At 39.0% G+C, this 70,325-nt stretch overlaps 3 protein-coding genes across 11 annotated transcripts; 1 reads left to right on the forward strand and 2 right to left on the reverse strand.

Annotated features, from left to right (window-relative positions):
- Positions 1–5,074: 5,074 nt before the first annotated feature.
- Positions 5,075–9,913, forward strand: LOC102792591 (LIM/homeobox protein Lhx1-like). The gene is made up of 5 exons (XM_087847164.1): positions 5,075–5,600; positions 6,148–6,368; positions 6,539–6,813; positions 7,423–7,579; positions 7,845–9,913. The coding sequence occupies exons 1-5, from the start codon at positions 5,431–5,433 to the stop codon at positions 8,219–8,221; spliced, it is 1,200 nt and encodes a 399-aa protein (XP_087703290.1). The 5' UTR covers positions 5,075–5,430; the 3' UTR covers positions 8,222–9,913.
- A 9,489-nt stretch (positions 9,914–19,402) lies between these two features.
- acaca (acetyl-CoA carboxylase alpha) lies at positions 19,403–51,302 on the reverse strand. Of its 9 annotated transcripts, none has more exons than XM_035911484.2 (55): positions 51,104–51,302; positions 50,617–50,673; positions 49,655–49,913; positions 48,403–48,535; positions 48,026–48,164; positions 47,625–47,734; positions 47,435–47,516; positions 47,240–47,338; positions 46,996–47,102; positions 46,807–46,917; positions 46,507–46,716; positions 46,242–46,412; positions 45,525–45,686; positions 45,154–45,317; positions 44,882–45,032; positions 44,568–44,671; positions 43,577–43,804; positions 42,161–42,311; positions 41,939–42,073; positions 40,895–41,041; positions 40,614–40,802; positions 40,144–40,244; positions 39,939–40,027; positions 39,676–39,800; positions 39,460–39,573; positions 38,530–38,643; positions 38,322–38,411; positions 38,091–38,209; positions 35,936–35,959; positions 35,372–35,521; positions 34,918–35,061; positions 34,725–34,827; positions 34,525–34,632; positions 34,326–34,382; positions 33,991–34,035; positions 32,880–32,921; positions 32,068–32,283; positions 31,475–31,948; positions 30,519–30,674; positions 30,277–30,423; positions 29,626–29,895; positions 29,086–29,183; positions 28,796–28,916; positions 28,519–28,629; positions 26,343–26,486; positions 26,120–26,240; positions 25,068–25,164; positions 24,836–24,932; positions 24,593–24,728; positions 24,341–24,518; positions 24,141–24,253; positions 23,344–23,498; positions 22,397–22,567; positions 21,212–21,348; positions 19,403–21,069 (listed from the first exon to the last, which is right to left on the reverse strand). In XM_035911484.2, exons 3-55 carry the CDS (start codon positions 49,882–49,884, stop codon positions 20,943–20,945), a joined length of 7,317 nt encoding a protein of 2,438 aa, XP_035767377.2. In that variant the 5' UTR covers positions 49,885–49,913; positions 50,617–50,673; positions 51,104–51,302; the 3' UTR covers positions 19,403–20,942. The 9 variants fall into 9 exon arrangements, with proteins under 9 accessions (XP_035767377.2, XP_006799561.2, XP_006799560.2 ...); XM_006799498.3 differs by lacking the exon at positions 51,104–51,302 and having other exon boundaries at positions 31,496–31,699; positions 31,793–31,948; positions 50,617–50,930; XM_006799497.3 differs by lacking the exon at positions 51,104–51,302 and having other exon boundaries at positions 31,475–31,699; positions 31,793–31,948; positions 50,617–50,929.
- Positions 51,303–55,204: 3,902 nt separating this feature from the next.
- Positions 55,205–59,106, reverse strand: LOC102792496 (T-box transcription factor TBX3-like). The gene is made up of 7 exons (XM_006799496.3): positions 58,743–59,106; positions 58,174–58,441; positions 57,870–58,016; positions 57,649–57,725; positions 57,411–57,571; positions 56,470–57,014; positions 55,205–55,619 (listed from the first exon to the last, which is right to left on the reverse strand). The coding sequence occupies exons 1-7, from the start codon at positions 59,066–59,068 to the stop codon at positions 55,311–55,313; spliced, it is 1,833 nt and encodes a 610-aa protein (XP_006799559.2). The 5' UTR covers positions 59,069–59,106; the 3' UTR covers positions 55,205–55,310.
- Positions 59,107–70,325: the final 11,219 nt, after the last annotated feature.

Genomic DNA, 70,325 nt, shown 5'->3' on the forward strand with positions numbered 1-70,325 from the left:
TTGTGAGAGACTTGCCATGTGTTGCATGGAAAAGAGAGCTTTTGGTCCTGCAGGTCCATATGCCCTCAAGCTCCAACAATCCTCAGTCCGCTTCCCCCTTAGACTTACACACAAGCATGCTTCTCTCTATCAAAGCAGGCTGCACCCCCACCCCCGGCGCACGCTCTTGATAACTGACAGCAGCTGCATTGATGAGCACAATGCACGGGCCAAGGCAGCTCAGCTGGCCTCACTCCCCACTTGACACTGGTCTGACCTCTGGCATGCGAGTCTTCCTCCCCGAAAGATGCTCTTCCTATAGCCTGACACAGTCTGTCTATCTCCTTTACCCACACTCACACAGACAGAAGCGCGACACACACCCAGAAACGGGTGCATCCTGAGGTTAGCTGGGTCAATTAAATTCAAACCAAGGATAAATGATTTGTAAATCATGTACAGATAAGGAATTAATGGACAATAGAGTTAGCAGCAGTGCTGCTTTCATTTTCACGTAAAAAAAATACTCACAGCAAGCATCCGTAGGTGTTTCTTCCAGTGACCCATAGTAAGGAAGTAATTCTCAAGCAATCTTTATTTCATTACTGCCTTTGAAAAACCAAGTCACACTGTGCTTCACAGGTGAACATAAAATATAATACCAAAAGTTGCATAACTGGTGAAGCATTGAGAAAATAAACAAAGATTTTGAATGAAAAAGAATAAAACCATAGTTTCAAGGAGTTGTTATGTACACTTCTTGCCATATACTCATACATACTTCCATATGCGCACAAGGAGCATCAGCAGTGTATCCAGTACGAGTGAGCATGAAAGGCTTGTAATAGCTCACCTCCCTAGGGGACTGATGACACCAAGGAAACCAAACAGAAGCTGATGGTATGACAGAAGAGCTGGGGAGGGCGTGCTCATCGCTTCCCTTCCACCATTGTGCTCCTTTACAACTTTACAAAATAGCCTTTTAATTTGCTGCAGCGTCTGGGGTGTCTGAATTGTGCCAGCATCAATCACCATCATCACCAGGGCCGTAGGCACTCCGTCCCTTGGGCCCTCTCACTGAACGGCCCCTGAGGCAGATCACTCTGTCTTCCCTCATACAGGCTAGGTTTCCCAATCTGTGCGATTGCTTGCACTACCTCACAATCATGCAAACAATGTGATGCTGTTTGAACCCTAACATTTGCTCCACTCGACATCACTCACATTTTGACCAGCTTTTGATACTCCAGTGTTGTGCATGAGAGAAAAAATCTAAATACAAATTACACTGGCTTGAGCATGAGATTTCATTGGTTAGTTTTCACTGGTTTTTACTATCAAATTTCTCTTTTTCCAAAAAAAAAAAAAACAAAACAAAAGAGAATATTTATGTTACATTAATATATATATACACACTCATTTTTCTATAAGGCTTCAAGATTTGGCTTGGGAAATTACCCCCATGGTAGAAAATGATATATCAAGACAGTGCCAGGGTAAAACACACTTCTCTGGGTTTGTTTTGGGGGGTTTTGTTGTTGTTTTTTTAAGTATTTGATGTTAGTTAGTTAAAACTAGAGAAGGTACTTTGACAGAGCCTGATAATAAACATTTTTTTAAACTGTCTAAAGATCAGTGCTTCATGAAACCTGGCTAGTTAGGCATGTTAGGGATAGAGCCTGATACAAAAACCTAATAATACCTCCTCCTACATAATGTTCAGTTTGGGTGCAAATGATTCAAAGAAGTGTTGGCTCAGATCTAACGGGATTTCTTACATGGTTTACTAATATACATGCATGGCTAATGGAAAGGTTCTTATATAGTGCTTGATATGTGTTGTACATGTCTTATTTACTTTTTCTAAGTCCAAGTGTTTTCTATTCAGAATTGGGCTGCAGCACTCTAACCTATCAAGGTGAACTAACAAATAGACATGCCTTCTTTATTAACAGACTGCAGTATCCTGATTGGATTAAACTTAAATTGTCCACAGAAGACAAGAAGGGCATTAGGAGAGGATTTTCATCTGCTACTAGTGTGTGTGTGTGTGTGTGTGTGTGTGTGTGTGTGTGTGGTGTGTGTGTGCTTGTAGTTTTTATTACCTTAAAGCGTTGCAGACCTATATAGGTTTTTATGTTTCTATCTATTATATTAAGTATATTGACTCTACATGTAATGAAATGTTGTATATAAAATAAAACTGACATTGACACGGACAATTATGTAGACTGAGACAGCTTCTCTTTGTTGTTCTAATAAATGTCAGCTGAGTAGTGTAAATGTTCAGTTAGGCTGTTGAGCTAAGTTTCACAACTTTGGAATTGTTGTTTTAAACTAAGCCTGTCCGTCCATATTCTCTTCTGCTTATCCTTGTCAGGGTCACGGGGTGGGGCTGAAGCCTATCCCAGCTACCGTAGGGCAAGAGGCAGGGTATAGCCTGTCCAGATCGCCAGCCTGACGCAGGGCTAACATAGACAGATGCACAATCGCACTCACATTCACACCTACGGGCAATTTAGAACCACCAAATAACCTAATCCCACTGATTGCATGTCTTTGGACTGTGGGAGGAGACGGATATCCCGCATAGAACTCACACAGACACGAAGAGAACACGCCCGCTCCACACAGATAGGTTCTGGAAAGGTGGTGGAGTGGAACTCAGGACCTTCTTGCTGTGATTTATTGAATTCATTGACAGATGGACGGTTGGCTAGAGTCCATCTCTTCTTAACTGAACTCTTGCCACATATAATCCCTGTTCTAGTGCTAAGGCCAGGCAGTTATCATGATGTCACTTATGAGCTGTTCTGACTGAACAAAGCAGACCATTAAGCACCATTCAGCATAGGTACCAAAATGGTAAAGTTATCCCGCTTCACATTAGGAATCTCTTTAATCTGCAGATATGCTTGTCATGCCTTATTGTGTGCTGCATAGTATTTTCTTTATGTCTGTCACTTCCCATTCTGCCACTGCCTAGTCAGTTTTAATTGACTTTAATTAGCATCTAGTAATTAATTTTGTTTTCTACAAATTATTTGTATGAGTGGTCCCAGTGGGTGGCCTTGTTCATCTCGTTAGGGCCAATTAGCTGCAATTAACAACCACTAATGACTTGCTTTTTTCATTCCAAAACAAACAGTGCACACCCTGGCAGATTCCAACGCTGCACAGAGACCTCTTGTGTGTATAAGTGGTGCTGGGGCCAAATGATGGGCCAGGCCTCTAATCAACACCTTCCCTGGAGAAACCAAACTCACTAAGGAAACATGTATCCAGCTTCCAGCTTCCCTCTGGTCTTTTTGTTGTCATCCACTATTACACCAAAGCTTCTGGGAGCAAACTTACTAACAGAATAAACTTATGAGAAATCTTTATTTAGTTTAACAGTTCAAAACTTGTGAAAACAAATTTATTGTTGAGTGGGTGCTTTTTGCATTTAAAATAATAATAAAAGTAATAATAATAAATCACATACTTACAGTGCCACTGAGAGATTGTCCTTTCTGCACTGTGACTACGTCTTACTTGCAATGTTTTGACGCCATCTTTGTATATGGTTCTGTGTAAAGTGTAAGGCCTGATGAGTGAATCAGCTGATAAATTCATAATTTAAAACACATCCTCTTAATTAATCAGCATTTACAGTTTATCAATAAGACCACAGTCTGAAAATAGTGATAACGATTCACGATATGCTACAAATCTGCTTTATGCACACAATTCTAGCATTAGATAGGCCTTTAAATCCCTTAATTTTAATTCCGTACACTAAGTAAATGTGTACATAGTTTGTTCACTGAATCAATAATAACCCCCTACTCCCCATCACAATTCTGATTGACTGGTTGTCAATAACTGAGATCCACATTAGTTGTGCTAAAAGCAGAATTTTAAAGTAATGACTTTAAGTGTCAAAGAAAATGTGGAGACGGTAACGTTGTAAATCAATACAGTGGACTCTGATAAAAATGACTGATAAAATTACGAGTTGTAAAACGTCAGGCCGTGATGTGACCTTGCTCAAAAAGAAGAAAAAGGTCACGAGAAAATCCGAAGTGTGGCTTTAAAAACGAATTTTTTTTAAAAAAGAAGTTTTTTTTTAAATCTTCAAAGAATATATTTTTTTATAGCTCAACCTACATATCGGGACATCGGATATCAGGGCCCAGCAGAACCCGAAGCTTGTATGAGAAAATGCGCTATCTTCGTCCCCAGTGTACCAACATGGTGAGATAGCATCTATAAGAGGCAGCCTATCGCCACAGATTATAACCATTAGTGTTCCCAGTCATTTCAATGCAATGAAGAATAATGCAGGGCCACAGCGTCGGTCTGTGTGAAAAGACTGTGTTGAGCACGTCCTCTCCCCACAGCCTTCTGCTGGGATAGACCTGCTGATCATTTGTCACCTGCCACTGATTCAGTCAGACTGATTCTCCGGCCTTTTCCAAAGGAAATCATTTATTCACGTGACATTATCACGGACTCTCAGCACTCTATTATACAGAGAAAATGTATATCAGTCATAAAAAAGACTATTATTGTAAAGTGAACCACTTTCCTTATTATTTTATATTATTTATTCGTAACCATAATTTCTTTTAAATTTTAGTTTGAGCTTTTCTTTTTAGTTGGCGGTGTTAACATTAGACATCCTTCACTAAAATCTGCTTTTAGAAAATGTATTTTTAACAATTTTCCAAGAAATAAAAAGACTTTAAAATTTATTGAGGTTTCCTGTAGTTTTTACCGCCACATTTCTATTTCCTTTTATTTTATTTTGTAACCATGATGCTTCACCTCTGTAACTTAAATAGTTGTTTGTGGCGGACTGAAATGAAATCTCCTCATCCTCCACCCCTGAAGCTGACGTCACAGGTTTGTTAATAGGCAATAGGCTGAGCTCCGCTAGGTGAGCTCATTACAGCGTCTCTCTCAGAGAGAGCTCGTCAGAGGCAAAATGGGACACATATGACCACACTAAGCGCACAGACAGCATTTTATTGTTGTTCGTTCTTCTTCTCTACTTTAGCCAACTGCGGATTTTTCGCAGTGAATGATTTTAATATTTATGAATAGCTTATTTTTTTTCCCTCCTGAAATCGCACACCTCGGATCATCTTCACGGCCCGCTATGATCTCCAGTCAGTGATTATTATATATACATATTTTTTTTAAATACCAGTTTGTCTTCAACTGCTGATCTTTCATTTGGAGCAAAAGACTGAATTTGGATTGTTGCCCTGTGGAACAAAAAAATCAAACAAAAAAAACTACTTTTACTCTCACTGATGGCGACCTAATCGATGCGAATAATTCGGATGAGCTGGATCTTTTGGATTATATGCACTAAAGCGAATCCATATCTAGGTGAGCGGGACGGAAGAGAAGAGGAAGAGTTGATTTCGCACTCGCACACTGGAGCGGGAATAAGTCTAGACAATGCTTCAGTGTGCCAGCTGTGAAAAACCTATTCTCGATAGGTTCTTGCTCAAAGTTTTGGACAGACCGTGGCACATCAAATGCGTCCAGTGCTGCGACTGCAAATGTAGTTTGACAGAGAAGTGTTTTTCTCGAGAAGGGAAACTGTATTGCAAGAATGATTTCTTTAGGTAAGAATTGACAGTGTTTGTGGTTTAGTATTTATAGAAAAGGTTTTGGTTTTTTTTAGTCAGTTAAAAACAGGTTAAAAATGTATTCCAGTGGTTGCAACTAACCATCTGTTTTTATACAATGGACACGCCTGTCTGCTGTTATTTTATTTCCTCGTCTTATCTTTCTCTTCTCTCTTCTCGTTTAATTCTCGGTTTGCTGTCTTCTTTGAAAGTGAAGCTAACCCCAACTGCTCGTGTGATTATTATGATGGAAAATATCTTACAATTGTACCTAATATTTGTGTTTAGCCTGTTTAGTTAGATAACTGCATTTTTACTTTCTGTTCAAATCTTACAGTTGTGAAAAACTGACTGTGGTGATTTCACTGACTACAACACACTAAGTTCCCGGTAGTTTGAATGGGGACATTCATAAAAACAACACAAACTTGTCAAAACTGGGCCTAAAGTCAGAGCAGGTGTAAAGGTGTTCTCCTAGATTAAGACCAACATATCACGTCTGTGCTGAAACTTTTCCCTGACTTTGGTTCTCCCTCTTGAACAGGAAATTTGGAACCAAGTGCGCTGGATGCGCGCAGGGGATTTTACCCAGTGATCTAGTCCGCAGAGCCAAGAGCAAAGTGTTTCACCTGAACTGTTTCACCTGTGTGATGTGTAACAAACAGCTGTCCACCGGAGAGGAACTGTATATCCTGGACGAATTCAAGTTCGTTTGCAAAGAGGACTATGAAAACAACTCTGGGAAAGACACAATCCTCCTTTCAGGTGATTTATTATTATTATTATTATTATTATTATTATTATTATTATTATTATTATTATTATTATTATCTAGTGTATTTTATTTATTTTTAAAAAAGATTCCTGAGGTGCACCTTTCATAAATATTTAGCCTAGAGTAGTGGCATTTTCTGATTGTCTTATTCTGATAACAGTAACGACGTGCAGCGATCCAAGTCTGTCTCCGGACTCTCAGGACCCGCAGGACGACGGGAAGGAGTCAGAAAACGGGCATTTATCGGATAAAGACACGTGCAGCAACGAGAACGACGAGCAGAGCGCCGTCGGAAAACGACGCGGGCCTCGGACCACTATAAAAGCCAAGCAGCTGGAGACCCTGAAAGCGGCTTTTGCGGCCACACCGAAGCCCACCAGGCACATCAGAGAGCAGCTGTCACGGGAGACGGGTCTCAACATGAGAGTCATCCAGGTAAAAGTAACAAATATAGAAAAAAACAAAACAAAAAACAAACAGATAACTAGAAGTTTACTGTTTTTTTTATTCATACACAGACTCACACAAAGTGACAGTAACACAATCACCAAGGCACTAGTGTTACAGAGAATAAAGCCTTTGATGTAGGCAACTCAACAAAGCAATGTGGCTGGTGGCGCTTGCAAACACCCACGTACAATATATGCTCTGCTGATTTTCTTTTTTTCCCCGCCTCTCATTTGGGGTTTTCCTTAATCTGTGCGCCCAGTGCGTCCCTAACATCACAGAGGACTCATGATGCCCATGGGCATTTTAAAAGGCCCCCTAATAATAATAATAATAAATCATGTCGCACGGATACATCTTGAATGCTAATTTAAAAATGCTATAAATTATATTTTTAGTGACCTAAAAAGTTAATTTTGCATGTTTTTGTGTCTTTTCTCATCAACTAAAACCTTACCCCAATTTACAAAGACCTTGTCATTATTTTGGGTTGATTTATTTCTAATCATCCAACTGCAATTTGTCGCCCTTATTTCAAAAAGCTGTTGGCCACACTTCATAATTCATGCACTTTGTTTTTGAACTGCTGTCTTAAAGGTTTGGTTCCAAAATCGGAGGTCTAAAGAGAGACGTATGAAACAGCTGAGCGCTCTAAGCGCTCGGAGACACGTGTTTTTCCGCAACCCGAGGAGAATGAGAGGCCTGGGAGAGAGAGTGGAACCAGGAGAGCTTGGACACTTTTCTTATTATGGAGGTGAGCTATATAAAATAATGATTAAGATTGAGTGTTTTAAGACTGTCACATCATAAACAAACAGATAAATAAGCAAATAAGGTACAAAGTATCTATGCTTCTTCAGGTTGATGCATTAGCTATAATCAATAAAATCAACCTTATACAATCTTATAATCAATTCTGTTTTTGACCACATTGTAAAAATTCAAGATACATAAGCCACTAATATTCTTTCTTTAAATTCTGACACAATGCACTAATCCTTATGTTCATATGAGTGCAGAATATCCTGGTGAATACTATGGCTCAGGAGGGAATTATGAGTACTTTCAAGGCCCACCATTATCGCAAGCACAGACTCCAGCAGACCTGGGCTTTATGCCCTCCACAGTCCCGGCTGGCACCCCACTAGGAGCCATGGACCACCATCATCCTGGGCACCACTGTCCCGGAGAGGTTCAGTGTTTCTCTGATACATTATCTCATCATCCCGTGGACTCACCAAGTCCGGAGCCCAATGGACCAAGTTCAATTCACAGCATCTCCAGTGAAATGTGTGGCCCCAGCACGCCCTTCACCACTGTTTCTCTCAGTGACAACGGATACACCAACCAGCTGTCACAGCCCTCTTCAGAAATGAGCGAAGGCACTGTTTGGTAATCAGGCTAAGACCGAAATACTACAAATGCAGTTTGAAGGCAAACCCTTAACTTTATTTCATATATCAGCTATTTATTTATGATTATTTATTAATATTTATTTATTTATTTATTGTATTTCATTATGCTTTTTTGTAATTTTTATGTTGGTTATTTATTGACGGGCCACGTATTAGATAGTTTGGAATAATCTATGTGAATTGGCTCGTTAATAGGTTCGCAGTGCTGGGCCTCACTGACTAAGCAATAAACAAATACATTAATACTGATGAATCGTATTTTAGTGTTTACAAAATCTTTTCTGTCATGTACAGTACTGTGCAAAGGTTTTAAGCACATTTGATGCTTATATTTCTTATCCATTATACAAGAATATCAACTGGCCATAAGCCCATTCTGTATTCGGTTTTTTGGCCCATGCTAGCTGGAATAGACAGTTAAGAAGATGGATGTATGGATGGACAAGGCAATGGATATCCCCAAACATTCACACAGAGTCATAAAGAACTTCAGTGACAAGAACTACAAGGAGTTCTGCAAGATGCTATGGCCCACAGAGATCTCTTGTCTAATTATACTGTATTTATATCAGTCTAAGATAGCAACAAGCGATGGAAACAACTGAGACCAGCCTAAATGCAAAGAAGAATTGTGACCACACATTCAAAATGGCTTGGAGAAAGAAAAAAAGAGTACCCTGATAAGCAATGGTAAGTGCACCCATAAGAATTTGTGCTTTTTAAAGGAAAATGGTGGTCATAATCAGTATTAATTTGAAACTTTTTTTCTGCTTAGTGCACTTTATGCAAAGTTAATTGATAAAATGTCAGATTTCAATGTCATTTCTAAAAACATTCACATTTTGATATGTTTAAAATTTGCACAGCACTGTATATGATGAAACCGACCTTAAAATTCAAATGTGAAGTGTGTGATTGTATTTGTTTTATCACCTTTCAGTGTTTCAGCCAACTTACAAATCCCAAGTATGAGTTTGTGTGTAATATTCATGTTCATGTATTACACACGAACCACCCGCTGATTACAGATCATGAACGTGACACATCTGACCAAAAACATTTCTCAGGACTGCGGAAACACTGCATTGTTTTTTGTTTCGCTACGCCTTTCTTATGAATAATTTGCTGTTTAGCATGTGTTTGCCTTCAAAGTATTGCCATTTTAATCTGAACATTTACATGAGTAGAAATTGATTTGACTGTGACATGATATGAGTCCAACCTGACAGTATGTATAATAATGGGCAATAATGGACGGAAGAGTCAATTGTTTATGTGACACTCCAGTGTTCAGAGGGTTGATTTTGAGTTGTTTTAAACATCTTCATTCTGGCATTAAATGAAATGCCAGAATGAAATAAATGAAATTGAATGGCAACCCATTTAATGCTACTATTTCACTATGCTATTTTGCATACCTCAAAAAATACTGAAAACACACTAAACTGTTGCCAAATGAAAGGACATCGCAAATCCTGCCATTTCAGTTGTAAAAAACAAAAAACACCTCTAAAGACTTAAATGGCTTTTGTCTTTAAAATGTCAAATTATTTATAACGATAGTATTTCACTTTTCCACAGATGACTTTTTTTCCATGAGATACTTGACCTTTCTTATCCGGTTTGTGAAACAGGCATCACAATGCTGTATAATAAAAGTCCTATTGATGATTGTTATTTGTTTATCACTTTTGGGGGAAATGATGGGAATTCCTTTTTCAGTCTTTCCTGATTTTGTGAATGTTTATTGAACAGGGATTTGTTAACATGTATGTAATCTTTTGAGATTTTTAAATAGACCAAAAAGATTACCAGAGGGAATCCTTTTAGTGTACAAATGTGCATTTAAAATATTTTTGTTGTCCTTTAATAAACGCACTCTTATGGAGTCTGATGAAGAAGCCAAAGTGTCAGCAACTGCTTAAAAACTGCTGCAAGATTAGAAATAAGTTCTAAATAACATCGGCAATAATGCATAACCGCTAAAAGAGTTCAGCTCAAAAGTACTTGTAACAGACACTGTAAATTTGCTTAGCTTAATCTGTTACACTGATTGTGAAGAGCTACTCATTGTCATAATTTACGGTTTTTGCCATGACACTGAGTGCTCACTGTTCTGCTAAATCGGGAAAATTATGACTAAGTGAAATTCTAGGAGGAAATACAAAACGTCTCTTTGAAACTTTACTATAGATTCACCAAAATCAGAGCGGTTGTGCTAATGTGTTTATAGCAACATTATCTAATTGGCATTGTCAATATATGAACATCTTCTTTTCCCCGGTTATGTTCAGTGAGCCTAAGCGACATTTCAAAGACACAATGTTTAAGTAGAAAGTTATCAACTCACATTACATACTGTATATATGTTGGTTTTTCCTTGTGTTATGCAAAGGAGCTTCATAAAATCTTTGGCACTTGTTACTTTGCTAGGTGTTTTCTTGATAATTCAAGAGCTGCAAGCACGTATTTGGAGCCTTTCTCTAATGCCAGCTAAATGACATGTTTAAAATTAACAGGCTAATGACAGAGTGACTATTTTCAAGCCAGGGAAAGGTGAGAGCATCATAAAAGGGGACAGGACGCTGCATAGTGGATCAGTAAGCAGTGAAGCGGGAGACTGAAGGAGCAGATCAGTGGAGCTGATTGGGGGAGGGGTAGAGGAGACGAGCAATGTCACAAGGCATAAACTGCAGGAAAACATGGGGATGGATCATCCACCTCCTGTGTATCTAGAGGCATGTTTATAAGTTGAAGATTAGATTTGACAGTGGCTAACAAATGTCAACCTGATCACAAAATATTATAAAAAGACATATGAGAAAATGTGGACCTGAAGCTGGAAAAGAGAGTTGCACAGTTGTTAATATGGTTTGCATTAGACTGATGTGTTTGAAAAAAACAAGTTCAGTCTCCCTTTTGCTTTACAACTTGGGAAATGTTACCGTAAAAGAGTGACATTCAGCGTCCTTTCCCCCAAAAAATTCATAGCAGGCAACTTGTGCTTTTAAACACTATTAAAACGATGTGATAAAAACTATGGACTTTGACATAACTGGGCATGTTTTTTGCTTAACCAGACACATGTATATACCAGCTTATGATGATGAGCTTAACTTAAGCTGCTAAAAGAGCTAGATAACATCCTAATGTTCAATATTCATCAAGATTTTCTTATAAATACGTGCAACTTGTCAAGGTTAGTATCAGTGTTGCCTGCTGCTAGTTGGTAAAGTTAATGGTAAATGGTATTTTCACTTATGCTTAACTTCCTATTCACCCATAACCCTTTATCAAGTGTAGAATCCCATGAAGTAACTTTATTTGCATCATAACAACAGAGAAAAAAAACCCCAAAAAAGTAAAATGTTCATGTGATATCCTCTAATAACACTCAAATTTTGAATTATTCAGTGAAAATCCTATAAAATATTGAAATTGTTCCAGTCATAACATTTTCCTTAGGTGAAGAAGTTTAGGACACTGATGAAGAGGCAGGTGGTAGCACAAACCTGAACTCTTGACCTCTCCAGTAATATTAACTGGTGGCAGTGTTATGCTACTGGGGGTTTGTTTTCCTGGTGCTGTTTGAGTTTGTAAAGGGAATTCTCCCTCAGAATCAGTGATTGAATTGACAATGTTCCACAAGGCAGTAGGGGCTGAAACATATGCTATCCCCAACTGAACACCTGTAGAAGATTGTGGCCCAGTGTACTGTTCACCAAACACTAAAAACACCAAATGAGAGAAGAATAGTGTTGTAGTAAGGATTCTGAGAGTTGCAGAAGCATTGCCAGGTGCACTGAAGCTGCTCTAGCCCAGCACCTTACCTTTAATTTGTTACCTGTCTGTAGCAATGTACAGCTACTTGATATAGAAATGTGATCCTCAGCAGAGAATGCTGCAGTGTGAGGGCTCTGAGATGCAATCCAGAGTTTATTTATGTCATTTAAATGTGCTCTCGTGTCATTTCAGCTTAGTATGAGAGATAGTACTGCTGTTCTTGCTGGCCTGCTCTGCTCTCCCTCGTACTGTGTGTGCAAGAAATTCTAATCACGATGGTGAACTTAACATCAGTTGGCCATTCAGTGTAATTTGGTAGAAAGTTTACCACTTAAAGCATGTCTGAAAATGCCCCTAATACACAATATTATATTTTTTTGCTAATATTGATCTTTGAATTCTGCTAATTAACTGAAATTTACAACATTTACACGTTCCCGTTTGTTGTAGCAGATAATGTTATGCTGGAAACGTAATCCCTATAATCTCAACAAAATACCTTGATGAAGAGAAAGATTTGCAAGTCAAACGTGAAACCAGCAAATCAATTTAAATCTCGCTGACAATGAGAGAGGGGGGGAGGAGGGGGGGGGGGGGGGGCGGGGAATAAGACTTAATTGACCTCTAAGCATTGATTTGTGCACTTACCTACCAATTTAACTGCTTTCACAAGTGTCCTGAAAAAAATAGCAAATCAAGCAAGCAATCATGGAACCTGGTGTCCAGGAAATCTGAACTGTATTTTATATATCGGGTATGTTTTATGCACAAAAGAGCTGATGGCTAATTAGCTGCCTACCGCTGACTAGATGGACTGTTTGACTCTATTATGCCCTGACACTTGAGCTGGGTATCAGCAGCTTGGTTAGATGCCTGCAGCTATAGTATCTTTATTGTTCTTCACAAGACTAGACAATGTTCTTAGACAGAATCAGCATAATTTGTTGGACCAATTACCAAAAGTTTTTTTTAGTCTCTTCTCAAGGAGCATAATACAGTGAGTGACCCATGAAGACTTAGTGTGAACAAATGTATCTTACATCCTGTGCATCAAAATGTAAACACCTGAAAACCGAGAAAAGATAAAAACAAAACAAAAAAACCCCAAAACAATAAGATAAATGCTATTATGTACCAATAATCTACTGCAATTTGAGATGAATCCTTCTGATCCTTATTTGATTTGAACTTAAATTTAGTATTTTTCTCATTGCTGTTCTTTTTAGCCCCTTTCTCAATCTAGCCCAATTCACAAATTTGACTCTTTCTTCACTTTATGCTTGAGGCTTGGTACTCCAGTTTCTGCATGAAAATCATTCACACATAGAATTTTATAATCAATGCCCACAGTAATAGGATTCCTCTGGCCATGGGCAATTAATACAGTTTTCTCCTTTTTTCCCTCCTTGCGCTGATCTCAAAGCTACGAGACATTGGCTTCTCCTCATTTACATATTTATTGCATTGGACTCAAATCTGGCGAGTGATTGATGTGGAGCCTGCCTTCTGAATTTTTAGCGGTCTATTATTATGAAAGACATGGAGGGGGGCTGCAGCACGTCAGTGTAATTTTGATTAAAGTTGAAGAGGACAGAATCACGAGTGTTCCCCACCTACTCTCCTTTCCTACACTGCTTAATCCGTGAGGCCAAGAGCTGATTTCAGCCTGTTATTGAGCCTGAGGAGTCAACCATTCACAAAAAAAGAGGCAGATTCACTTGTTAAGATTTTAATCAATGTGTCACTTGCTCCTAAAGTTAATGACAATGCGATTATTTTCAGTTATTAATGGGTCTTTGGAAAACTTTTTCTTTCCCCTCTTCTATTTATTTTGGATCATGTATGTGGCTGTATCGTTCAGAATAATGTTACGAGCAGTATCCATCTGTTCATGAATGGAATAATAAAAAATGTTTTGAAAGCATGATTTTACTTTGCATAGCAAAGGCTTTTGCACACTGAATTCCTTCAGATTGCTTTGCTGCATAATGCAGACTGAGACAAAGACATGACACTGATGGCTGATCAGATGGTAAGCTTGTATGCTCAAGTGTGAAAAACTCTGCTCTGCATATGGTATATGTGCATACGTGCATGTAATGGGGTGCAGTATGGAGGTGACTGTAGAGCAGTTCTCCAGCTCCAATGGATCAGTTTCAACGTTTCATCTAATGTTTGAGCAAGTTTGGGACATAAAATGTTTCTTGTTTAGTGCAAGCTTTAGCAGTTATAATAAAGTAGCTAACATTCACTCCCATTTTTTAATTAAATGTAAACTCAAATTTTATAAAAGTTTCAGTTGAGGCGAATTTGCCTAAAATCAAAAGCAACCCTCCTTCTCTCATCTATACTTACACCAGCACTCATCTGGAGGCCAGACAGATTCTTGAGAACTTAGATGGCTTTTATCAGTCGGATTTAGATGTAGTAAACTAATGCTGATACATGACATTACTACAAGCTAGCTTGTCAAGCACAGGGATTTCACTGGTTGGCTGCCTTTGTCCTTCAGAGCCAAAGGACGTGCATTATGAGATGCGGTAAACCAACAGTTCCATGTGGAGTTGGCTTTCTATGGTCCACTGATATGCCCTTAATGTATGCAATTTAATGTGACACATCTCTCAGATGGACTCATTGCTGGACTGGACTGATCTTTGCATTCAGCTAAACGGTGCATATCATAACCCATAATGAGTGCCACACAATACACTTCAGTGCAGGCTGTCTTTACTTGAACATATTAATTAATGCATCTTCAGTTCTGGCTTGACGGGCTTTCAGATTCTTTGATGGTGCATCTTGTACTAGACTTCATAACGTCAAATTAGCAACAATAAGTACACATTCCTATAGTAATAAGATGAGGTGACTAAGTCACAAGGAACCTACAGTGCACATAGTTCTATAAGTATTTCATTAAATGTAATTAAATTACATTAAATGTACATCTGTAATTGAGTAATTTATACTTTTTAAAGTTTATGTACTTATATTAGGCTATCTGTGTGGTGTACCTTTTATAGTGAGGATTAGCTATAGTTGTGCATACTTATTTTGGTTCAGAGTTTCTACTTTATTCATTTGTTCTTTATTTTATTTTGTTCACTGTTGTTCAGTTTTCCTTTCATTTGATAGCTTGTTGACAAAAAAAACACAGGAAAGTCAAAAATAAAAAGAGCTTCATTTTGTATTACAGTGCATTCTATGGAAGTATTAATAATAATAATACATTTTATTTGAAAGCGCCTTTCAAAACACTCAAGGTCACTGTACACAGACTAAAAAGCAACATAAAAGCAAGCAATATTGTGAGTCTTGTGCTAAATGGTGTGAAAGGAGAAAACTTTTTACTTTTGCATTTATTTAAAGCTTCTTCAAAACAAAGATTCAAAGAAGAATAAAAGCAACAAATATGAAAGGAAAAACTGCCTTAAAAGTGAAAGAAAAAATGTGATAAAGGCATTAGCAGTTATACAAAGCCAAATGATAAAAATGTGTTGCCTGCCTGAGATCCTCAGGCAGGGAATTTAGTAATTGTGGTGTCCTGGCTGCAAAGACTCGATCACCTTTAGTGACTGATTCTTCTAAGTCTTTAAAAGTCTGTAGCAGATGGCGGTCTGAGGAATAACTGTACAGATGTTCGACTTTCCAAAAATTCAAATACACCGTGCATCTAAATGAGAAGCTGGGCATCCAGCAACGTGTGACTAATTCATCACCTGGAGAATCTGAATATCTGTACAAATTCAACTGCAATCAACCTAAAAGCTGGTTAGATTTCAGTCTATAGCTCAAAGCGACCGACCAACAGGCTGAGTAGACTACAGAGCCCTGTAGTCAGAATGGCTCAAACAATTATGTTTGTAGTAGCATTTGCTTAGAGACACGGTAACAGTAGATAGCATCTTTTTCCCGTCCCAACCTTACCAACACGTCCAATATACCGTGAGGATCTATCGCTGCTTCCATATTTTCTATACCAGTTGATGACCTACAGTGATAATTGTGATGTATGGCCAAAGGTGCTGGACCTCGGCTGCTGACCTTTCCACAATCTCATACTGGGGAACCTTTACCATCGACCTCCTTTGCCCCTCCCCATTTTCCACAGATATTCCAGGGGCTCCAACCTTCCTCTCCCCTCCTCCTCAGCCATGTACATATTGTAGTTGGCTCGACGTACCAAGCCCGAAACACTCCAGTGGTTCCATGAATGTTAATGCTGGGATAAAGGAGCAGAGGAGAGGGGAGGGAGGCACGGTACAAGGGACAACTTTACCTGGCCTGCAATGCACAGCTATATGAAGCTTCTTCCGTGTTACGGTTCATATTGATTAAGCCATGTTTTCCTTGTTATAGTATGTGTGTGAAATATTAAGTGTGTGAGCAGCATTTTCAGGACGAGTCACAATCACACTCCCCAACCATGCGCTGTAATAATTTCACTTTTGTATACGAAATGTAAGGACGACTTTTTGCTATTTGATCTTTGTGTAATTTTGGTGCAATCAAGATTTTAAAAATTTGCTGCTGATGTGTGCCAAAGTTCACTTCAGTCTTTACCAGGCTTGGGTACAGAGGAAATGCCAGCATTATGAAGTGACAATCACAGAGTGTTGCAAGCTTTTACTCCTGCAGAGGGCTGAAGTGCTGCTTTCCTGCCCTCAAAAGAGGTTCACAACCTCTGTATACCCTGCATTTAAGATGCTCTAAATCATTTATTTAAATATTGATCTATACGTGGATTTGCATTTCAGGAACTGAGTTTGCGTTGAGACACTATCAAAGATTACAAATCACAAAACCTGGGATGCATGGGGAAATATCACTATCGTTCTAATCTCACTATCATGAAACTAAATTCAAACAAAGCCACCAGAGTGACAACAATGTTTTACTCTCTGATATAGGTTCAGCTTCACTGGAAGTTTCAAGACTGCATTTATATTCTCATGCATTATTCACAATATATAGCACTGTGCAAAGTTTGGAGCCACCTCTCATTTCTTTATAGTTTATTAGAAACATGGGAAATATGTGCGATATGAAACAACAAGCATAAATGGAAATACAGTATAAGTGCAAATAGAGACTGAAAGTCAATATTTGGTGATGCTGATAGTGCTCCATTGTGTGCTTTTGCAAAGCTCAATTCAATTCAAATCAATTCAATTTTATTTATACAGCTCCAAATCACAACAACAGTTGCCTCAAGGTGCTTTATATTGTAACGTAGGCCCTACAATAAGTAGCAAAGTATATTCTGAGTGTTTTCACTGGCAGGGATGTAAAAGTATCCAGGTATGCTTACTGCATTAGCAGTGTGCTTGGGATCATTGACATGCATAAAATGAAGCAGCTGCCAATCAGTTTTGTAGTTCATCATCGTGGGTAAAAATGTGACGGTACTTTAATGATTTCAAAATACCATAAGTTTCGACAAAATCCTCAACACCGCTGACTGTTTTATAAATGGCTGTAGACTGTTGGACCTCTCTCCTGAACACTTTTAGACTTAGTGACATTTTTAACTAAAACAAAAATCTTTAATCACTCAATAAAATTTGTTGCCACTGATTTTCAGTCCAGTTGTGTCCAGCCTTTCTTCCTTCTCCAAGAATGGCTTCTTGATTGCTACCCTTTGACTGAGATTATTTCCAATTGAGGCTTCACAGAACAGTAGATGGATCAGCTGAAGGGCCAGATGCATCTCTCAGATCTTGTGTCAGGACATTTCTGGATCTTTTTTCATCATATCACGACTTTTATCTTAGGCTGGACAAGTTTCTCCTCCACTTGTCCAGCTTCTTAAAACTGCACCCCATGGTGTGCAGTGTGTCTTTCCAACAGCATTGTTTGATAACACACTTTTTAAAATTGCACATGATGCAACGTGAAATGTTTTTTGGTTTTTTTGTCAGTTATTGAAAAAAAATATTTTCCTCAGTGTGCTTTCAGTATATAACCTGAAGTAAGAGAAACAGGTTTGAAACCAACATTTATTTCAATACCGTAGGGGGAACAATTAATTTAAAAATGACCACATACTCATAAAATTGATAGCATTGTAGTGCGCTGGCCTGTTATAAATTTGCAGTATGTCTGAAATGTAAAAAGACAAGCAAGAACGCAGAGATGAGATGAGCTCTTCAAAATCCTCTGCCTGGAAAAAAGGGGAGAACAGCTGGGACCTGGCACTCCCTCTGTGCCTGTCTACTCTTTGTCATGGCCAAAAGACTCTTGTTTTCAGGCAGTAATCAGACAGCCCTGGGGCTCTGTAAAGACCCTGTTCTCTTTTCATCTCAACTGTTGCATACACCCTGCTAATTGGAATCCTGCAACTGGGTCACAGGCATTGTCTCTCAAGTGCTGTCAAGTCATTGTGACGCGTGAATGTGGAATTATGGTTGTCTCCGATGCATGATTGAGTCTTCTCATCGTAATGCCTCTTTTTCAGTCTCATCACAGATGTGAATTTTTTCCCCCCTTTCTTTCACTAATATTTCTTTCTGCCCCCTCCTGTTTTTGTCACATTTTTTTTGCGTGACACCAGAAGTCACTGGGGCTTGTCATTTGGGTAAAGATGAATATTTAATTCAACTGTAGTAACATTTAAAGTATTCTTCTTTATTTATTTATTTCCTACAAAGCTACTAACTATATATCAGCAGATCCGGTTTGCATCCTTAACTAGAGAAAGATCATTACAAGTTTCTGTCAGTTTCACCTACTGATCCTCTTCCCTCCAGTGGCTGACGAGGAACCTGATTTCGCAGTTTGTCAGTGATTAAAAGCAGAATTAATCGGCCTAGCATGCCACTACAAATGAGCAAGAACCCTCTGGGAGACCAGCAAGACCAAGCAAGGCACATTTCCAATTATACTACCAAATGAATCATTTCTTTTATTGGGCCGTCTATAATTGTGGTGGGTATTGGGTGCATGCAACTCAATTTGTCTTACATATTTGTTGGTAACATGGTAATAGAGTTGACAGAGCCAAGGGGATGATATGAAAGAAAGAGCCGGAATAAAAAAAAAGAAGAAAAAAAGGGGAGGATGAGCTAGATCCCTCAATATTTGTTTGATCTGCTTCATCCTCCTTAATACTGTTGAAGTTTAAAAGCCAGAGAGAAAAATGGCACTTTAATCATCTGTGGATTGAGGAATGGGAAGACTATCATTTTCAAATAATCAGAAAATGTCTCTCCAGAGTCACAGACTTTGTTCTGACTACTGGAATTAATGAGGCTTCCAGTGATGTGATTATCAGTCGCCGGAATCATCGATATAGAAAAATAATTGACAAATTAAATTAGCATAAATTCTTGAAAACAAGACATTTGTTAAAAAAAATAAATCAAAAAACTTTAAACTACGTTGGGTAAGCTTTATTTAAAGTTGAAGTTACATTTAGAGCACATCGTCATCAGTGTAGATTATTTTCCGTCTTCAATTAGGAAACATCCAGTTACTTAGAAAGCAGCTGGGAAGCTTGTCAGTACAGGTGTCAACACACACACACAGAAAAGGCACAGCAATAACTATGAAGCCATTTCACATTGCCAACATTGGTATTCAGCAGTGCATTATAATGACACAATGATCTAAAAGTTTAAATTTAACAATGTAGTGCCCTTTAGCTGTTGTTATTATTAGCATTATGTACTCAGTTCCTTACAACAGGTTGTCTTTCTATCATAACACAAATACAGTGGAATATGTGATTCAGAAGACTGGTTTAAATGGTAAAAATAAACAACATTTCATACACCAGATGTAAAAACTTCAGCAACAGTTGATTACAGTTAAAATGTAACGTATATGTGAACAGTAGCTTTTATCATTTCACAGACATTTTTAAAAAAATTGGCCATTTGATTGTTAATTCAAATATATCTCTTTAGAAAAAAAAACAGAAACTCAAACAAATAAAACATAAATTTAGAACAAGCGTAACTTAAGACTCAACAGCTGTCAAAAAAAAGAGGAAAAAAAGATCTTTCTGAGCAAGCTTACGTTTTAAACTCCGTCTAGTGCCATTATCATTTCGTATTCAAGCTTTCGTCAACTCTCCGTGCGTTACTGTTTGTTTCACTTTGTGCATTTATGTTTGCACGTATGCTAGATGCAACATTTCAAATGCAGGCTTGATTCTGGCTGCAATGTAAGGGAACAGTAAGCACTAAAGTGCCTCTAAAGCAGCATTTACTGTGTGAAGGGGACAGCTGTGGTTTTGTTGTGAGGCGAGCTGCCCATTGCTCACTGCAGGGTAACTGTGCAATAGTTGGGGTTTAAAAGGGACCTTTCTGCTGCTCCCTGCTGAGCTCCCCTGTTCAATTCTGTCTTTGTTCAGTAACTAAGTGCTCCATGCTTAGGAGTGTAAAAAAACCCTTTTTTTCTAACTCCTCTAGCAATGTGTCGCCACTGTTGAGCTGGTCATCAAAACGCTTGCAAATCTTAGCAAGCGTATGTCACAAACCTAGGTGTCTTTTTAAGAACAGTGTGTTTAATTTATACTTGGGAACACTCCAGTTGAAAAGCATGGATTATCATGGAAGCATAGACATCCTCTCGAGTCATCTGTGTAAACTCCAAACGTATTATTAAATTAAATTCACTAGATATTTCTATATTGTCATTCTTTTAATTGCACTTCAGTACAAAATACACAAATTCATCTTAAATACTAGCACATGTGTACTGCCATTTACAAAATGGTATAAATGATGTCAGTCAACTCTTGATTACTGAGAATCATTGCCAGCGGTTCATTAACAACGTGGCTGCTGCCAGGGGTCATCATGCTGGCTCCTCTAGCCTCAATCTCCAGATCAGGTTGAACCAGGCTCTGTTTAGGTCTGACTATGGCCTAAGCTGGGCTTTAAGCCAAGCATGGGCAAAGACAGGCCCCCACTAGGAGGATGCTGATGTCTCCATAGTGGACAGGATACGTACCACTTCTGCTCTCTGAGTAGGTGAGATGTGCTGGGTCATGTGCACAATAGAATCCATGGCAACCTCTGGATTGGCTTGAACAAGGCTGGGAGAAAAAAAAAGGAGAGGGAAACAAAAGAAAATGAGCCTGTCAGGTGGGCGAATGAAGGTTAAGAAAGGAGAAAATGAGCTATTTAATTCCAGCACTCAGCAGCAGTTTGCGCTGTTGCACAGCTTTGAATGATCACCTGCGAATCTGCTTGAGGATGTGGTCTCTGCGGATGTACTTGATGTTCTCGTCGATGACTGATCTTGCACCCTCTTCTTCAGCTAGCTGCCTCTCCAGCCAAGCCACCACTTCTTCATTGTTATCCCACAGATAGGCCTGCAGAACACAGAGAGCGTTAAAGGACAGAAAATGAATCATTGTATGCAGCAGTTAAGCATTTATAAAGCCTGAAAATCCCACTTTTTTTCATGATGCAACAATGAGTGGAAGTAAAAGCAATTAAAAGTTACACACCATATTAAAAGATAAAATTAGCAAAATATCATGAATCAACAAATAAATATCAACATCAACAACAACAACAACAACAAAAAAGATGGACAGGCACAAAGTGGGGGCCTGATGTCTTGCTGACTGGACCTGATGGAAAAATTAGTATTCATGAGTGCTGGCATTTTCTGTTCCCAAACAAAGCCAGGCTGGAGGGCTTAGTGAAGATTTGGGGGTTTAATGGGCTCTTGCCTTTTTATGAACAGTCCTGCTTGAGGTCCACAAGAACATTTAACGCCCTTATTAATCATTTTTAATCTGTTTGCTTTTAATTAAGAAACAGCGTGTTGCTCTCCTATCTGCACGTGCCAGGGCTGTGATTAATTGTGGCTTAAGACAGCCAGTCCTGATTAGGGTAATGTATTAGCTAACAAGAAGGCCACTTCTTAAGAGATCTCAAACACTGAGCCGACTCCTGTCACCCCAGCGGCTGGAGCTCTGAGCCTTAGAAGCAAGGAAGCACAGAAGGAAGGAAGGAAAGATGATGACTTTCACAGAGCGATACACAATGAGACATTACAAAAAAAAATTAAAAAAATCTAACATGAAAGGCACTGAAAAGCAGAAATGTCTACAATTCTGTGTGGTTGTGTGGACATGATGAAAAGGTTCACTACATGACAGATATTTTGTTATTCCACAATTCTGGTTTCAGTCTACTGTGAAAATAACTAGAATTTACCAGTATTTTAAATATTCAAAGTTTTTATTTTGTACTCTGAATGAATTCTACACGATCCCCTCGCTCTGTAAAGTCAAACTTTTAAATTTATGAACCACCAGATCCTTCCATATTATCATACTTTTCACTCAGAGCCAATACATATTGAACGATTTTACAACAAAACCTAAAAACGCCAACATTGGCTTTCACCTTTACAGCCCCCTCGGCCTCCACAAACCAGCGGCGCAACATCGCCTGGATCTGCCCATCTGTCAGCTCGCTGTTGGCCACCTGGATCTTCCTTTTTACGGTTTCCTCCAGCAGCAGACGCCGCAGACGCCAGTAGAAGAACTGACGGGATGTCTGCCATTCTAGGATATCCTGAAGAGGCAAAAGACAAGCATCTAGCGTTACAAAGAGCTGGTAGCATGAAGAGCTACGTTTTAATCCTGCTGAATCCCAATTCTAATGTGGAGCATTGCCTTCTGTATCAAGTGAAGCCAAAAGTGTGGCACTCAGGTAGCACTAATTAAGTAGACCACTGTATTACCTGGCTTAAAAACTGTCTGCTTTGACACAAATGTCAATGAATTTATAGGTTTCATTCAGCCTTAATAAAATAAAATCTAATTCGACACATTTAAAATGTAATTGTTGTAAAGCGGATTGGTGTGTTAATAACACATGCTGTTCTTCACATTACAGTGAACTGATGGTCTGAGGATGTCTGTTCTCCTTTTCCGTGCTAGTATACTTTAGAATAGGTAATAATCCTCTCCTGTATATAGCATGTAGGGCAGGAAAGAGGGGAAGAGAAAAAAAAAACAAAAAAAAACACCCCGACTGCCATCCATCTGTAAAACACCCCTCTGGTCATGTGAGCAAAGTGTGTATCTGTGTGCATTTGTATGTGAAAGATGGGTCTGTGAAGGCACAGAATGAGATGGGGTCTGCCTAAGGCTGCTCTGTAGTTGCTAAGGTGATAGACCAGGGTCATCAGAAGATAATTATAAGGATGAATCTCGCAGCCTGTTGAGACCAAACATTATTCACTAGGCAGGTGCAGCAGCAGCTAGACTGATACTCCCCTATGGGCTTTTCAGGTTATTCACAGACTACACCTTCATATGTGCACACGTGATAGTGTTAGCTCTCACCGTGATGACCCCCTTCTCTTGCATGCGACCTGGGGTGTCATGGAGGTCTGCAAACTGTACAGCCACCTGATGGTAGATGGGCAAAAGAAACTCCTCACGCTCCTTAAGTTTGGTTTCCAGCTCTTTGCGATCAGGAGGGCTCAGCTCTGGGGTTCCTGTTGGAAGTTTCAGAGTAATAGCATGAAACATATTAGGCATATTTCACTGGATTATTCTAAAAAGTTGAATTTAGGGATCAGCAATCAAAAGTGCATTTGCTTATCTACATTTCTGAGCACGTATAATGTAACTGTATTTTCTGTTTACCTCTGTACTATCAGCCTATTTTTTTTATGCAGGCAGTTGCATGGTAGTCCTGTATTTGCCTTTTGGTATGTCATACATAAACACAGGTTCTCTATGAGAATGTAGTTGGGAATCAACTTCTGCTAATAGGGTTTTATTCTAGCACCGCCCCCAAACCCTCACTTCTGTCAGAGCAGACAGATGAGCTCCCGAAACCCTCACAGTAAACCATCACTATGCCGAAAGCTCCAAGCAATTGCAGCATTGGTCCAAGGGGAAAAAAAATCAATAGTCTGCATGGGAGAGACAGTAGAGCTAGTGATTAATCTGAGCAGGTTGTGACCGACACATCTCCCAGGGGAATGCAAAAAAGATGACACAAAATCAAGAATGACAGGGGAAGCATATATGCTCACACCTTTTGCTTCTCCCTTAAATAAAGGTAAGACCAAACGGGGAGGAAGAGAGATAGCCCTAAAGAGGAATACTCAGATTTCAAGTGTGGGGCTTACCCAATTTTTCAGCCAAGCCCATGTAGACTGGATCTACTCTTCTCATCGTCTTGACCAGATCCTTCCTTCTAAACTTGATCTCGACTGTCCCTTCAGGCTCCAACACACCACCTCTGGAAACAGAAAGGATTTAAGTGAGGAAAGACAAGGTATTAATAAAAAAAATAAAAAAATTCTGCCTCCTTTTCTCCAAAGCTCACCGGCTGTCCTTGTCGGCGTACATCTCCATGTGCCGGGGGTTGATGGTGGGATCTATAACGACCCAGGAGCCTCCTCTCAGCTCAGCCTGCGGGGGGATATAAACCAATACTGGCTGCTTGTACTCTCTCAGCCCATCCACAATGTAGGCCCCGAATTTCAGCACTTGGTCGTACATATCTAAAGAGGATAAAACCATATTAGATGAAGATAGGGTTCAATCACTAATTGGTTGGTGACTGAGGCAGAAGTACCTTTCATCCCTCCAGAAAAGCCCCTCCAATTGGCAAACACAATGAGAGGTAAGCCCTCCCGGTTTAGGTCCTTAATGGCCTGAGCAGTTTTGAAAGCAGAATCTGGGAACCACACCTGTCCTGCCTGTTGGATGAGCTAAATATAAAATAAAAACGAAAGAAAGCGGTATCAGTACAAAGGTGTCTGTGAATGTGTTGTGTGCCTGTTCATTCTTGAATATATACACACTCAGTGACCCTTACCTTAGCCTCAGAGTCTAAATTGGCTGGATCAGCTGGGATCGACAGTTCCACTGACCTGGTTTCCACAGCAACAACTCCAGTCGGTATCCCACCGAGTCTGTAAAGAGGCCATCCACTGTTAAAATCTACAAAATACTTTGATATGATTTTTAAAAGCTAATCAATTTTTTTGTTTTGTTTTGTAAATCAATAACGTTTAGTGACATGTAACCTGGTTTTATTTGGGACTTACCTGGCTCTGCCTACCACTACACTCTGAGCCCACGGCTGCATGATCTCCATGAAAGAGCCATGGTCGAAGAAGCCAAGCTGCCAGGAACCCTTTGGAGCTTTATTGAGAGAGAGCAGAATACATGCACAGAGTAAATAAAGGCAAAAAGTGAAGTTAATTAATGAAAATTCTAAATGCAACACAATCAGATCCACTTCCAAAAAGCATTCTCTCTTCTCGTGATATTTTTAAAATCCCTAGCTTTCTTCTGTGTGCAGACTCAGCGTGTATATTCGCAGGATCTGTCATCTTGGCACCGCCCGTGATAGATGACTGTATAAGCAGACTTGCTCAGCTCTTTTTCTGCCTGTACACCCCAAGAAACATGCCCAGCCTAAGAGGTTACCATTCAATTAAGCTTGGCCACTCATCACTACCAGACGTTGACTGGCTTCCCACACGGTTCCCCGATCTCTTTGCCATCCCAAGCAGTAATTACACTGATGTGGAACCTGCTCAGTCCTGACCTGCAGTGTAAAACACACTGCATCAATTTTGGTGCTGATCTGGCCTTTGGCGGCATGGTGTTAGGCTTCACTGTTTCTTGCTTAGTTTCTTAATAGCCTTTCTCTTGTAATGAATTATTCCAACCTTTAACTCTTAGGCTATCAGGCTGAAATAATAAATCTTTATATTTACCTTAAATAACACACAAAAAAACTTGACTTTTTAACAACTGCTGATGAAGCAATATTAATGATCATTAGAGGAAAAGTGAAGTGTATACATTATTTTTATAGTCAAAGCTTAGATTTGAGAGCTTAGATGCTAAACAAATCACTGCATCTTTTTTGACTATGTTCAGAATTATAACATCAATAGCATTAATAATTAATAGGATGATTTCTAGTAAATAAAACTGAGCATTTAATACAGAGTAACAAAGAAGCTACAGTGAATAGAAGGTCTGCATTTTTTTTTAATACACACTCTTCAAATATTACTCGAGAATCGATTTGCTAGTCCAAACTTTTTCATAATCAAATTTAAATATGTCCACATTAGGCACTCACTCTGACTGGGGCGTCCTGCCAACATCCAGCGAGGGTCATAAGGAGCCTTGGTAGGTACAAACTCTACCGGTCGATCTATGGGATCCTTGGCATTAAGGATGGGCACTGGGCTAGATTTACACTGAGGAAAAGATCACTCATTATGATCATGATATCACATTATTAAATGAAATTGTACATTACATTATTATATTTACATACTTTCTAAACATCTAGCTGTTACCTTGGGCATGTAGGACAGCCACTGCAAAAGAGTGAAGACTCCCTCAAAGTCATCGCAAACAGTGCAGTGAGTGACACCATTGTTGTGCATGATCTGAACTCCACCGAGTTGGTTGTTGGATGTATACACTTCTCTGCCCAGCACCTAATGTAGGAAAAGGACAAATGTATGGATTTCTGGGGAAATGTTTGACAAAGGTATTTTATTTTAGATCAGGCAACTAAAGAAGGCAATGTTTCAAAACCTGAAGCATTAGTTTCCCGCTTAATTGAACAGAATGTGGATTTACCCTTTAAAAACTAGTCTCAAACTAAGTCAAAATACTGTTGCGCAACACTGGCTGACAACAGGAAGTGTTGTAAACAAGTTTCTAGTCTGTGTATCCAGGTTACGGCAGCCTTGTCGATACCCCTCTTTCACAGTAGTGACATTTTTGGGGACAGCGCCTGCTTCTCTTCATAGCCGATTTCTTAACACATTGCTTGAATTAACACGTCGCTTTCTTAACAAGAAAACCTAATTCATTATACTGGCTTACATCCATTTCTGGTGTGCAACAGAAACCAATGTATCTGTATACATTTAGAGCCACCAAACTTATTTTATCTTCATGTTGTTCCTTTGCCAACCTGAAGCCATAAAATCTCACTTCCAGCCCACCCTATTTTCATAAGCATCTCAGAACAGGTGGCAGGGCCCTGACATGCTTCTATAAAAATCAGAGAGGAGCTCAATCCCTACCCTCAGCTCTCACCTTTTCAGCCATCATTTACTTTTTTTATTACCATTAATGGTTATGTATCTGGCTACAAATCTAGGGCACTCTCCTAAAGCTGTCAGGAAAGCTGGCTGCCCCAAGAAACATTGCAGTCACCTTGACATACACAAAACCCCTGTGCCTCTGGCCATCGCCAGATTCATTAAGATTCCACTGCGGAGAGAAGAGGAGGAGACAAAGGAGGAGGAACGAAGGGAGATGATTGGAAGGAAGAAAACGAGGCACCAAGTGGTAGCAACAGCTCGCTGGGGTATTTGTGCTAGTAGTTACTATCCATTCCCCATGAAAATAGGAGTTCTTTCCAGCAGTTAATGAAATGATGATCTCTGGGTGGCAGCCTCCTGCTCTCTATTAAGTTTCAGTTAATAGCCACGAAGTCACATGATAAATGAGCAGGCCAAAAAAAAAAAAAAAAAAAAATCTTAAATCAGTGATGCTGGTTAAAATCATTTTCTCCAAATAAAAACAAAAAAAATGTGTTGCTATTCATCACCTCTATATTGTGGAAATTTGTCAGTAACCATTATTGTGATGCTGCTCCTACAAATGGAGCAAAACAGTGGGACAATCTAAAAACAATTGAGCTTCCAGCAAATAGATATACCATCATTGGGCCATTTGCATGGCTTGTCATGTTGTGAACTGTCATCCAATTTGAAATGAAATCATCTTAATGCACTGACAAGGACAGAGAATGGGTAGCAAGCCAAAAGGAGGCAGCGATGCGTGCAGACACGCACACAGACACACACTAATCAAGTGTATAAAGGCGAGAAAAAAAACAAAAAACAATCTGCATCAGCAAAACTTTTCATTCTGATTAAAAACAAATGATATGGGTGTCCTGCACTGCAGCCTCTGGCATGTCACTCTATTTCTATGCAAATACAACTTCATGGTGCGCTTTCAATTATTCCACTTTGAGTGGCAGCCAGGCCTGTGGCTGGGATCGGAAAGGGAATCCCAGTAGAACACAGCAAGGCGGAGGGAATGAGCTTCGAAATTGCTCAAACAGGGAGGGGGGAACAAGGCATATAAACCGAAAAATAAAAATAAAATCATCAAAGCACACAATGTTTTCTGTTACATTTTTTTTCATAATTCAAAAAAACAAACAAAACAAAACAAAAAAAAACACAAAAGACCCATTTGACCTTCCTCCCATATTAGCTGAAAAATTTAAAAGTCAACTAATGAATATATATTGGTTTGCTCATTAAAGCGCAGATGCATTAATTATATGAATTTAGAAACAGCTCATTTGGTGTTCACTCCCCATTACAGGAGAAGCAGAGTGCAGATGTGTACAACACAATCATGTTTTTCTTCTACAACAGCAGAAAGGCACCATCACTGTATTTTACTGTATCTAAATTACACAAAAATGACCCATTTCACCTTATTGAGGGCTCCAGCTCCAGTAAGGATGATGTGGGAGTTGTCCACTTGTATGGTCCTCTGTCCAAGCCTCACCAGATAGGCTCCAATACCTATGGCTCGGCATGTGACCTAGAGGACAAGACGAGTGCAAGACTTCCAATAAGCAACCATCCAGCTTTTCACATCTTTACATACAGCAAGTCTTTCTTCTTAACAGAACATACAAACTCAAGGCAAAGCAGCAGACTACATATATGAATGTGTGTTTGCACACAAGTGCGCACTTGAATCTTACCAGATTCATCGTGATGATCTCCTCGTAAGCCAGAGAGGATTCTCCGGCAATCATTCCCGACCCTCTCAGATTCTCCACACCCAGCCCTTCATCTTTACCTATAATGTCAGTGATCTTGTACCTGCGTGACAACACATACATTCACTCAAATCCAGATGCGATGACCCCCTCTTACCTTTGTCTCCATCTGTCACATCTTGTGTTTGAAGCTTGAAGATAACAAGCTTATAAAATCATATCCTCACATACAAAATTAACTATTAATGCATACTTAAAAAAAAAAAAAGTACCTCGATTCACCCTCATCCTCCACATGTTCGCAATGCACTGAGTTTAGAGCTGAAACCTTCTTGTAATCCTGAGGTGTGAGGTAGAGATACTTGAAACCCTGTAGGAAAAAAAAAACATGCAAATGAAATAATGTTGACAGCTTAAAAATAGACAAAAATGAAGATGCAGGAGACAAAAAGTCAGGAAACTTTTTTTAAAGACAGAAAAAAATAAATAAATAATTGAGAGAACAGATTAGTCTCAGAATTTCTATACTACACCTTTAGTAAAAAAGAAATACTTAATACATAATAATAAACCTTCAAATGCAAATACACTGAGATAATGACAGCAAATCTAAAACAAAAAAATCGTTTAGAATTATGGAAAACTAAATAACTAAAACTTACTAAAGTATTAGGAATATTATGATATTCTCAATAATTATCTACAAATAGTGATTAGTGGATTTCACTTAAAATAATAATAAAAAAAATTCTATACAAATTTAAATTAAAGTTTAAGTATAGCCTAATGTCTCTGAGACTCTGCTGGCTGACCTTGTAAGGATCAGCTGGATCTTGCCAGGCCACATGAAACATATGTCTGATTTCCTCTGCCAGACCGATGCGGGCACCGCTGTTGGCCGCAATATAGAGTCGGGGGATGCCACTTTCCCGAGCCATCTCTGAGGCTCGCAGGAACAGCATGTCCTCCTGGGGCCCAAAGGAGCCTATCTTGTGTGTGATGTCATTGCTTATGACAATGATCTCACGTCCTGCTGGGTACTCTGGGGTTCGCAGGGTCATCCGCCATGCAACCATGCCAATCTGGAGAGATCAAATAGGGAAACTTTAACACAATAAATACAGAATATCTGTAAGTATTAGACAATAAATAAATCACATTAGCTGCATAGCTGTTTTTCTGATTTAGAACATGACCATGTTCGCTCAACGGTGGAATAAAAAGTGTGAAATACTCCATATTTGTTGAATCAAGACAGAATCAGAACGCAGCTTTACATCCTTGGAATAAATAGAAGTATAATATATACAGTCATCTATTTATCTATACTACCATCTTTATTGCATCAGAGCAAAAGAAAATGTGTACATTCTGAAATAAGAGGCGAGTGTGTCAAAAAATGTCAATGTCAAATATTCCTGCTTTTCAAGGTTTGTTTTTATGCTTCAAGCTTAAACACGGACCTCGTTGCCCCCTGGCAGTCGATTCATCTGTACCAGCTGACCTTGAGCATCAAGAACCAGCTCTGTGAAGGTGAGCAGCTCAGAAGGAAGAGGACACTGAGGTAAGTCGGCATAAGTCTGACATGAATGCCACAGCTTTTTCAGAGCCTGAAGATAGGATAAAATAGGCAGCATGTTAATATGTTATTATTTAGTACATCTAAGCAGAAGCTAAATATAATAGGCACGTTTTTGTACAGTACCTGTCTGAACATTTCTGGAAAGTCATAGACATAGGTGGTGCCCAGAGATTGTGCTTGGAAGCGTTTAGACTGCAACAGGTCTTTGGTAACATACGGTGTATTGATGAGCATGCCATGCAAGGGGCCCTGCTTGTCTCCATATGCTTGGAACATAATCTGGAAAAAAAGAAAAAAGTGGTCACTTTAGTGATACAATGATCTCTTCAACAACCTTGGCATTAAGATGAAATCAAGATGAAAACACATGACAGAAAAAAACAACAACTAAAAAAAACGTGATAATGATTAAAAGCACTTCTCATAGTTACTGGACATCAAAAGAATTCCTCTCATGTAGCGCTCTCACTATGTTGCAACTTTGGTATGTGTTATTACTTCATTATTTATCCTCCCAACAATATTACATCTTAATGCATGAAATGAGTACAGCTAAAACACTTCGAGCTGTCACTTTTGTTGGTAACCATATAACAGTCTTCACACAAAAAACAAACTGTGAATCTCTTATATTATGGACCCATTAAAGCCACCACAGAGCAAACATGAGAAAAAGACAAAAATAAGACATGAAATGTGTTGAAGATGACAGAAATCTTCCTTCATTGCTTCATGTAGCTTTCATCTCTTCAGCACTGCCTTACTACTGAATAGATGGCCGTGACCACTGAAAGATGAATGGACGGCTGGATTGATGAATCTCGCATATCTTACCTGAGTTTAGAAAAAAGATATTGCTAAAAGAATTGTCCAATGGGCTATGGGCAAGACACCATACTGGATCTCTACTCCAAATAATAAAAACTTGAAGTTTCTATTATGATATATACAACTGAGAAATTTACAACAGAGTCTGGCAAATTGCACTCTACAAGCTGAGGTTTCCAGGAAGGAGCTGATGCCCTTTACCAGTGAATGGACAATAAGGAGATGAGATGGATGATGTATGAGTGCCCCACCTGTCGGTCTTTGGGCCCCACCTGTCCCGTTCGGGAATCAGTGACCTCCTTGTAGAGGCTGATATCCAGGTAGTAGCCAGATTCATTTGTAAGGAAGAGGCGGATGGGAATTTGCTTCCCCGTTGGAGTCAAGCGGATGTTAATCTTCAACTCGGCCTGCAGGACTCGAAGCTTCCACAGACGGCTGCCGTAACGCATCACCATGGAGCGCACAGACTCCTCGATCTGAAGTTCACAAGAAAAGATTAGCAGGAAGCAAACACAGTGGCAGTAATTTACTCTGTCAATCAGATATTTGTGGGTAATATTTTCCCAGACCTTTGATGGGTCCATGATGACAGTAGGGACAAAGTTGAGGAAGATATGGTTACAGTCTGTTCGCACAGTTGTGTTGTTGAAAGCCACCTCCAGTTCATCCATAGCTTCCAGCAGCAGGCGCTCTGCTTCATTGTGAAGGTATTCAAAGGAGGCCTCCTAATAAAAGAGGAGGAAAAAATAAATCTCAACAGCATCGAACACGGCAGAATTTGGGGGCTAAAAATTAAAGGCAAAAAAAGAACGTTTCTCATCCAAAACCCAGCTTGTAATCGTACCTTTGTTACCAGATCAGAGTGGCGGATAATGGCTCGAACAAAGAAACGGTAGTCTGTAACTTCTGTGCCCACCTCCACTCGGGCTGCACCCAGATACAGGTGCATCTTGTGATTGGCACATGGAATGGCAGTGAGAGCAAAATTCCGCATGCGGTTGAGCTCCAGCTGGAATGCTAATGCAGGCTCTAAATGACGATAGATCCGGTCCTCCTCAAACTATTGAGACACAGACAGGATACAATAACAAACAGTAACACAGTCCTGCAGAGACAAGTTTGTTTCAATATTTTACTGAGCACCTCAGTTTTTTTTCTTAACTAGCACCTCTAACATTAACAGACACAGTTTAAATTGGCAATTTCACGATTACTCAGTTGGTTTAAGTGTAAAAAGACGCCCATGAGCCACACACTGTATTAAGTAAATTAAGTCATGGGCAATATCAATCTCAGAAAGCTGCTAATGGGTGTCATTTCTCTTAAATGGGGGACATAATTAAAGAGTTCATTAGTTTAATGAGTTTTAGTCATGTCATTGTAGTGAAACTATCAGGAGTAGCAGAAATGAAGAGCCATCACTGACTGCAACTGAATGAAAGTTAACACTGCTTGGAACGGGTGGTCAGTCTGTTTTTTTCCCTAAACAGGCTGTTTCATTGTCATGGAAATAATCCGACATACATTAAATACACAGTATATTCATTTTTCCAATAGAGGTCCCTTCTCCATAGGCTCAACATTAATTTGACATTCAAGCAAAAATACATTTTATATGACAGTGATGATTTGGATTTGTGTTATGTGAGCACCTACCTTGTCCCTGGCACGGAATGTGAAAAATTTGGGAAATTCCCTCTGTTTAAATAATCATAAGACAAAGAAATAAATGAATCAAAATGTTGTACATAACAGATTACATTTTCTATAAAGACAGCAATTCTGTGTTAAGAATGACAAATTAATTAGACTTTCACCAACTGTGTCTAATTACAGCAGCTCAAAAAAAGCCATTATGATCTTTGCTGAAATAGCTATATGGAAAGGAACAGTCACAATTAGGACCTTAATCGACACGCAGGGGGCCCCTGTGTTCTTTTACTGCGATAATTTACCTATCAAGAAATCACTATGTATTCACCAAAGCAGAGGGCTAACATAATAATAGCAATGGGCTCAACATATAAGCACCCATTACATTCTAATGCATAAAACATGTCCTCCTTTCAGAGATCCAGTGATTCTCTGAATAATGCCTGGTAGGCCTGTCTGATGTTATCACATGAAGTCTCCCACTTGCCAAAATAATGCCAGATGGATTGGAGACGCCCTCATCACACCACAAGCTACATAATAATCAGATGACTGCAAAAGTATACACAGTGTAAACCTCCATAGCTATGATTTAACACTGATTGCAAATGACCCACTGCAATATAGTGAACTGAAGAAAAGTCTTTTCAGAGGGAGCATGCATAAAACAGTAGCGGCCACAATGATAGGGACATCTGTTATTATGACGAGGACAATGACTTTGCCTTTTCTATTCAAATCCCTGTCATCTAAATGCAACTGGTCTCTTGATAATATGTCAAACTCTGAAAGACAAATGGTACATCACAAAACTGCCACATCTGGGGGTTCAAACTCTTATGTGGCTAAAATGTGTGGTCCCATCACTGGTATAACCGAGCTGTAAAAAACAAAGAAAAAAAAAAAAAAACGAAGCAGCTGCAGGATGGCAAAGATTAAAAAAGTCTGTGCTAAACAGAATTAGTGTATGCATGTTAATACACTATCATTAATCTACCTCCTGTAGGTGGCGTTTCCAACAACATCTACAGTGATTTTTTTCCTATGTAATTTGTGTTGGTTGTGAAACAAATGCACTCTTGACAACAGAATTCTTCTGCCTTCCATTACTTACATGAAACCTTTGGTCCACCTCACAGTTGACTTGCTTCCTGAAATCCTGTCATCAAAAATGCAGCAAAAGCAAGGCATGCAGAAGGAGATACAGAGACAAAAGAGGAAAACCAGCTAAATTTCAAATGCAAATTATTACCACAATTACTACAGTATTGCCACACATAACAAATTAATAAAATATTAGTGATAACAAAAAGGTCAGATGCAAGCTCAGTTTATTTCTGATATTTTGGTACATGCGGTTCAGTAGTGCCGAAACTGATGGCATGCAAGGCAGCTGATGGTGAAGATGGATGGTTTTCTGAGTTTTACGTTTTAAATCAGAAGCCTCACCTTTTGAGCCACGAGGAAAGTCAACCTTCGGATGCCGTGTTCAAACAGCAGAGATTTCTGGAATAAGAAAAAAATTTATAAATAAATGAATATATATATTTATAGTCAGGATGATAAGAACGAGCTAAGTCATCTCATATATTCTAATCCACTTTCTTAACTGACAAGATACAAGGTTTTTGCTGTAGATGTCTCCCACCTTTGACTGAGTGAATTCCCGGAACATAGCTGCCAGGCCATCATCATCAATGTCGCTGTCAGTCTTTATAGCAACATTCAGGATATGGATAGGCTCATCCTGGATACTCTGGGTGACAAAGCAAATACACATCTAATTCGAATTCTTAGTTATAGGGGTCAGTGACAGGCTAGTGACTAGTACAAGTCTGCCCTCTTCACCTTGTTGTCCTCTTCACCGTACAGCACGGGATTGCCTCCTTCTGGGAAGGTTGGACTTTGTGGAGGAGAGTCAGAGAAGCAGCTCAACATATCCGTTATGTTCCTATAAAATATTTAAAAATATAAATAAAAACGATTAGTAATACTTTTACCTCCCAATAAAAGTTTAGAATTCTTTTACACAAGGACTGACTTGGTGAACTCCTGGAAGCTGCGGAAAGCCACCATGGCTCCCATGCGCTGGCAGGGTGGTGTAAAAGACGTGTCAAGCAGAACGTCGCTCACACTGGCCATGTGCACCATGCCGTAGTGATTCAGGTTGGATGAGAATGACATCCTAAGGTGTAGACAGAGAAATATTAAAAAAGGCTCGAATGTTAAAAAAACAAAACAAACAAAATAAACAAGTAGTAACAAAACGCCACCAAGGAGTGAACACAGGAAAAGAGCTATACCGTAGGCAAGGACATTTAGATATATCCTGTTACGATAACATCGCTTTACAGAGAACAAGAAAACGTAAAACCACCAGAATGACCCCTCAAGTATCCAAGTTTCATTTTGATGTGTGTTAGTCCTTTGATTGTAAGCAGGCAACCCCAAAGTTACAGCTTGTATAAGCACTCGAGAGGTCTTATGTGTCAAACCTGTCCACAGTATCCAAATCTGATGCATTTTTCTTCTCAGCATTATCATCCTGCGATTCATTTTCTGGCGCTTTAGGGTCCTGGGGTTTAGTTTCCTCTAATTTAGTGTCCATGACTTTAAGATTTTCCAGGACTGAAGGAAACATTTTCCTGGCAGGACAGTCAGAGGTTTCAGTTTTGGAGATGCGTACTAGTATATGATTTCTACCAAAATGTTATGTGATCATCTTAAACTATATGACATACATAAGTTATCTTAAACTTGCACAATACTGAAGCACATACACACAGCAGTTAGATACAGAGCAGTCATTTCAACAGAAACAGGCACCCATCAGTAAAGACATTTTTTGGCATAAAGGTTGAATGCCATAGGCCATGCAGATGTCAGTAAAATTAAATTACTCTGCAATTATCAACCAGACTAGACCAAAGTTACTAAATCTAAACACATAAAACAGCTTTATAACCAACAACTAGATAATTAATCTCAACTTGAATTACAGCTTTATTCATCCAGCTAGCTAGTCACTGGTAGTTGATGCAATTAAAAGAATGTTTTACCTGTTTAGAGTGGGGATGTTCCCTCTGCAATCAAATAACATTGATTATCAAGTGGTTAGTGACAGGCATCAGAAGGAAGACATTTAAGGTGTAGCAATGTGTGCATGTGATTATGTGTCCCTTAACATATTTTTGCACTGGGAACAATCAAATTATTCTGTGACTTCACACATAAAAAGATTAACGAGAAACACATCTGATGAAAATGCAGCCAATTACATTTGTATCCTTGGTGTTTTGTATGTGTGTGTTTGTTTCTTTTTTGGGGGGGGGGGGGGACTGGAAAATTTCATGGGTGTAGTTTCAGAATCTTGTATGCATCCACTGCATATAGAAACGGATGTAATGAATGGTAAAATTATGGTAAATAACTCTTTCTCACAATAAACACACATTTTGCTACTTAACTGCTTCCTCTACACATGCATCACGTGATCCAAAAACAAACAAACAAACCCTGTTCAGAGACTAACTCTGAACAAAGAGCGGATCACATCACACTCTCATGCCGTTCTGTATGTCACAAATAATGATGCAAAAATGAAGGTTAATTTATACACAGTAAAACACAAGCATGCAGATGGATGAGTGCAAGGATTTCAAAAAAAAAAAAAAAGCACTACTTAGTAACCACAAGCAAATGCATTGAAACAAGCAAAAAATACACAAAACATGCAATCAGACATGGACGAACTGAACCCAGCTGCTGAAACTGAGTGAGTGCAACAGAAATGCCACAGTACTGTGTCTGTTAAAAACCTTTTCAAATACTGAGCACGTACAAAACTTCTGACTTTTTTTGTGCCAGATGTTTTCTTTTTCCCTCAGAACTTAAGAGCATGTGACCTGAAACTCTTGATTCTCAATTGCTTAATTGCTCAGTCCTGTTTTAACAAACCAAGAAAAGTATTTTCAGTGGCAAAAAATACCTTCTTTTTTTGCACATGACAACATATACAGGAAAAACAATGGCGAACAGTGACACAGAGGTAGGAAAAAAAAACAGGGACCGTGGATATAAAAAGTGCACACATCCCTGCTGGGGAAAAAAATAATGAGACAACAATAAATCATTATAAAAATTCTTCCCACCTTTATTGTGACCTATAACTTGTACGACTCAAGAGAAAAACAAACCAATCTGTTATGGGGAATAAAAATGTAAACATAAAAAATGTACAATAAGCTGGCTGCATAAAAATGCACACCTCTAAAACTAGTACATTACTGAAGCACCTTTTAATTTAATCGTGGCATTCAGTTTTCTTGAGTACACAGTTGTCATCAATTAGAGACTCTCGTTAACCTCGCATAAAGTTCAGCTGTCCTAATAGGATTTTCCTGACATTTACTCAGTCTACGTCTATACTATGGGCTAGTGTTGCAAGACTGAAGCCTATTCTGACAAAGACAACATCCATACACAAGTCTCCTAAAAGCTTGTGGGAAAATGTGATACGGTCTGAAGGTAGAACTTTTTGGCTGTGTTAGTGGAGTGGACAGAACTCAAAACATTTCTACCACCAGTCACAAGAAACCCTTCAAGTTTCTTGCAGACAGCTGAATTAAAGGTTGTGCACATTTATGCAACCAGCTTATTATGCTGATTTGTTTCTTCAATTGAATTGCACAGGTAATAGGTCACATTAAAGGTACTAAAAGTTGAGAATTATTTATTGTGGTTTTTTTATTTCTCAGATGCTTGGCATTTTAACTAGGGTGAGTATGCTATTTATATCCACTGTACTTAATAATAAGTATTCTTTATCTTTTAACAGTTACAGTATAATAGGTCATGAAAATTTTGTGCAGCCATGCTACACCTTCACTTAGGATTTCAAAAAAAGAGATAATAAAATGTTGTAGAAAACTGTAAGACAGGAAAAAATTCAGGTTCCTCTATTTAGAAACACAGGCATAAGCAGCAACTGCAGCACATCATTGCAGGTCCCGCTGCTAACACGCAGACTAATATTATTATTGTTGTGTTGTCACCTTGCAAGCAATTTTGATAAAAGCTAACTTTTAATGGAAAATTCAACATGAGAGTATGAGTAGAATTACTGATGGCACAGCGTCCTGGGGAAAGGAGGGGGTCAGGACAGCAGAATAGTAATGCACATGTACGCGTTTCAGCTATTTTCATGAGCAATACCTGTTGGGATGTGAAGTGGGAAGCATGAACTGAAACTCTACTATACATGTGTTGTCCTTCAGTTGTCGATGCTGAACACTGTTGAGCTCGTAGGCGATGTATGCTCTCCGAACATACACCTGACATTATTGAAGACAGGCAATGCTGGTCAGATATGTGAAGTGCTTGTAAAGTTTGTTCAACTTAAATTCAGAGAAACTGATTAATAAACAAGACTCTTATTCCTCTCACCTCCAGGGCGGCCATCCTGACTACCTGATTACTGTGGTAGAAGAAGTTGGGGAGAACGTCAAAGATGGATGTCTCTGAAAGGATCAGTTTCTAGAGAAAGAAAAATAACAAAGAAAAAAAAAGTATAATCATACACCTTGGACATTTTGTCTGTTGTTTTGAAACACATGCACAGCCACAACTACTGCTCTTGCCCTTTAATGCTCACCTGAAGGTTCTCAATGCAGAACTGGTGCCCATACATATCGATGGCAGAGAGAAAGATTGACTCCACCTGGTTGTGTCGTAGCTCATAAGAGGGAAGGTGGGAAGCTATCAACACCTGGAAGAATAAGATAAATGTGCTCTTCAAGTATAGCACAGCAAGCAATACTTAATTATGCTTTCCTTTACATTTTCTGACAGTGTCAACCTTTACACTGTTTCAGCTACACACTTTGTTGTGCTAATGAGTCACATGTTTTACTTTATATTTATATTTAATTTTTTTTTTAAAGAAATTTTCTCTCTCACACAGTGGAGAGCATATAGTGACATCTGGTGGGAAAATACTAAATAAATAAAGTCTGGTAGTTACATTTATAGTTGTGTTGGTGTTTCTGTATTGCTCAGCGATCACAGGTGATTCTGAGCTTTGATGTTGCACTTTGACAAACAGTTACTTTTAATAAAACAGCAAAGAGAAAAGGATTCTCTACACACACTGTCAGAGATGTATGGATGAATATTAGCTATTGCATTATTAAAATGAGCAAGCTATATACAACTACAAACTATGACATTTTCTTTCATACTGTGTTTACAGGGCACATTACTGCTCAACAGAACAATCACAGAGTTTAAGGCCCATGTTGTTGCCAATTATAGCAATATTATCTTAAAAGTGCATGTCAGGCTACTCCAGAGGTTAAAAAATCCACAGTCCTACCAATTAGGCATTACCTGAGCCAATCCACAGCCTCTGCCACTTCAAAAGCTTTTCAGCTAAACAAACAGGCTTTTAGATCTTTTTTTTTTCAACTAACTTCTTTTAGTTTCCGAATAGTAATTCTTCATTGCTGTACAGTTTTGTTTTGTTTTTTTAAATTTTGTTATTTCATTGTAGTATGTCAAACAAGATTAGGAGTTCAATTCTGACCTGCCGAGCACGCAGCGCCACCTTTGCATTGGTTGTCTTGCTGAGCTGGGTGAGTTCAGTCAAAATGGCCATCAATTCATCAGTTAGTGTTGGATCACGGCCACAGAGCTGGTCCTACATGGAGAAGAGGAGGAAGAAGAAGAAAATGATGAAGGCACGACTGCTGAAAATCACTTTTTCATAGAGATTTCTAAATCAGTAAGAATTGATACTTACAATCAGCATAGTAACAAGTAGGTTCTTCTTGGTGACTTGAGCATGGGAAAAGATATAATTGAGCACATTGGCCATGTCACCCTTGTTTTCCTCACGCAGTGCAAAGACACACTTATCGTAGTGTCCTGTTGACATATAGATAAGAGCGTTGGTAAAAACCGGACAGGAAACTTGAGGTTTAAGAGCACCATCAAGTGGTGAGAATATGCTAATGCAATTTTTCTGCTATCCAAGCAAGAAAGTGTCAAGTCACTTTTTCTCACCATTCTGAAACTGGATCTCTACTTTTAGATATTGTCTAAGCAAGTCCATCACGACAGCCTTCATGTGACCTCTGATGCCGCTGCGGTACCTATTAGACACAAAAACATTCTGGTCTTACAAGAAAAATGTATGCTGTTGTGCAGATAAAGCACACAGACAAAACATTTACTTTAAACCCTAGGATTAAAACTTGATGTTGCTCACTTCTGCACCAGCTGAACAATGCTTTGTGTGTTCATAAAGAAGACTTCTCTCTCTGATTTCTTGTTAAGAGTAGCTGCATGGCTGTCCAGTATGTTTGCAATCTGGAAACAAAGGAAGAAACAATAAGCATTTAATCCCACCAGCAGTGGAGACTGATAAGCATTTAATCCCTTTGGCACTGACAACGCGTTCCTTAACAAGTGTGTGTTACAGGCTATGTAAAGAAATTTAAAAGCTACATGAAATTCTGGACCACAAATCTATTTGTCACTCACACACACACCTGCACCTAGATATGGTACTTTCATTCTGCAGGAAGCCACTGGGTTCATTGTTTTCAAAATACATTTTTAAAAAATGGTCACATGAAAGTGGGCTGTAACTGTATAAGAAGGAGCTCAGGTCTGAAAAGCTGATAAGGTATGTGTAGTAAGAAATATGTGGTTCATGTGCAAGTGTTTGTGATGCACCTGCTGGCTGGGGAACTGGCAAAGCACAGAAGTTATGTTGCTGGCATACTGAGCCATCTCCTTCTTGATGGCCTTCTCCACAGCAGGGGGGATGCGACCTGAAACACTCGTCATGATGTCTTGAAGCTCCAACAGTGGTAAAGAAGGATCGCGCATGGTTTTCATTAACCTTTCCACCCATTCTTTCAACTAGGAGAGACACAAGAAGTGTGTTTGTCAGAAACTGTTCAAGACTAAGCAAAGTAATGCTGGTGTGCACACTGGTGTACATGAATTCTTACCTTAGCACTGAAGAAAGGCTCAGGTAGACAATAGCCATTCATCATGTGAACAAGATGACCCAGTGTGTTATGGAAAACTCTGTGCAGCTTCTCTCCTCTCAAAGCTACTGCCTGGATAGAAGGCAGGATCCCTGTGTAGAGCTCAGCCTGTGAGACAATACAAATACCGATTACTAATATGTCACTGGATTTTTAAAATACATCAGAGTGTCAATGGTGTGTTTTAGTAGGAGGTAGAGGTTATGGTGTGAAATAAGCAATTCTTAATCCACTGCTTAGTTTATTCTCTGCTTACTTGTTGTGTTAAGTTTTATATTTTTTAATTTATTCAATTTTGGTAATTTTACAATTTCTTGAGAACACTACTGCTGTTTTGCTCTTTGCTTCACCATATGGGTGCAATATAGACTCATGATGATGGTGAGCTCAACCTCATTTTGGTTCATTTGGTTCCTCATTGGTTTGCTATGGCAGATAATGATATGTAATTATAATACAATGGTAGAGCAGAGAAATGCTTATAGGCTGGATATTTGTGTGTGTGTGTGTGTGTGTGTGTGTGTGTGTGTGTGTGTGTGTGTGTGTGTGTGTGTGTGTGTGTGCGCGCGCACATACACACACTCTCTCATGTCTGGGGGTTGTTCAGGTACGGCTTGTAGAAAGCAAGCATATGTGTCGGTGACATATCTATTCGTCTTAGTTTGAGACGCTTGTGCTGGAGTTTAACATCCGTTAGATTTAATTGTCTGTCTCTTCTTGCACATTGGTTCCCCTCATATAGCTGAACATTCAACTCCATAAAGCGATTAATCATTAAACGCAACACATGCATAGTCAAACTAATACTCAGTGTTACCAAGATACCTGCTAAGATACTTTTCATGGCCAAATGACATCAAAGTTAAAACCGATGCTCTAATTTAACCTGATGTAAACAAAAATATTACATTAACCGTCATTTTGCATTATACAAAATCCTACTTTCTGCACAGCAAATACTGTATCTGTGACAACAATAAAGTGGAATGATGAGACATAATGTACCTGCTGCACTCTGCTTGGGTCATCCAGTTGCAACTTGGCAATGACACAGCCAGGCTCCAATGCTGCTCCAGCCCTCTTCACATAGTGAATACAACCAGACTCTGCTGCAGTGAGGGTCATGACCATCTTCATCACCTGTTTATTTGCAAATAACCATAATGTATATTTACAGATTCCATCTTTATAGTGGACTGCACACAACTAACCATTAAACTAATGTACCTCTATTTCAGCATAGCACTGGCCAGCAAACACATGCCCGCCATCCTCAATGGTGTACTGAATGAGTTTTCCTGCTGAAGGAGACCGCAGCAGCGAGGGATCATTCTCCTTCTCAAAAACACACGTCTTGTTCCCAATTGTGATGCGATACCTGCCAACAAAAAAACAAAACAAAAACAGTGTTAACAAACCAGAAATTAGAAGATTTCAGTGTCATGTTTTATCTGAAGATCTTAAATCAGCGGTCTCAAACTCGCGGCCCACGTCACCTCTACTTGCAGCCCGCATATTGATGTGAAGAAATATTTTTTAAAAATTATTATACGAAAAAGGATTTAATACGACGGCAGAGTGTTACAGGGATGGCCCTTTAAGACTGTATGAGCGTGAGGGAGGGAGAAAAAGGAAAGTCGAAAAGTATGAGGTGCTACCGAGCAGAAACGGGAGATGGAAGCATGTAAATATAAAAATTACCACTGCAGCCAAAAAGAGTGCCTGACGAGCCCAGTAAGCTATTAAGACTCGACTTTACAATGTGTTCGTGTTTTCCTCCGAAACAATAATGTTCTGCTGGAGCAGCCTTTCAATGCCTCTTTCTGTCTCTCGCTAGCAAAGTTGACCCAGACAGTAAAGCTAGTTCCCGGCTACGAGCCCGACACGGAACCCAAAGTATTAGCCAGAGGTCTCCTTACCACAGTTCGGAGCCGCAGACCTGGCCGAGGTAACAAGAGAGTGCAAACATGTTGAGGGATTGGCTGTGTTAGTTCAGTGAGAGATTTATTTGGAAAGAAAACAATTTTCACTTGCAGTTGAAAACTAATGTGTATGCTTATGCCTGCATTTTTATTTTGTTAAATTCAAACAAAATTGTAGCAAAAGTGCTTCCACGTGTCTGGCCAAAAAGAGCTGTTTATTTGGTAGTTCAATGAAACTACTGTACTATACTGCTGAGTCTTCTGCTCGTCAAATACATTTCATTGCAATGTTGACCCTGTGCTAACTTGCATATGACAAATGAAACTGAAACTGAAAGGCTTCAAATAGTTGAGAGTGAGAAAAAAAATTGCGTTCATGTTTGCAATTTTGTCTTGTTACACAATATTTGGAATTAAATAAAACAAACAAAACACTACATTTTAGGAAATATTAGTGGGTGTTTTCGTGTTTTTTTGTACTACTTGGACACTAAAGTGGCCCTCCAATGAGATGATGGTGCCAAAAGTGGCCTGCGGCTCATTTGAATTTGAGACCCCTGTCTTAAATGAATAAAGAATTTTTATTCATTTAAGATTAGAATAACAATAAGAATATTTGCAGGGGTTTTTTTGTTTGTTTGTTTTTTTAAATTGTTGTCCTGTGGTAAACTTACGGTTACAATAGTAACAATTCTTTCATACAGTTAATGGTTTTGTTTACCTGTCCACCTCTTCTTTCATGTACGTAGTGTAGCTGCTTCCATCATATGAAAGCAAAAGACCTCCATCACTAAGCCGATGGACATCCACCTCAGCAGAAGAATTGTTCATGATGACCACATAGGAGTTGGGAGACTGACGAGTCACTGTCAGAACGTACTTAGTACCTTCATAGATCAGCTCCACATCCACAGTGTTGAGCAGCGTGTGTGGTGGTAGCACCTGCCCCCTGGTCAGAGAGTACAGTCTCATGTTATCTATTCAAAATGCTTTCTACTGCGGCTTACAACAGATTACAACTCATTTGTTTGTTTACATATTAAATAATGGCCAAAACTAATTTACCAGTAATGCTTCTACACATAAGAAACAGTTTAGCAAAGAAACAAGTTCAAATTGTATCTCTGTTGTTAGCAGCCCATCTCAAAAACAAATCATCTGTTCCCATTTCTTTAGCCAAATCATTGGAAAATACCAACAGTATGCAGTGTGCCCTTAAAAAAATGAAGAAACTGGACAAATGGTGGGCCTAAAACAATTATATATATTTAACATCAAATGATCCTCTACAATTCTCTAAAGCCTCATCAGAAAGTGTCTCAGCATTGCGATGATCCCAAAGACACTGTCAAAGCAATAAAACCATACGTGGATAGAAAATGCACACAGGGGTACACCTTTAGTCATTGACTATCATCTCAACAGAGAATGGAACAAGTCTAGAGAACTATTCCTGAAGACTACTTCAAGAAATGAAAAGAAAGCTTGCCTCAGTGTGGGCAGGCTGTGTTGAAGACTAAAGGTAGTGATACCAAATATTCACTTTCAAGCTCATTAGAATAATTTTTGCCTTATATACTGCATTCCTATGTATGTTTTAAAAAAAAACACTGCACACATTTCCCACATTCCTAGCGATATATAAAGGATTGAGGCTAGAGAATTTGTGCAGTACTGTATTTGACCATATATTATTTGCATTAGATTTTTACCTTTCCAGAGAGTGCAAAAAGTTGGAAACACTGTTCCTGAGATTAACATCTGCCACATGCAGTGCACCGCTCACAATTCCCAGCATGGTATCAGGACGCTCCGCCTGCATGTAAATTACACTTTAGAACTTACACAAAAACAGTCATGCATTACATACTGTGGATATCAGGAGGATAAACCAAAGAGACTATCATCCCAACATTTGGTTTTATTGTGGTTTCAGTGCAGACACTAACATATAGGTCAAACATTAAATAACCTGTCATTACAGTTAAGAACATCCATTGGCAACAGCTGCATAATCTCCACATACCTGCATCTTCTCTGAGATAAGTCTGTCCAGCCAGCCTGTGTCAATACTATTGTGCTGGAAGCTTTCTGTCTCCAGCAGCTTAATGAGGTATTCCACTGTTGTCCTGAAGTCACCCCTGATAGACAGCTCCTTAAGCGCAACCACCATGTTTCTAAAAGAAGCCATAACCTCTGTTTAGACATTGTACAGAAATAATCCATATTGGCAAGTGTATATAATAAAATGCAGCAAAATAAATAAGAGCAATGTTTCTTAATTCTGAGTATACTCACGAGATGGCTTCTTCACGATTCTCTCCCCATGAGAAGCAGTGCCCAAACTGGGAGTCGGCAAACTCATGCAGCCCTCCAGCTGCTGCAACGCTGAAGTAGCCCCACACATTCTTATTGCTGCGGAAATTCAGCTCTTGCACTGTTCCAGAGCTTGGTTTGAAACCCTGCAATCACACAGCATAAACACAGTGATGCAAAGTGGACATTTAAACAGTAGTGATAATAGTACTTGTTGTTTTAAAATAAAAAAAAAAATAAAAAAAAAGAAGACTGAAAAGTAATATCAGTCACACAATAACGTCAGCAGATATGAATCGTTGGGTAACCTTTGGCTGGAAAACTTTTGCACAGCAGGAATGAGTGAGTCGTACCTCATCTGGGTTCTCACTGGTGATACGAGCAGCAATGACATGGCCCCGTGGGGAAGGGGCAGTTGACAGAGCCTCAAAATCAATGGGAGAATCCCCCCAGGGCTGAACGCCATAAAGCATTCTAATGTCTTTGATCCGATGAAGAGGAATACCCATAGCAATCTAACAAAGAAAGAAAAAAAAAGGGGAAAAAAAAAAAAAAAAGAGTATTATTAACGTAACACATGGTGATCATAAACTAGCATGGAAAACTGATAACAGTCTGACTAAATAGCATATATTAGACCATGATTACTTTTTCCCCCATTTTTTAATAAAGAACCCCCAAAAGATTTCTTTGTCGTGCCTATTTGAAGCTTATCAATCCATCTTTCAACCAACCAAGATAATGAGCACTGAATCAGATAGTGTCACTCCCAAGTAGCACCCAATCAGCTTGCCTACAATGCCCTCGCAGTCCTTCAGCTTCATTGCCACTGACCTATTTACACACAATCCTAAACACTGCAGAGCAGACCACGTGACCCATCGCTGCTACTCCGTGATCTGCTTCAGTGTTTCTGCACATTGCGCATTTGCCGTTGGTTGCCATAGCAACCAGAGGCCCCATCATAGCATCGACCGTGGTGAAGCATGCTTATTTTTAGAGTCTGTGACTGTCCTGTAGTGGACAATGTGTATGATGTAACTGTGAGCTACTGAATAAGTGAGACCAACCTGCAGCTGGGCAGCAGGCAAGTTGACATCAGCCACCATCTCAGTGCACGGGTGTTCCACCTGTAGACGAGGGTTGAGCTCCAGGAAATAGAAGCTGCCATCCTGGCTGTAGAGGTACTCAACTGTACCAGCACTTACATAACCCACCATCTTAGCCAGCTTCACTGCACACTGAGTGGCGAGAACAATTCAGGTTAATTCAAGCTTGAAATTTGTTGGTACCGATTTCCATTTATGAGTGCAGGTGATGCTAGAGGGGGAATACCCTTTCCATATCCTCAAACACATCAGAAGTGGCGATGGTAGCAGGAGCCTCTTCTATAATTTTCTGGTGTCGTCGCTGCACAGAACAGTCTCTGCCAAACAGGGAAATGGCATTGCCATACTGATCAGCCAAAATCTGAACCTCCAAGTGACGGGCATGCTTGGCCAGCTGCATGACAAAAATGGGCGATCCTGGGACTTCTGCCTGGACCTAGAAAAGATCAAATATATTCTTGAAATCGTAGAATACCTAAAATACCACCGTACCAAAAAGCAGGAAATGCTGTACATGTTCACTTACCTGTCTGAACAGGTTAGGGAAGTCATCAGCAGAGTTGACTTTACGGATCCCTTTTCCTCCACCACCTTCAGAGGCCTTCACCATTATAGGGTAGCCAATTTTCTCTGCAGCCTTGTGATAGAAAGAGATGTTAGAAAGAGTGCATGCAACACTCATTTTCCATTATACACTATTAGGTGAATTGCTTACTTTCATGCCATGCTCTACATCCTGGACGCAGCCGAGCTCATACAAGTCGAGAGGAACGTTGACAACCTTCTTCTTTTGGTTATTCTCTGGCCAGTCCACTGTCAGACCTGAAAAAGAAGATCCCAAAATGTACTCAGCATAGAAACTTGTCAGTGTCACTGTGCATTGTTAATATTTTATTTCATCTGAAATGTTAGGAATGTTGACCAGCTACAATATTCAGACACCAGAATCTATGACCTACCTGTTCCGCTCCAGGGCAGTGTTGGAATTCCAGCTGTCTGAGCCACGATGGAGGAAGCAATCTTATCTCCAAGCGCCCACATAGCCTGACTTGGTGGACCTAAGAAAAGAGAGAAGAATTTTAACACTTTACACTTACGTTACTCTGGCAAATGAAGAACAGGTGATGATCAACAAAGTGACCCTCACTCCTCACCCATGAAAGCAATGCCATGCTTTTGAAGGAGCTCTGGGAGTTTGGGGTTTTCTGAGGCATGCCCCCATCCAGCCCACACTGCCTATAATACATAAAACAATACAACACCAGATGATAAAGAAAAAAAAAAAAAAGAAAAGAAAGAAAGGTAATTACAGAAGAAACTATTAAAAAAATATTCTGGTGATACCTGAACTGGTATGCGTTTAGCAATGTCTAGAATGAGCTCAACATTGGCATAGTTGTTGTTATTAGTCCCCCCAGGTACAGGCACATAATGATCTGCCATCTTGATGTACTCTGTAAGCACAAAAAAGATGACAAAACATGAACAATTATTCTCAGTCCTGTCAATAATACCAAAAAAGGCCAGTCATATTAGCTATGAGATAGTTAAAATGTAACTAAAATGTGTGAAATAAAATCACACATTTTAGAATCATCAGAATCAGCATACTTTATTAATCCCTAGGGAAATCATGTCGAAATGTATGTAGAAATCATGAAGTCAATATACTTGTCTCAAAATTTGCTGAAGCTGGTACCACATACAATGAGTCTATTGTTTGGGGAAACCAAACTTTAGCTCACCTGCATTGGCCTTCAGGTCTTCTGGGGTCACCATGACGACAAAACGGATTGCCCTTTCATTGCGAAACATTTCATAGGCCCAGCGGCGGATGGAGCGCATGCATTTCACTGCTGCAATGCCATTGTTTGCAATGAGCACCTGAAAAAGGAGATCAGTTACTATTGTTAAAATAGTCTAATCACGATATAGCAGCAAAGTTATGAAATGCACATACAGTGAATCATTTAACTGACATAATATCACAAATTGAACTTGAATCTTTTCATGTTTTTCGTTATTATTGCAGAGTTTATAAATGAGATTGAAATTATTGTCCCTATATAACAAGTTGGGGGTTTTTGGAGTTTTTTTTTTTTTTTTAATCAGAATTTCTTACCTTTTCAATGACCCTGTTACCACCAAAGCGTGTGACAAATTCAGCAGGAGAAGCAACAGTGAAGTCCCTCTGGAGGTCAATACGCCTGCGATCTCGTCCTTGTTTCACCAGGTGCAGGCCTGACATGCTTGATCTGTTTTAATTTAAAAAACAAAAAAACAAAAAAAAAAAACAACAAAGAATATAAATATAATGTCCCTTTGGTTATACAGCTTCTGGATAAGTTGGTGAAATGGTCAGAATGTCTAACCATAAATAAAAATCTATGACAACAGTAGGAAAAAAACCCCAAAAACAAAAAACCCCCCCAACAACCTAGAAACAAAATAATGGAAGAAATTGTTAAAAAGAGTAGAATTTCAACATTTACATGTTGGGGCAAGTGCTTCCAACAGAAACTGCAGAGCCCTGTAAATCAAAGCTCCACCCATAGAGGAAGAGTTGGGACAGTTGGGTACTATGGGTGGAGGAACGTGACAGGGTGTGGCAGAGCCTGGGCCCGTTTAGCTGGCTGGCTTCTATATGACATGACACTGGATGGTTGCATCACTGTAAAGATCTTGACGTGGAACAACTCTGTCCAGATGTGGAAGCGATTGTGTGTGTGGGTGGGGGGTGCATAACCCCCGTTCATCCAGTATTTCCAGTTCTGACAACGGTAGTGTCTCCCAGTGTCTTTCGGTTTACCCTTATTGAAACTGATCACATCAATACCAGCCACAAATAAAGGTAAACTTGCTGATTATGGCACAAAGAAAGTCAGCATGCAAGAAATGATAATAATTAATGTCCCAAGTGTTTTTGCAAGTAATTATACTTAGAGGTCAAATACACATAAAAACACACACGCACTGGTTTTTGAAGATTTTTTTTAACTTCTATTTAAAAACGTATATAAAACATTCTGCAGTCAAGATGACTGCTCTCCAGGACAATCTCACACAGTGAGGGCACAGAGGAACCTTTAGGTAGAGTGCAACTAGAGAAACCGCATTTTTCACAAGTTGCTCAAAGGGTTATGAAGCCAAGGAAAACTACATAATCTGAGCAGAGCATGCTGCGTGTTATTTTAGACTACAGATGTTGGCTAGTTTCACAAAGACAGCACAGAAAGTTGCAGGATCCCTATCCCTATCACTCATTTGATATATATTGCTATTAGAAAGACATTTACAAATGTTTGAATAAAATGTATATTTCTGTTGCATTACCATTTAGAAGCCAGACACACAAAGAAGATTTAGAGGCTAACCTTAAATTGTGCATGGGACCATCGATGTGGTCGAAGCCCATTTCATAGGTGCTGTCCGAACTCCCGGAAGATGGAGACAAGGAGCGAGTCTCCTTCTCGTCCAGCTGCATGTCCACCTTTCCTTGGTTTTCATCCTCTGAGTTCTCCTCTGACACAGATCCCACAATGAAGCGAGAGTGCAATTCTGCAACAGCCGGAATCTTCTTGGCAGCACCGTCCTGTTGTGCCATGGTCGGGCGACAGGAGCAGGCTCCAAACACTGACAAGAAGCGGAGCAGTGGTTGCAACAGTTATAAAGGAGCCACAGAGTACAGTGTGACACAGATTGCTTTGGCTGGAACACAAGGCTGTTTGTCATTATTGCAAAAGTGGGTTACATGAACTTAAGTTTCTTGATAGTGCAATTGATATTGCATCATTTTTGTGCACACTCTGGAAAGAAAATTCCACTTTATGATCTGCCAAAACAGTTGCTTAGAATAAAATATTAATAACAAAATATTAAACAATAACACCTGAATGCAATGATTGCTGTATTGTCACCAGCAATCATATAGACAGAACCAATGAAGCATTATTTAGGCAAACAGCCATATAATCAAATTTGCTATTTGCCAGAGTTGCACTGTAATCATCAGTTGTCCTGTGTACACTTTTAATCTGCTATTTAAAAGAGTGGACAAAAGCAAAACAATTAAGACAATTGCTTGATTAAAACTCCTGTTTTTCCTCAAAACCCTAGCATCTGCTACAGTAATACTGACATTCCCTTTCTTCTCCCCCTTGTTAATTTACCATGAAGGCTCGAAAAAACGTTAATTAACAGCCACGTGCGGAAACGATAAGACGTTATTTAACTGATATGTTGCTGTCGCCCTACCTGTCCAGTTGCTACAACTGTTAAAAAAACCACCTGTCAGAGCAAATGGAAAGAGTAGACTCTCGGGTAAGGCACACCTTACCTCTCGGCAGGCGCTTGCGGGACCAGAAAAACAAGCCGAGCACCGCAAACAGGCACGCTGTAAAAGTGAGCCAGGAGAACATCACGATAGGATAGCTGTGTTTAGCTTGTTAAGAGATCCATATTTCTGTTTTCCGCAATGAACGTTATTTAATGACATAATTTTAGCTCTGGAACCGCCTTCTAGAAAAAGAAAGATAGGGGGGGAAAACAAGAACTAAGGCTGAGTCGACTAGTTAAGGTTACCTGTCCGGTGAAGGCTAGCTTCTTTACCCAGCAACCCCAGATAAGCTGAGGCGCAGGTGCTAATAACGCTAGCTTACCGGCAGGCGCTAATACAATTATAATTCCACAGTAACGGCACTATTACAGTAGCACGGACTGTACTGTACTGGCTACCGGTGTACTGTACTGCAGTGTGGGTGAAAATCTGGGTGCAGACGCGAAGTAATAAGTGATAAACACTTGCAGGTATGCTAGCGACTCACCGGTGGAGATAAACCGACACGTAATCCTGAAAAAAAGTTGAATTAAAAAGATCGATAAATTAATTGTATCTGCCAGACATCTCTCTTTCGAGTGATGATGAAAACATCACATCATGATGAGGTCACACATCACCATCAGATGCTTAAACAGCAGAGAGTGGGGTGATGTGACGATGCGCAGGCAGGTTATTCCTGGGCATTGACCTCTGACAGCAGCTTCCGCTATAGAACTAGTTTAGATAGTAAAGACATCACACCCAAGCCGGTATATTAACGACTTCAGCATTAGGTGTTCAGGCTGTCTATCTATTCTTCCGCTTATAAGGGAATGACGTAAAAAACAGAAAAGATATTGTATGTTAGACGTTATGTACAACTTGTAATTAACTGTAAATTTAAAAAAGAAAGAAAACGGTGGAGTCAAGATAACCACAGCTGCTACACCAGCTGAAATCAAACGAAACGCTAGTGTTTTTGTAACATCCATCCAAGGTGCTCGATAATATATCTACTGAATTCTTATGATTAAAAATATATATGAACATTCCAAAAACAGAAAGAAAAAAAAGAAAAGAAAAAATGTTTTTTTGCTTATGTTTTGTTTTTTCTTCTATCCAGTCAATATAATAAGGTCTTACTAATCAAATATCAGTAAACGACACGTTAGCGCTGAATCCTTTCTGTCTAGTTCAGCTAGATCTATGCTGATTTCGCTCGCAAAGCTCCAATCAAATTGCAGTTAATCTGTGTGGGCGTGTTTAAGGCAGTAGAGGGCCGGGAGACACCCGGAAGAGGTGGTGCTTGAGCATGTGCTGTCAATGTACACAGCTACATATATGTAGCAGAACTGAACTTTCGGTGTGCTGAATCTGTGATGAACACACAGTTTCGCGGTTGCAGGTCTTCGTCGTTGTTGAGTAGACTGCGTGCAGCTGAAACATGCTGTGAGCCCGCTAAGATCAGACTACATTTAACAAGTCTGTTGTACACTTCTTTCACGACCGGTAGTTTGAGGACTACGTATGCAAACTGGGAATGTCAAAAATTAAGAAAAAAACGCGTCCAGTGTGCAGTATATTAAAGATGTTTATTCATCACTTCAGTGCAGGCAAGTGGAGTGTATAGACTGCAGACGATGTAGTCAACGGAAGAGTTATTTCATATCCCGTTTGGCTCACGTTAGCTGTGTCGTTTGAAAGCTGAGAAACTGGCCTGTCTGCATTCAAACTGGTTCCGGCGAAATCCCACTTCTAATCACAAACGAGAAGCAATTAGGATTGATCGTATTTAAATAAAGAGACTTGAATTCAAATATTCTCTCTGTGAAACTGTTTTACAAAGACAATTATTCAAAGTAATGTTCATACTTAATGTGACGAATTAAACATTGATTTTTTTTTTTACATTTTTTACCGTACTCTTGTGCGTGTAGGACAGGTGGATAGCCACGTAAAAACGCTTAAAACTTTGTCTATTCATGTGTAGACAGTAACAGCTTGCTGAGGTTTCTGATGATATAAAAGTGTAAATGCAGGTCGTCAGGTTAAGAGTCCTAAAACTAAGCCTTAAAAGACTGAAAGAGAATGAAATCAAATTAGAATACACCAGTGTTGAATTAAATACCAGCTCATTCAAAACATGATTTGGTTCATTAAATGTACATCTTTTAGTTAGAGTCTACACCACTTTAACCCAGTTGTTAAAATAAAACAGGATACCTGTGATAAACTATGACAGTTAACCTTAGTGAAATAACCTCGATTACCAGTTTACGTCAAAGGTGTAAATATATTATTATTGCACCTTAGATCCACTAGGTGGCTTCAGAGGCCTTAATGTGCAGCCACCATTCACCACTCACAGTGGTTCTGAATTTATGGGATTTCAGCAGAAGCAACGTTTGCCTTTCTATTTCTTGACTTTAACATAAAGATACATGCCAAAAGCTTAATTTACATTAACAAAAGCTTTTAAATTGTTTCCATGTTAAGTGAATGACTGCATCAAGGCGATCTCATCTATTTAAGCCATCTGTGTTAACATTTTTATCTTAGCTCATAGTGATGATAAGGATTGATTTAAAAATCCAATCATAGAGCCTGCATTGCCTTCTCTTGACACAGTGATGTTGAAAAACTGAAGTATTTGTAAGTTAACAGTCTTTTAGCTAATATTCTGCACACTGTAAAGTGTGAAATAGATGCTCCCCTCCCAGTGTTCAGAGTAGGTTAGCACATGCCTCCAGAAACTTGATATTTCAGTGCACTGCTGGTCTATTTTAACATAACCAAAATTATTCTTTTAAGTATTAGTAGAATGAATTAGTGTAATATTAAACATGCAAGTGACAGGACTAAATATTGACACTATCGCAATCACAAAAGAGATTTAGGATTTAAAAAAAAACTTTCTTTTTTCTTTCTATGCTTTAATAACTTAGGTTTGCAGAAGAAAAAGAAGCTCTAAACATTCACTAACACACAAATGTATTAAGAAGTCTTAAGTATTCCTTTTTTAAGTCTCAACACAACTAGTGACAACATTTATTTTGCCATTTGTCAGTGTGCCCCAGCAAACCTCAGAGTAAAAACAGTGTGAATCATCTTGTTTGAATACACAGTCAGCTATCTACATTTGTTTGTATACATGCAAATAGGTGTGTCCTACACTGATATGACCTTTTTTACACTCTCTCAGTATGATTTAGTGTCTTCAAATTTGTCCCTGTCATTAAACGCCAACTTTACTGTCACCAAGTGACAGTGGTTCAACTTTATGTGAACCACTGTCACTTTACAAATAGTGTCACTGTCCAGCTAATTTTTTTTTCACACGGTTGAGCTAACATATGCCATAGACCTTTATCCTTTATCCATTATAAATTTGCAAATGCTTTATGACTATTGTAATGCTGTGTGCGGACAGATGTAAAATATGCAGGCAGTAAAATGAGGGCACTGCAGCTAACGGTCCAATTTAAAATCGGTCTCTTGTCTTGCCAGTGTTTGTTCCTGGAAGGGTGTGGGTGTTGGATGAGGGGAACAAAAGTGCAAAGATGTGTTGCCACAAGAATTTGTTTAGAATTAAGACCATAAGTTCAAGAGCTCCCCTTTTCTTCTAATGCATTTGACTGTGACTTAAAATAGAAGATGACAAAAATGTTCTATAAGGTCTAAAGGGCAACCAACGCCACAGTTGCCTAGAAATAAGTACAAAGAAGGATGGGTCATAAGGAGCAGCCACATAGGCTGACCTTTTCTGAAATAGAAAATAGAAGTACAGAAATAAAATGTAAAGCTTTTTTTTAAAAATAAAGTAACTACATAAATAAAACTGATCACCATTAGAGAAAAAAATAAGGGAAAAATCCCTTCTTAAATCAATATTAAATATCCTGGCATACAGTGATAGACAGCACCACATCCAAAAGTTTGTTTTTTTCTTTGTTGTTGTTTGTTGTTGGTTTATTTTTACGAAATGTAGGGTTGCAATGCACAATGACTCACCAAAAGATGACCCCGCCCAAAAACAAAGAAAATAAACAAAATTAACGTTAAATAATTCAGTCAAATATTACAGATTAGAACAACATCTTTATGTAAATTGTGAAAACACACACACAACACACAATATACTTGCATAATTTCATACACAACATCCCAGAGAAATCTCCCGGAGATTTCTTAAGTGCTGGTTTAAAAGAAGATAAACAAAAGGTCCTGAGTTTTTTCAAGCTCACTGCACATTTTTGGTATATCAGAATGTGAAAGTGTGAAACAAATATAAAACATTCTGAAAAAAGGCTTCATTTAGTCACTTTCTTGTGAAAAAAAATGCAAGAGAAAAACTATTTACACATTTACATAGAATAAAGCAGTAAAAATGTGTTTTTATTTATGTTTAAAGCACATTACATCATATCATCCTCTAAAGAATTTCACCCCGGGCACCGACTTTTGCATAGCACATGTTCTGGGAATTCCATTGAGTAGCTTTTAGTAGAATCTAGCACAATATTTATTTTAATTATTAAATTAAACATGCATATCCAAGGCTAGTATAATATACTGGCTGTCATTGGACCACCAAGTCTGTCTTTATTAAGTTTATGATAATATGATCAATTTAAAGAGAAGCAATGATATAGACTTTCTGCCAAAACATTTTAAATGATTATCATATGTGACTTCACTTGTAAAATAGTCTATTATGGAGGATTTGGTTTATTAGGTCTTATGACTAGATAGCTGTTATTGTCAAACACCAGAGTTGACTCTCGCTCAGATTGTGATCTACCAGGCAGTCTGGATGTTAGCAGATTTTGGCTTGAGGTGATTGATGTGGGAATCTGATAAGGGCTGAATCGCACCCATGGTCGAGAGTTGCTGTAACGTTGGTTTCTGGAGTGTGATGAGGTTGCAGTGCAGAATGAAAGGGCTGGTGTGACTGAACCTGGTGCTGCCATGTAGCGGTATGGATATGAGAAAAGTCCTCCATAGGGTGATGGTGAAATCCCCTGCAATAAAAAGTAGAGTTGTTAAGATTTGTAGTACAGATCTTGTCATCTTCCTTTATATAAACAGCTCTGTAAAATTAAACATTATTAACCAGCAACTGAATACATCAGATAAGTTTTGTCTTTAACTCATATTATGGAGGAAATCCAAGGCATTAGGAAAGGAAGTCAGTAAGGGTAATCAATCCAGTCCCATTAAACAACAAGAGGATTGACACCTATGCTTTACTTTACACTGAAAATGACCTGCACACTATAAAGATCTCTAAGCCATTCATAAAGAATTCACAAAGGCTTATAATGAAGTACCACTACTCAAGTAATACATTCCAACTATTGTTTTACTTTATTCAGTGGTTGTTTAATGAAAAACTAGACATTCATTGTTTTTCATATTGTATATATTCATTTAATGTTTTTATATTTTGTTTCAACACATAATACACCAAGTAGTGATCAAAGGTTTTTCTGTTTTTTAGTGGAAAATCGGTTTACAAAGAACCTTTGGTTTTTTTTTTTAAATTATAGCATGAAGGCTTGTAGGATTGCACAAACAGTAGGACGAAACATAAAGTAAGATCTAAAAGTATGTTCTCCAAATTACAAACAGAGCTTGCGATGAAACATATTGGCACGAAACATATAACTTATTTCAGCTTTACTCGCTGAGAGTTTCTTTAACTGTAAAAATTCTGCAGCTGCCCAGTGTGAAGGCCTTTGTTAGTGCTCAAAGACTTTAAAGATGCTACTGAAGTTAAGCAACTGTTACTGCTGTATACAGCACTTACAATTAAATGAATGGATGAAAATATATTCAATAACTTAATATAGTGAACCTGGGGAAGCGTACCTGAGATGCTAGCATTTGCTGTGACAGTTGACGTTTGAATGGAGCTGAAGAGGTGATGCTTTCAGAAAACAGGCTTCCATGTCTTAATCCATTTATACCAGGTGAAGTGGGAAACATATTCTCCATACCCATATTGGAAAAAACCTCTGGCTTCATTGATAGCTGTCCAGATTGAAATGACAAAGGTGTCCCACGCCTACTAGAGAAATGGCTGTGTGCACTTGAGAAATCCAAAGTGGGTTGCTGACCAGCACTGATGGATGATGCGCTCCATGACTGTAACATCATAGGCACGACCCCATCTTTGATTTCACTCATTTGCTCTTCTAGACCCATACCTATAGAATGTCTATCACGTGAAGCGCTGCTTGATGTTCTTGCTTTTGTTGCATCCTGTTTGTTCTTTCTGAGACCACACTTGTTCCACAGTATCTCTTCACTTCTCAGACTTAAACCCAATGTGTGCTCTCTCCTGGAGCAGCTGCCTTCAGCGTTGCAGTCATCTAGTGGATCAACGTCTGAATCACTGACAACGTTGATCTCGTCTGTGAGAAAAAAAACAAACACTTCAAACATTTTGAACCGTGAAGAAAACACTGTCAGACACTGTGTCATGGAATACTTTGCAGTCAAATTGAATGAGCCATCATATTATTAGCCCATGTGCTTTTGAAACACAGTTTAAAATGCTTTGTTAATTTTGCATCAAATATTTTTTTTTTTTTAAAGTAAAAACAAAAGCAGATCCCCAAACTACAAACAGCAATTATTGGCTTGAGAATATGTCATTAAAAGGAAACACGTACTAAAAACAAAAGAAAAATATATGCAAGCTGTTTCAGTGTAGTGACTATGCAGTAGATCTTAAGTTAGATTATCACTTCATGAACACAGGTCAACAGTGGCTGCCTAATAACATAATGAACTCTAAATGAACCCACCTTGACAAGTTGATGTGGACATCAGAGGGCTGCTCGTTAGTTGTGGGGAATAAAAAGGCTCACTGGTACTGGGCTGCTCATAGGAATCATCAGAATCAGCAAAGTCCTGGTCTGCTTTGCTTTGGTTTCCATTCAGTGAAGAAATGTTTAACTGTTTATTTCTGGGGATCACAAATCGAGATTGCATGAGACCATGCGCATATGGCCTAAAGATGTATTCTGTTTTCAAAATGTATACCTCTTTTCACGTCTCCCATTTCCTGTATCTCTGAATCCTTTGGCAAAGGGATTGTTGTCAATTTTTAGTTGTGTAATCTTGATGGAAAAGAAGGAAAGGTCTGCAGATTAATCAATCCAAAGTTCACTGTGCAGTGACAAACAGGCACAACAGTAGTACACACTGTATAATCCATGTGGATATTTGTCATTTGTGTATGAGGGGCTAAAGGATGATGTTACCTTTTCATTTTGATAAGCAGTAACAGCGATGAACTCTGTCTCTGGGAAAACATAAGTCCGGAAGGTGCTATAAGGAAGCTTCATTATGTCATTCGCCTTCACAATATGAAATCTGGGTTGGTACTTGTGCATGGAATTCAAAATTGTCTGCAAATTAGAAAAATAGAGTTGGAATTACTGGTATTTGGGTAATTAATTACTACAACTACAACCATAATAAAAGCTTTAAAGCAGTGCACCCAGTCACCCAGCATAACCATGCGTAATGAGGAACAAAAGCAACTTTTCAGTGAGTGTTACTTACAAACCCATGTTTATCGGACATGTTATTGGTGAGTTTGAGTTTATGAAAGGCAACGGGCTTGCTCATCCATTGTTCTCCTTTAGACGGACTGTCCGGGTGGATGTACATGCGCTTTGGCATCTCTGGGTCAGCTTTTCCAGCCACCATCCAGCGGGAGTTGTGAAACTTGTAGCGACAGTCGTCGACAGCGACAATGTCCATCAGCAAGATGTACTTGGCTGTTTCATTCAGCCCTTCTACTTGCACTTTGAAAGAGGGAAACATCCTCCTGATAGTTAATGAAGAAAAAAAGAAATTGTTGTATATGTAATAATTAACAGTGTTATTTTTGTTTTTTCGTCTCTTTTTTCTCATAGAGCTTTTATTTGTCTATGGAGGTCCCCCCTTGTGACATTTTTTAAACTTCCGATCATCAGCAAAACTAGATTATTCGCTGTTTTTCCCCGTTAAAGCGTGAACATAGCATTTATGCGCGCTTTTGCAGGCTATTTACAATAAAGCTACATTTGAAACGACAAAGACACTACACAAAATTCTCAGTAGACTACTTAAATGCGCATTGCACTTGCCTTCCTGATTTTGTGATAACCATTTCAGTTCCTATTTTGTGAAATTCACTCCACAAGTTCTTTGATTCCAGCGTAACTTTCGGGTCCTCGTCCAACCATTCTTCTGGCTCAAGTCTCTTCAAGGAACGTTGCTGAACGGCCTCATTTTGGCACCCCAGACCTGCGTGCAGCCCTGCGTCAGGGGGTGCCTGCTCTGACAGAGATTTGGAGAAGGACGCGACGTCCGGAAAAGTCGGCGCGGCAGGAAAAGAAGGCTGTGCGCTGGTAAGGAAGGCTGATAAGGGCAAGGCACCGGGTCCGCGAATTTGGAAAGGATAATAAGCCATGGGAAGAACGGCGCCTACTGCATTTCTCAGCACAGCATCCGATCAGAAAAGTCCCAGCCAGCCCGCGCAGGTTGCAGGCGCATGGCGTACATCCAAACAGCAACTCCGATTTTAAAAGTTTATGAATTGTGTGGCATAATTGGTCTTACGAGGGAATGCAAAATTCCCCACTCTTAAAATACTGAGACAGAGGGAAGAATCCGCTTGTAAATCGCAAACGGGGAGAGAGCAGCTGTGCACGCTGTGACTGCACAAGCTTGTTGAAAACAACTGGTACCGAGAACAGAGGGAGGGAAAGAGACTGTGTTTGCGCTGTCACACGTCTGCTTTCCCTTGCACAAGGTACACTAACGAGCCTCGTTGCACGTAGCTTACCAATTACCAAACACGCATAATGATAATAACAATAACAATAATAATAATGTTAAAATGTTAAAATATTCTACAAATTCTACATATCTACATCTATGATATGTAAAAAAAAAAAAAAAAAAAATGAAAATTACAAATCAGCGCGTGTTACCTATAACAGAAATCAAATGAATACATCATTTACGCAGTTCAGGATGTCTGGAGTCACTTTACCTTATTGAATAAACTAGTTACGAGACAGGAAAGCTCGAAAGTGGATTCACTCACAAATGATGGATGACACAAGATTGTAAATGGTAACAACTTGAAATCTTAACCATAAAAGAGTTTAGAGAGGCATGATTCACTGAAAGTTTTGCCAGAGCCCCACCAGAGATGAACGTGAATGAAACATTCTCTTAGCAAGAGCTTTTTAGCATATGGCATATAAACAAACAGTTTTGCGTCTTGCGTCAAACTGAAATTTGAAAACAACACCACACACACACACACACACACACACACACACATACACACACACACACACACACACACACACACACACACACACACACACACAAAGAGAGAAACAGATTCCAAATGTGATGTTCAAAAGTTGTAGAATAAAGTCCTCAGCTTTAAAACACAGGTTTAAGTACTGTCTGGTGTGTTTTACTTTATTGAATTTATTGAATCAGCAGTCTAGTCACACCTACAAGCCAGTGGACACTATTTCAGTGATGAGGATGTACACATCCTGGACAGGGAGGAATGCCTTGAGCGGGGATTCGAGGAGGCCATTTATGTGAAAAGGGAAAGACCATCTCTAAATCAAGGAGGGGGCCTAAGGGTACATCTTTCTCCATCTTGCAATGCTGTGATTGCAGTCATTACCCAACTATCTGTGAATGTTACTCATGGCCATTGATCAATGGTCTCTGATCAGTAGTTTTTGACCAGTGATCAATGGTCTTTGATCAGTGGTTGTTGATCAATGGTAATGGCAATCTGCATATTAATGAAGAAAGAAGATATTTGCTTTCAGTTAAAATTATTTCAAAGGGGTACAAAACCACAGAGGCATGTTTATCTTAAAGAGGTTCACTCTTCAAGACAGACAGCACCAACTCTGTCCAGTAAGCAAGGTCTTTCCTAATCTTGTGGTTTAGCAGCATGAAATTAACTTTGTGCAGGTCAAAGAAGGAGAGGGTAATTTGTATACCTGGGGAAGTAAAAAGTGACAGGGACTAGCTAAATGGATCAGAGCAGGTTGAAGTCCGGGATACATTAGGTCGAGGGCGTTGCCTCAGACTTAGAGTAATTAATCTCGTAAACTGGAATTTCACCAAAGGACCAACTGTCCCAATAATAGAGTCCTCAAGGTGTCTTAAATAAAGCAGAACATTTTCCATAGAGATGTTATGTATCAGTGAAGCTACCTCTATGCAATCACAAACAAGTAAATTCAAATGTTTTAGGCTGCACAGTGGGCCTGGAGCCATGACCCACTATGATTCAGGACACTTCAGGCCAGCTGTGATGAGTGGAGTAAGAGGGAGAGATGCAAGGCCTTTCAGTCCTGTCAAATGACTTATTGGTGTGGAAAGAGATTCTTGGATTGTACCTAAACCTGTTTTTTCTTTCAATTTGCAGAAAAGTGTACAGAAAAGAGACTAGAACAGAAAACAATAACGATAATGAGACAATAATGATAAAATCAACAAACTGTTCTGTAAGATACAGGTTTGTGCTGGATTTCTCAGCAATTAAAACACAAAGGCCACCACAGAGGATTTTACAATCCACTCTGAGAAGAGGAAAAAGTAAGTGTTGACAGTGTCTTTTAGTTGAATACAGCATTTTCTGAGATCCATCCAGAATACACAACGGGTATGACGCCAGTCTGTCGTAGGTCTAAAACAGAGAGAAAGACAACCATTCACACTCACATTCATACCTATGGGCAATTTAGAATCACCAATTAATGTAGCTCTACAAACTGCATGTCTTTGGACTGTGGGTGGAAGGCAGAGTACCCAGAGAGAAACTATGCAAAGTAGCAGAGAGAACATGCAAACTCCACAAGAAACGCCAGATGGTATATTCAAATCCAGGACCTTCTTGCTGTGTGGCTCAATTTTGGTTACTAGAAACTTGATGCAGTTCTCAACTATCTCCTAGTTTGGGAGCCTTAAGTATTGTTAAGCCCAGAAAAATCTGATGATTCCTCTTTTTATGTGGGATGAAGGCTCTTCCCGAAATCTACCGTCATACCAAAATCCATCTTAATCAGGCTGAAAATAGAAATCAAGTCCCACTGGTTATTGATATGGTTTATGTAACATAGGATTTGTGTGACATATAATGTGAATGACTTGTGAATATACCCACTTACTTCTGACACAGACACTTTGTAAACCTAATGCCGGAGTAATTAATTTTAGGTTACATTAACCCATTTACAGGGGTGCTTCAAGCACAGACTTTGAGCATCTGAGATTCCAACTTAATCCAATGATCTTAAATTAGACACACAAACAGGTATAAAGAGAGGCCAAGTTATTGTTTTTGCTGTAGAGGCTATAAATGTTTTGCCCCCAAATTTAATTAAAGCCTAACAGACATATGCTAACAGACAACTATTTTAGTCTCACGAACCTCTACATCAAAGTGGCAGTAGCTGCGAAATTTCTAATGGGCACTATAAAAAGCTTGTTCATTCAATAGAATTAAGAATTAATTTTACTTTCTACACAAATTAAATGAGTGACATAGCAGGAAGACTTCTTATGTTAGAATTCCTAGCAGAATTGATTCCCTGTTGAGGCACTGTCACACCATTTTTGTTTATTTAGACTTGATTAGCAGTAAGCTCTGCTTTCCTACAAATTCATTTAGGGGGCTTTCAGAGAGACTTTCAGCCTAACTAGCAAATTACTACTACAGTGGACTATTTTTAATCTTGAGAATTTCAGTTATAGCATTTATGACTTGGCTTTCTCACTTTGGTGTTACATCAAAGACACCACTAGTTTTATATTACTCTAAACTGTCCACTTTGTTTTAGTCTGGAATTGAATTGCCTTTAAAGGGCATGTAGAGCTGTATTTTGGATGCTGCCTGCCTTTTGTTCTGTTCTCTGTCAAGATGATACCATACTACTTCAATAATGTTGAGGTCCAGTCTCTTGGGAGGCCAAATCCATTACTGATAGCCTTCCATTGCATGTTTTTCTATCTGGATATCTTTCTCATTGATGGTGTGTTTCAAACTATTGATTGACTACTGATGAGAATTTGAACCAAAAATTAAAAGTTAGGATTTGTCACCAATGCCCCTTTTTCTGTCCAGTTCTTGTATAGTTTAGCATATCTCAACCTTCTCAAGAAGACAAAAATTGTAAATGTTCTATTTTGCATAATATAACATAACTGGCTGGGACATTTAACTCTTCAACGGGACATGTATCAAGTGCTCTTTTCTATTTTGTGGCGACAAATTATTATAAAGCCCAGCTGCTATGTCCTATTTGGAAAGAAGATGTTTTCTTCTGGCAGCCCTTCCAAATAAGCCGTACATGTTCAGTCTTTTTTCTAATTGCACTGTTTCTATCATTAACATTTAACTGAGGCCCGTAGAATTTCAGATGTAGCTCTTAGTTGTTCTTTGGAGTTCTAGACCAGCAAATTGACAAAACATCTGCTTTATGGAGGTGCTCACACAATCAAGTGATTAGCAGCACCTGGTTGCTACTTACCTACTTAATTTCTATTGAAGCCTTAAGAGTGTGCTTTGTTTTTCATAGGACTGTATAACATTTCATTGCATAATGTTGCATCAGTGTCCATGCAGCTATTGTGTGTTAAGGTTAAGCATGGTCCTCCCTTTACTGATGGGTAAACATTAGGGGTGCAACAATATTCGTATCGATATTGAACCGTTCGATACAGTGCTTTCGGTTCGGTAGGCATATGTATCAACAATACAAAATTTTTAATTTATTTGATCAACTTTTCTTCTGACGATGCTGTCTGTGTTGAGCGCTCAGTGGGATCTGCGCTCGACAGTGCAGCCTAGGCGGAGTAGTCGAACGCAGATCCCACTGAGCGCAGGGCAAGCTAGCGAGACAGAAGTTAAGCTCTTGTTGCAACATGGCAAATTGAACCTCCCCCACCCTATTTCAGATTTGACGTTTGGAACTATTTTGGTTTTCATGTGATGTATGACCCTGAAGGTAAGCGCGTCATGGACAAAAGTAAAACAGTATGTCGGATGTGCCATGCAATGCTCAATTACATGGGTGGGAACTAGTGCGTTAGCATAGTTAGCTCGTTGTGGCATTAACGTCATTTCAGATTAACGCTGACAGCACTAGTGGGAACACAACAAATATGACTGCACATTTACGCCAACATCATCCTAGTGCAAAGACAAGTGGAAGCAGACAAAAACAACAAGCAGGCATGCTACAAACTTTACCCGAGTCATTTAGACAGCTGTTAGCACGTGATTCTCCTTATGGGGACCTAATATGTTTAATATGCTGCTGAGAATATAGCCCAGAAGAAGCGTATAGTATACCTTTTATTTTGGAAAGAGCCATTTCTCTGTAATAAACTCTCTTTTCCAAAGATGAGTGATTCCTCGATCATATATATATATATTTTATTATTTTGTTGTTTCAGCAACATTAAATTTAAAAACTGTACTTTTGAGTTAAAATATATATTTATAATTTTAATAAATGACAAATTAAAAAGGCATGAAACATTTTTTTGTATCAAAAAAATATCGAACCGTGACACTAAAGTATCAAACCGAACCGAACCATGAATTTTGTGTATCGTTGCACCCCTAGTAAACATGTCTTAGGTGTGTCAAAAACAAGAGAGCACTGGCCACTTAAAATAACCCTTATCCGGCTGCACAGCTTGACAGTGTAAATCTAACACACAGCAGTGATTGGCCCATTGATGACCTTTCTATGGCACCGAAGTAACTGGTTTTTAATTGAGAAACCACTGTTTTACTGTCACAACTCTGAAAATTGGAGGGCAGTGCATTTCCAGAGTGAAACAAACTACACTCGAATTCTCATCTTAGATAAAAATATAACTTATGATAATGATACTTCAGGGTTGTATAGTCAAAAACAGGTCATATTTGAGCAGAGACACAAGTTACAAAGGGCTGGTCCTTTTTGCATTCTGGAGCTTTCGTATTGCCTTGCTGTGTTAACTTGGTTGTTAAATCATTAACCCCTCATCTCGTCAAGCCTGCCACTCTTGTGCATTTTCTGGGATCCGTAAGTGTCACAAATCCCATAAGAGGAAGACAGCAGAAGGCTAGAGCTGTATTTTAACTTATCTCTATTCTGCTTCAGGTTGGTCAAACCTTATCTTCCAGTTCTTTTAGAACTCTTAGTGTGATCTGTGTAAAATATTTTCAACTGTTTCTCCGTGTGTGTTCTTTAAATTTGATTATTTTTGTTGTTGTGTTGTTTTGTCTCTAAAGCAGGGAACTTTCATAGCTACATAAGCTTCCCTATGTGCTTATGACAGAGGTAGATGGAACCTGACAGGACAAGAGGTCGCAACGGTACTCAATATTACATGACAATGCTGTGCGGTACCCAAGTGCATAGAATAGCTACAGTGTTGCAGCCTCTGATTGTTCTGTACATTTGGCAATATTGATGCATTTAATTGTTGTACATTTAGACGTTATTAGTGACTTACAGAGCCTGCGTTGACAGAATTTGTACAAATACAACAATTTGACAAAGGAAGTGTTAGCTAAAAAAAAAACTGCAGACGTGCAAAAACTCGCAACGAAGAGGTTCAAACCCTTACCGTGACCAGATATGCATTTTTGGTCAGTTTTATGATCATCATTTATATATCAACAATTGGGTAGCTCTTAAAGAAGTCCAGACACTTCCCAAGATTATTAGACTAACTCTATGGTCTACTTTCCAGGTTAATAAATGCTGGTTTATAGTATACTAGTATACAGTATATAAGTGACAGCATGAGTGAAAGTGGGAACTGGTGGGTTGGTACACCTACAATCATGTGTAAGACTGGATGAAATAACTCACTTAGAAACAGCATCAGTGTTTTTACTAATAATGTATTACACAAAATCCTCGCTTTTTTGTAAGTATTGTGTTAAATTACTTATTTACTCCCTGTAGAAAGTAATTTGTTACGTTATTTTTGAGGTAATTGCAACACGGCCTGAGATGCACTGTCATATAATGTCAATTAACATTACAACCAAAGGAAAGTCAAATATATTAACACAAATCTCTAATGGGAACACACACGTGTTAAAGACAAAAAAGCTTGACAGTAAAGTTGGTGAAATTCAGTCCAAAGCGCACTTCACAGTAAAATGTACAGATTCTACTGTGGAAACAGGTAGAAGCAGAATGGAGGCTAATGCTACAAGACTGCCTCGTAATCACTGCTTTTGTGATGCCTGTTTGTGATGCCTTCTTAGCTAGGCAGACAACATCTGCATACATGAGCCCATGATAGACTCTGGGTGAGTTACAGGTGTGTTAAGAGTGTAAGAGAGCGTCGGATGACACTGATTTCAACAGGTAATATCTCTATGGCATTACCTCAAAGCAGTGCATATAAAAAAGAAACTGGTTAAACAGCATAACAAATGTAATGACTTATTAATAGATGGTGTTAGACTTGCATTCAGGGTTGTCTCGGTCCTCGTCAACCCCTGATCTACAGAATATTTACTTCTGACAGAAATAGGAATATGTAAAATTGCTAAATGAAATGAGGAAAGGGTGCACTGAATGCAAATACCAGCTCTATAGTTCTATTTATGTCATTAGTTCCATTATTTTCTGTTTTAAGTTGGAGGTCCAAGTAATATTTGGTTATTCTTAAGCCTTTCATAAATGTTTTTGGATCAGCATTCTGCTACCAAACAGGAGGAAAAGATTAGGGTCGTGAGGAATTCGTGGGGGTCTTTTTTCTACCTTTGTGAGGGATTTTCTGTCAGACCTTATTATTGACCGGTTGGGGTGAGAGAAGGAAGACAGGATAGAAGACATGCTGTGGAAGAGAAACAGAGATTAATAACAAGTACGATTTAATGCAGAGAGATCTATTAACACACAGTGAGTCAAAAAGGTGACTAAAAAGGAAAAACTCAATGCATCATGGGAGTCCCTCAGCAGCCTACACCTATTGCAGCATAACTAAGGGAGGATTCAGGGTCACCTGATCCAGCCCTAACTAAATGCTTTAGCGAAAAGGAAAGTTTTAAGCCTAATCTTAAAAGTAGAGATAGTGTCTGTCTCCCGAATCCAAACTGGAAGCTGGTTCCATAGAAGAGGGGCCTGAAAACTGAAGGCTCTGCCTCCCATTCTACTTTTAAATACTCTAGGAACAACAAGTAAGCCTGCAGTATGAGAGCGATGTGCTCTAATGGGTTGATATGGTACTACAAGGTCATTAGGATAAGATGGGGCCTGATTATTTAACACCTTGTATGTGAGGAGCGGGATTTTGAATTCAATTCTGGATTTAACATGGATCCAATGAAGGGAAGCCAATACAGGGCAAATATCGTGCAATGGAAGAAAGCAGTCGTTCGTATTTGTTTAATAGGTGCATTGAAGGACATATCCTGGTCAAAAAGGTTCCTCACAGTGTTACTGGAGGCCACGGTAATGCCATCCAGACTATTTTTACATGGCAAAAATACTCTGCACTCTACCAAGTTTACCATGGCAATTTATCATAACAAAAAGTGAAATGATTATGACCTCATTTAAGTCATAGACTGGAACAAAGTGTATGTGTGTATAAAATATTAGGCATAATATTAAGTAATTGGTAGATTATAGACATATTTATTAATGCATGCTTTGTCCTTTATCAATATTTTTACTGCACTAAAGTTCTAGTACCATGTAGGAGACATTATTCACACCTCTCATAGCTACCCTACTAAATGTTAAATTTCTATTGTTTATCTGGGAGCGTGTAACTCAGGCTAAGGTTGTCTGTCTGCCCTAGCCATATTAGTAGATGAGCTGATGGCATTGGTCCAAGCAGGGGCACAGGGGCATGAAAATCTCCACTATGACCCCAGTGATTGTCTCCAGTTTAGCCAGGTCGGTTAAATGGAGCCAATATAGGAAAATTTAGTCTGAGCTTCTCTTTTGTATTTGTTCATTTCTGAATTTGTTTATGAATTATAATTCTATTTCTCCTCTACTGAATATAAGAAATATTGCTAAGGCAAACTTTTGTTTCACAAGCAGGCCACGTATACAGAACCTTTTGTGCTATCTGCTCAAAGCTGATTTAAATCCGTAAAGTTGGCCTGTTTTTAATCCAGTTAACAAAACTGGATTCACCCCATGGTGGGTGACGAGAAAATTCTGGCTTACCCCTCCCAGATCTGGCCTGGATATATGTTAGAATAAAACCCTGCTAGTAGCATGGAAGTCAAAATAACAGTTGAAGAAAAAAGAAATCTATATGCTCCTTTACATATTGCCTTGTTTGCGTGCTGCTGTGTGTATTTATGTAATAGCATAAAGTTACCATCTGTGCAATAGGAAGGGATTATAGTGAGCCAGAAAAGTCTGGAACTGCATGCGCCTATGGGTGAGAAAACTGAACCAGTGTGAGCATTTGGGGAGGGTCGATCAGATGTGACTAAGTGACTAAGTGGGTGAGCCGAGTCAAACGCTTGTCCTTACATTTCCTTGAATTTCAATTTAACCCTTTAAGACCTACCATAGAACCAAGTCCGCCAGAGCTTATATTATATTTTTACATGCTGTAGAGCCATTTTTGGGAGCATTTCAAGTTGCTGTACACCAATACAACCATTATAGTATGCATTAAGAGCATAGTAATTACATAAATTGCAAAAAAGTGCAATAAACTACAAAAAATTTAAAATCATTTTGGTTTCTTTAACATATATTTCTAGTTAGAGAAATTTGAGAGGCTTATCCCTCAAAACTGTAAATACAAAAAAGTTGCACAAAATAGTTTCCCACCACAGGAAATTTATTTTGAGTGTCTTCATAGTTTTATTTTTGAAATTCACCAATTTTTATATACTGCAGGAAAAACGAAAATAAGTATCATAATGCAAATTTGCAAAAAAAAAAAAAAAAATTTTTCCAGCAGTGCAATTTGACTTCTAAGCATCTCAGAAACGACACAGAAAGTCATAAAGTCAAACATAACTTTTAAAAACACCAGTATAGTATCATAAGGCCCTGATGGTAAAAAACTATATTTCCGCGAAAGTGACGCCACTTCCGGCTTCGGGCAGGTCATTGCGGATATGCGATAGTTCACGCTGATGGACGTAGGGAGTGTTACGAACAGCTGATCGGATCGGCAAATCGTGTTTCTGGAATATTATGTTTTTGTTGCTGCAAGCGCTTTTTATGCAATTTTTGCAAAGCTGTATGTGGAAGGAAACCGTGACCTAGGACAAGCTGATGGCATAAGATGTAAGTACAACTCCTCCGGTTTCATATGCAAAAAAAATTATTGCGCTAGCTTACATGGTTGCAGTGCTACCGGGATTTAAAATTAGTTACGCAAAACGGATCGTGCCTGCTCCTAACGGCTTAATTTGCTAATCTCTCTCTAGGCTTACCCACTAAAGTATCTTAAGGTATTGACATCCTGTGAACTTTTACTGAGTAATTTATACCAAACTTTATACTCGTGTTTCTATTACATGACTTATACGGGAGCAACATATTTGAATTTATCTCAACTCATATTGGTTAAAAGTATTGTTTTGTACAGTTAGTATTGTAGTATTGTAATATTATAGAATATGGAATATAATAATTAATTACAGACATCCATGATATTGCTTTATTGCTAGCAATGATCAAAGATTAACTGTTCCAGACTTAAATAATTTAATTTTGTAAAAATGGTTATGTTTCGTTGCTTTACAGCATCAAATGTTAGGGGTGTTGCTTATATAAATGGGTAGAAGAGCTACTCAGGAGCATTAATATCCCATCAGAGAATAACTGAGATTAGAACTGCAGTGATGCAGGCCATGGTGGGGGATGGACAGTCATCTCTCAGCTACTGTATGAGACCTCTTCTATCAGAGTGTATTTAGATTTCATCTGGGATCCTTCCTAATAGGATCCTTACATTCAGTTCCAAGAAGATGCTTGTGGCGGAGGTGTGGTCCCTGGCGTAGCTGCAGGGGAGGGGTGGAGCGGTGAGCTCAGTGGGGTGGTACCGGAAGGCAGGTGAGCCACAGGTGGTGGCGATTGTGTCATGAGTGTTTTCCTTCTGTGCATCTAAAGTGACGGCAGAGTCGAGCAGGAGGCAGGCTGGACCGGGACGAGCTGTCACGGCGCATTGTTATTATAAATACAAACGTGATCGTTCGCATACATCACAATGCTCAATCATGTAATTCCTAACATATATACAAGTGATGATTATTGTAAAATCAATTAAATTGATTGGGATCAGCTTTGCAATTTATATAATGTCAGGATAACTGAGGCTTTAGTCATAAATACCCAAGACCCAAAAGAGAAACGCTCACTGTGCGGAAGAAAAGATCATCTCCCTCACACATACAAAAACCTTTCATATTATAACTGGTTTTGAGCATCCACCTATCACTCATGGTGTGCCTTGAGCCTTTAAAATCAATCCACCAGTTCACTTTCTACCATTTATCTAGGTTTGGGTCATGGGGGCAGCAGTCAAAGCAGAGAAGGCTCGACTTGCATCACCCTGACCACGCCTTCCAGTTGTTGCCAGGTCAGCCAAGAAGTATAATCTCTCCAGCAAATCCTGGGTCTGACCACTTCAGCCGGCTCCTTTTAAAGTGGAGGAGAAGCAGGTTTACTCTGAGT

Source organism: Neolamprologus brichardi, chromosome 10, assembly GCF_056152115.1.
Source record: "Neolamprologus brichardi isolate AB-2024 chromosome 10, ASM5615211v1, whole genome shotgun sequence".
NCBI lineage: Eukaryota > Metazoa > Chordata > Actinopteri > Cichliformes > Cichlidae > Neolamprologus > Neolamprologus brichardi.

Coding starts and splice junctions, on each gene's coding strand:
- LOC102792591 (XM_087847164.1), top strand. CDS start 5,431: ATGCTTCAGTGTGCCAGCTGTGAAAAACCTATTCTCGATAGGTTCTTG. Junction 6,369..6,538: donor AGACACAATCCTCCTTTCAG/GTGATTTATTAT, acceptor TTCTGATAACAG/TAACGACGTGCAGCGATCCA. Junction 7,580..7,844: donor ACACTTTTCTTATTATGGAG/GTGAGCTATATA, acceptor ATATGAGTGCAG/AATATCCTGGTGAATACTAT.
- acaca (XM_035911482.2), bottom strand. CDS start 50,698: ATGTTCTCCTGGCTCACTTTTACAGCGTGCCTGTTTGCGGTGCTCGGC. Junction 31,949..32,067: donor ACTCTGATCTGGTAACAAAG/GTACGATTACAA, acceptor CTCTTTTATTAG/GAGGCCTCCTTTGAATACCT. Junction 29,184..29,625: donor ATCCAGCTGATCCTTACAAG/GTCAGCCAGCAG, acceptor TTTTTCCTACAG/GGTTTCAAGTATCTCTACCT.
- LOC102792496 (XM_006799496.3), bottom strand. CDS start 59,068: ATGGCTTATTATCCTTTCCAAATTCGCGGACCCGGTGCCTTGCCCTTA. Junction 58,442..58,742: donor GTTATCACAAAATCAGGAAG/GCAAGTGCAATG, acceptor ATTAACTATCAG/GAGGATGTTTCCCTCTTTCA. Junction 57,015..57,410: donor GTCCACATCAACTTGTCAAG/GTGGGTTCATTT, acceptor TTTTTCTCACAG/ACGAGATCAACGTTGTCAGT.